Below are 72,089 nucleotides of genomic sequence, written 5' to 3'. Positions count from 1 at the left end.
AATCACAGAGTTTATTTCCAGCAAAACTGAAGAGCGTAAGTGAACTGATTAATATGTAATAATTCAGGGAAAACCTGAGATCTTCCTAAAGAATAAACTCAAGATTGATTATGTAACAAATATATATTTCATATATAATGTATTATATATGCAGTTCAGAATAAACAAGAATTACAAAGGAAAGACTGAAGTGTTTAATGTCTATGTGATCTGACAATATGGATATAGACACATAATAAAAGCAGGATTGGGGATAGCATATGCAAAAAAAGTTTAACAATTTTCAGTAATTACAACTGATATCTTTATCTCCCTACCTACCTACCTACCAACCTACCTATCTGTCTATTGATAATGAAAAATACAGTAGCAGTAAGCATTCTGCACCCAGATTTTAGTCTTTGAATATTATTTCTTATTCAAAGAATTTAACCCTTCTTGGAAAAATCTGGATGAACTCAAATCTAAAGGAAAAAATGCACAATGAATCTGAAATATCTTGACATACCAGATAGCAAAGAAACTATCTTGAAGAGACCATCACTGACTACAGATGGGAAAAATTGAGCTTCAATAAGGGTAAGAATAAGAATTGTAATAGATTAAAATATATCAAATATATGGGGTACCTGGGTGGCTCAGTCAGTTAAGTGTCTGACTTTGGCTCAGGTCATGATCTCATGGTTTGGAAGTTCAAGCTCCACATCGGGCTCTTTGCTGTCAGCACAGAGCCCACTTCAGGTCCTCTATCTCCCTCTCTCTCTGCCCCTCCACTGCTTGTATGTGCACACACACACTCTCTCTCTCAAAAACAAAGAAACATTAAAAAATTAAAAATATCAAATGTACTTAAATCCATGAGTCTATAGTGATTAAAAAATAACATCTCTGCTTAAAGATGACAGGGAACCAATTTCTTATCTTTAAAATTGAATAAGTGATACAAACAAATCAAGCATTTATCTTTTCTTTCTCATATGAACTGTATAACTGATTAAACAAATAGCAGATACATAAAAGGATTTTTAAATAAATTCATGGCTGTTAAAAATAAAAATTAAATTTCATAATTGGAATACCAACATTTTATTATCCCTAGTAAATTAAGGAATCTAAACACTGGATATCACTGACTGCTAACAACACACACACACACACACACACACACACACACACACACACACATTATGATGGAAGAACAAAGCCATCTATAATTTTACCACAGGGATCAAACTTGTGTCTGATGAAGTGTCCAGATAGATCAGCCAATTTGAAGCAAATACAAAGATTAGAGGAATATGTTGAACCACACCATGAATATGCAACCAACAAAATCCAGACTTTGAGTAAAATGCCCTGGGTACCTAAGGGATAAACTGTAAGAAAAGACATGGAATTGGAGGAACATATAGCTTTAAAGAGAAAAGACAGTATCAAGGTAAAAAATAAAGTGCTGCCTAAGGTAAAAGAATGGTCTGGAAGGTCTTGAAGTTACATGACATCCATACTGTTACTAGTTATAGTTTGATTTCTTTCCAAGGAATTCAGTAAACATTATAATATTCTTGAATGAGGAGGTAATTTTCCACCTTCAAGAGTTGTTGATGAAACATAATAATCAACATTTTTAGGAAAAAAAATGACCACATCTACTTCTAACTTTGTTTGGTCCTGTTTCCCACCTCAGTAGTTGGCAAATATCCTATTTTCTTTGATAGCTTGTTATCTCTCAGATCTGGTCCTGACGCAGCAACTCCTGAGACACTATGTTCTGATCATCCTTTTGTACTTAAATATTTACTAGCTGAACAAATTTAAATTCCTTAGGAAAACAATTCCTGCTTTGTTCACACTGGGTCATAATATATAGAATTGCTGATGTGAGAAGTGGTTGAAAATCAGGGCTTATAACTCAATCAGCAGTAATTTGAGGGATCTATTTCAAGCCACCATTTGTTTTATCCCTGGCATCTGAATATCCATGAATGTCTCTCAAGGCTTCTCATGATTCTCTATTTTTAGCAGTTCTGGAAATGCTTTTCTTTGGTGTCCTCCCTCCCCTCCCCCCCCCAAACTGAATCTGAAAAGGCCAGTACTTTGTATGCTGTATAGCTTTTATTTAAAGTCATACTATCTCTATATATCCTCTGATTCTGTGATAATTCTTTACTCATGTTCTTCCTATATGGTAACATATGAGCAAACAAAGGACTTTTCATTACTAGTTTATATGTTCAATGCCTGGTCTCTCTACATGTTAGGCATTATGACTCATGAAGACATTAACTGTATTTTCCTCACCATTAAACCTAGTGCCTAGCATCATACTTGAGACATAGAAAGTATTTGATATCTATTAAGTAAATGCCCAAGGGACTAAACAAATATAGTTCGCTACTATCCCCATCTAAGTGCATCATCCAAAGTAAATACAGGATTCTAAATGTAATCTAATTACTAAAGAGTACAGTCATTGTATACAGTCTCTTGATTTGGATATCCCAAGGTATTAACACAGCCTGTGAATTATGTAACTGGTTTCCCCTCTCCTTTCTAAACAATATGTCACAAAGTGAGTTCATACTTAATATGAACTGTTATGTCACATAAGTTAAGTCTCATGTCATGTAACTTGCACTTATCAATTTCTTCCCCAACGTACTTGTACTATTGACATTTTTTAAATAGTGCAATTTGATTGTAAGAGGGAATTTAACAGGGATAAATACATCTTCCAGTTCAAGATCTCCAGGTGAGATCTTACTGAATCTTCCAAAACATAAACCATCTTTCTCAGATTAATAGCAGCAACAAGTCTGTTTTCATACAAGGTATCAATGAGAATGTTGCAGGAAGAAGCCCCTACAGAGCACTGAAGACCTAAGTGCCCATTTATTCAGATTGATGTGCATCTAAAAATTAATGACATTTTGTATTCTTCCTCATTATTGTCACTAGTCCTATATTCTTCCTGCTTCCAAACATAGCTTGATAAACTTAGTTGATTTCTAGACTGAAGATGATGCCTCTAGAATGAGGCAGGAGTGAAAGAAAAGGAGAAAGTATAGATGAAAGAGAGAGAGAGAGAGAGAGAGAGAGAGAGAACCACTGACTAAATAATCCATTTAGAAAAGAGGTTAGAGTGGGAGAGGGCCAAAGCATAAGAGACTCTTAAAAACTGAGAACAAACTGAGGGTTGATGGGGGGTGGGAGGGCGGGGAGGGTAGGTGATGGGTATTGAAGAGGGCTTCTTTGGGGATGAACACTGGGTGTTGTATGGAAACCAATTTGACAATAAATTCATATATTAAAAAATAATAAAAATTAAAAAAATAAGCCATTTAGATTATCAAAATGATAAGAATAATTTGATATTATTTTTTATAAAGGTATTTTGACTTGTTGTGATTCCTCTTTTATTTATGAGTTTTCACAAACCATCTAGTTAGCATTTTTTCTAGAAATTTGTAGAAATCAATTGTTTTTCTGATGCATAATTTCTGAAATGTATACTCTCTTTTTAGAAATTTAAGAAAATATTTTCATAAAACCAACATTATCAATTTTGTCAAACACTGGCTCATGGATTGCAATACCCTCTACAGTAAAAGGATAGATGTAGTTTATAGCAAACGAGTAATACATACCAATTTTGTCAAAGTACTAGAAGATTAGCCATGCTCTAATGATACCAAATTTAATAGTTGATTTGCTCAAAAATGGTTTTGGAAGTCTACCTATTGCTGGATTTGATAGCACCAACAGTTTCATTTTTACTCTTATTTTACATGCCTCAAGTTTTTTTTCTAAAAAAAAATCTTGTATTAGCAAAATAGTCAATTTGTGGAAGATTGATGGGTGGAACAGACAGTTCCAAAGTGGAAATGCTGATATTGTGTGTACAATACACTTATAGAAAATGTGACTACAAACATCAGAAACTTTTTTCATCAAGTCTTGATGGCTCAGTCTTTGGACTTTTTGAGTTCTAACTGTAAAACTGTCACTTTCTAGGTGTGTGAACCTTGACATATTTCTTAAAATCTTTCTGGGCCTTCCCCTTCATTAGTGTTAATGACATAATATCACTATGCAATCCACTTTTGGAATATTAAAAGAAGGTGGTAGATTTAAAGTGCCTTTCATCCCACTTCACATACAAAGAGAGTTCAATAAATGTTTCTTGTTCATAGTGGCTCTCATGATGAGTAAGTGTTTAAATGTTCTGTATTTTGCATCTGAACAAGTCATCTGTCAATTGTGAATGAGCTATAATAGAATATAAAATCACAATGTGTATTTTTGTGTGTGCATATCTGTAATCCTGCTGAAACAATTTTGGATCACCCAATCTAATTCATCCCAGATTTGACAGAGGCAGAGAGAAATTAGATTAGATGGGGTCTTATAAATTTCATAACAGTAGGGGGGCTGTTTTTAGAGTATGATTTCCTTGGGCCAAAAAAAACCCCGTTCTGAAGGAACAATAGGATATGTGCTAAGACTTGGCCCCAAAGACACCAAGATTCATTAATTCAGTTACTTGACCAAAACTCACTAAAATAGGTTTTTGTTACTTTTCCACAGAACTCAGAACAGTCTGTAACAGTGCTTATGGGAAATGAAAAAAAGACCCATATTCGAAAGAGAAAAATAAAACAAAATATGGGAAGGGAAGGATCTGAACCAATTGTGGTTTATCTACATTTTATAATAAAGAGATTTAAAATCATTGAGATTCTTCTATCAGGACTTCACTGAAGTATCTGAAAGAAACATTGCCATTAAAAATAAAACATATGGTGGCCACATTAAAAGAAAAAAACACACCACAGTTTCATCGTCCCTTAAGAAAATGTGTCATCAGGCTTGATATTGCCTCTTAACTCTGGATTATGAAATAAAAAAGCAAAATCTGAGTATAGTTTCTTTTATGAGTTATTTTGTTTTGAAATCATCTTCCCAATTTTTTTAGGAAAAAAAATTAAGAAAAATGTCATACCATAAAATTTGAAGTCCTTTGAGAATTTTCTGAGAAACCTCTATAATTCTATATAATCATACTCCAAAGAATACTTAACAAATGGTTTTCCCTTAGATGACAGCTTAGCCTGGCTATGATCAGAATAAGTGGCTTTGATTTACAGCTATACGACCTCCTAACTATATGATTGTGGATAAACTACTTAGTGTCTCCAAGGCTTAATGTTATCCACAGAAAGGTGATAACCATTGTACTTATGAAGGATAAGTATGATAATAAATTTAAAGTACTTAGCACAGGTCTGGTGCATGCCCTCTCAATAATAAAAATATTAAACTTATATTTATAATAATACATAAGCATATTATTATATGTTATATGCTATATAAACATTATTGAATATAATATTGTTATTATTTGGAGCAGATTGCCTAGTTCTAAATCATTCTGACTCTGCATCTTATTAGCTGAAGAATCTTAAACAAGTGACAATCATTTTATGACTTAGTTTCTCTGCTAGTAAAAGGGGTACAAATAATAGTCCCTACCTCTTAGAGATGTTATAATGGTTAAATAAGTTAGGGTATGAAAAATGTTCACCCATAAAGCTTTGGCATTTAGTAAACACTAGGTAGGAGTTAGCGAGTATTATTGATATAGTTTTCATTATAGAACATTGCTATTTGAGATTTTCATCCTTTCCTATCAAATCAGAGTGATGGTATGAAGTGGGTGAAAAGTTGTACAGATATTATACCTAAAAATAAATGAGTATTTTTCTATTTTTTCTTCTAGAAAGAGTTGTTTCTTGCAACCAGGTCTCTGCCATGATTTCCCTTCCATCTAGAAGGGTATATTTTCACTTCCTCTTATTCCTTAGCTCTCTGAACTTGTCCTTTAGTCTACATTTCACAGTTTACTCTGGAAAACCTTCCCTCAACCTCCCCCCAGCATGTACCCACTATGCACCTGGAGTGCACTAAACGGTAGTCCTCATATCACAGCACTGCACTGCTGACCATTGCCTGATTAATTGCCATTGTTTCTTATCAAATGATTATATATTTTCAGGAAGGGTCCCTATTTATTTTATTTCTCATTACATATCCTCCATGGCATAAGACATTGCCTGTATGGCATAATATATTCCCTCAGTATTCATTAAATTAACAAATAGAGAAATCTGAACAAGCCAGTGTGTAGCATTTGCATAGCTTGGGACAAAAGTATAAATTGGGGCCCACACTAATGAATGTCTCAATATCACTTTAGCAAGTACTAACAGAAATATCACTTTAACAAGTATTAACAGAAGTATCGCTTTAACATGCATTAACAGAAATATCTACTTGTTTACTTTGATATGCTTAAGGCTATTGTTTTTATATAAATGAAATTTAGGAAAATATTAAAAATGAATACATTATTGAAAATGTGTAGATAATCTAATGATGTTCTGGAGGTATCTGGAAGAATAGCAAAAAGCAGTGGAAATGTACATAAAATCCTAGATTTTTACTTCAGTAAAATCAGTGTGTTGCTATACACAATAACTTCATATAATGCGTGTTCAACTACAGATATTTAACCGATGAAAGTAAAATGGAACTGTATTTAAGATGTCAACAATCTGAATATATATTAACTAAAAATAAAACTTAGCTGTAAAAACTGAAAATTAAATTTTATGTTTTTCAAAAATAATTGTTCTAAAATACTAAAAAAAATTAAAAAGCTAAATACAAAAGTTAATAGCAAATTTTAAATTAAACAAAGCTGAAATTCTAATTTTTAACTTGAAATGAATTTCTACATATTTTATAATAATACTAATATAAATACATAACACTGTATTATGTATTATATATATATATATATAACACATATGGATCCATGAAACATGTATTGGACCACTGGGATATACAAAAGATGGACATTTTGATATGAAAGAATTTATTATATCCATGCTATCTCAGATAAAGAATTTGACCAGTTAGCAAATTTGTCTTTGCTCTTATTTAAGCACTGCATTGTAAGTCTTCCCTGAATTCAAAAGCAGCATTCATCTCAGACATCAGAGCCATGACAACTACAGCCCTTTACAGAATTCAGATGCGGTTGTCTTTCATTTTAAGGACATAGGGGCAGAGGAGTGAAGAACTATTTCTCTAGGGCCTAAACAGGGTCAGTCATGACAGCAGATGTTTAGGGTTTCTAGTTTGTGTTTCAATGTGCTAAGTACTGCACCCCAAGCCACAGAAGCATCCATGAGTTCTTTAATAAATATATTTACCCTTTTCTGTTAGTGATATGTTAGGGGTTCTAAAGAAAGGGACACAGGGAAAAGACCCTTCTTGCCTGGATCAAAAGATGTACTGAGTGGGAATCATCCTCTATATTGTAAAAAAGTCTTCATCAACAGACTGCCTCATCCCAAATGAAACAAAAACATGGGCTCCTTGAAGATGAACACTGAGATTTTTCATCTTTTTAAATCAAGCAAATAGCACAGTGCCTGATACCAGATCTCACTTAATGCAGATTTAACAAAGAAATGAACAAATAATTGCATAGATAAGTTAACGCCATGGTGCTAGTCTCCTTCTAACGTCTGTAGAAACCTGAGCAAAGACAGACTGCCTAGCATCCTAAAACTTATCCTCAGAGTAAGATGATGATAAGTTTTAAGTGAAAAATAGCCTAGCATCCTTCTGGGACTTTATTACTCTAATATATCCTTCCTCACTTCCTCCTTACTTACCACCCCAATCGTTATAATGCCCTTCACAGACACTCAAGAGTAAGAATTTGATTTTTCTAACTATCCTCACTTATTATAGACAAGAAAATAATTCTTCCTTGATTTGGACTGGCCTATCATTCTTATTCTATTTCTATTCCTTGAACATTAAAACATTCACCTCGATCTGTATGTATCATATCATATGAAAATCTGGGTATTAGAGAATTTCTTTTCCCTCCATGTTTATTGCTGAAACATATACAAGATTACTAGATGGCTTGCTTTGCAAATGAATCCTGGAACTACTGCATTATCTGATGAACCCATATTTCAGGAATTTTTCTGAAATACCCGTGACTTTGTGTACATATACAATGACATCCATGATCATGCACATATGAAGAAGCGTCAGTGATGTTCGTTATGAAAAGCTTTTGTATATATGTTTGTCTATGACCTATATTATCAATCAAACTTCTCCAAGAGAATTAAGTGAAACCAGACAATTGTGGTTTTTATCTCTTTTTATAACAATTTTCCTCTTACAAGATATTCAAAGAGAATGGCTGTCAAATGTCCTTTTGCAAGTTCACCTAATGTATTGTTTCCACATGTGTTAAACTTACAGCTCACTCATTGCTGACTTGGACACAAGAGGGTATCCTGTTGCCAAAACTTTCATTGAAAGGCAGTTTTATTCTGTTTCACTATGGAGATATTTGGGGAACATTCTGATCCAAGAAATTCTGAAAGGTTTCTTCATACAAACTATGGTTTAACTTTAGAGAGACTTTCAATTAATTACACCTAGATGTTTCATGTATGTGCTTGTGATGGGTTTTTGAGCACATTCCCTATCTTCTTTGTAGGAAAATGAAGATTTCTGCATCTTTTAGTGTGGTTCCGTGCAGCAAAACTAAGCCAACAAGCAGCAGCAAAGTCTATTAATGTGCTGCCTTCTCGGCAGGAATATTTTACTATTTTATTTTATTTTATTTTATTTTATTTTATTTTATTTTATTTTATTTTATTTTATTTTTTATTTAGAGAGTGTGAGTGGGGGACAGGCAGAGAGAGAGAGAGAGAGAGAGAGAGAGAGAGAGAATCCTAAGCAGGCTTCATGCTCAGTGGGTGCCTGACATGGGGCTCCATCTCAGGAGCTGTGAGATCATGACCTGAGCTGAAACCAACAGTCACATGCTTAACCAACTGATCCACCCAGGTGCCCCAATATTTTACCTTTTTAGCTCACCACCTCTGCTATTTTGTATATGTTGACCCAGAGACGATGATAGGTTTTAAGTGAAAAACAGTCTGGGTACACACACACACACACACACACATGATTATGATATCCTACTTGTTATTAAGAAAAATGCACACACACACATTGATCGTATTTACTATGGCCAGAAGCTGTTGTGTATACTCAAATAGTATTCTCCCACTCTCCCTCACTCTCTCTCTCCCTCCCTATCTCTTCTTTAATTCAGCAAATAATTGAGTGTTAAATACCTGCTAGGTGCTATTTCAGATTTTAGGTGGCAGAGAGAGAATACTACATAAGATAAATAGGGCCACTGACATAAGGGAGTTTGCATTTGAAAAGCAGAAAAGCTGGCCTAGTCACATGCAAGCAAATTAATAGGTAGGATAAATTTAGAGAATGTCTGGTATCAGGAAGATGATAAAAGCAAATGGAGGGATAGAAACCTACTCAGAGGATCCAGGGATTCGGGTGGGACAGATAGGGAGGACTTGTCTCTGAAGTGACAAGACAGGGATGTGCCACTTCCTGTCTGAAGCTGATTGAGGTCTTCCTCTATTGAATCAGTATTTCCCTAACCTGTATCTTTGACTTTTGTGTTGGATGTCTCCTGCCAAACTTCCCCATTTTCGTCCTCCTGGGGACATCAGCTATTGTACTGAGAGCAATTCTTTCAGCATCTCTAATTGTTCCCATGGAGTTCCAAGTCATAGACCCAGCCTCCTAGAGTGGTCCATGTTGCAGGCTTAGACAATTATATTTCACAATCTCCTAGTCATAGCTAGTGGCCCAGAGATGGACAGGTGAGTGCAGTCTGGCCAAAGTCCTTCTCTAGGATTGTACGTGCTGATGCAGACTGAGAGAATTTCTCTTATTTTTTGTGGAATGTGAAATGACATCATTTGGATCCCTAGATTCACTGAGTTAGCCCCATCCCTGGATGTCACAGTTTGTGATGGTGTTTAAATTTTCTTCCTAAAGTTGTTTACTATGGGTCATTGTCACTTGCAACCAGAAAAGCCCTTAATTATATATGCCCACGCTTCTGACTCCTTTCTATTATGTCAATATACCCAAGCCTCTCTTGTTAAAAACAAGTTACATTTTCTAATTCTATGTCCTCATCTAGATACCATTGCTCATTCATGTTCTGTCATTGTCCTTCTTTCTTCCTTTTTGTCCAACTCCTTACTAAAGTTGTATGCCCTAAATCTATTTCTTTATTTTCTATTGACTAGTCATATTTCAGTCTGCCTTCTGTTTCCACCACACAACTCTGAATTTATTTTTAGCAAAATCACTATAAATGACCTTGTTGCAAAATCCAATAAGTACAGGGAACAAACTGAGGGTTGATGGGGGGTGGTGGAGAGGGGCAAGTGGGTGATGGGCATTGAGGAGGGCACTTGTTGGGATGAGCACTGTGTGTTGTATAGAAACCAATTTGACAATAAATTATATTAAAAAAATCCAATAGATATTGCTCAGATATTGCTCTATTTCACCTAAATATACAGAAATTTTCTGCCATGCTGGTTAAACCATCATTCTTTTTTTAAAAAATATTTTTTAATGTTTATGTATAAATATTATTTTATATAATATATATTATAAATATATAAATATATAAATAAGTAGAGGATATAAAGTGGGCTTTGCACTGAGAGCAGTGAGCCCAATGCAGGGCTTGAACTCACAAACCACGAGATCATGACCTGAGCTGAAGTTGGACGCTCAACCAACTGAGGTACGTAGGTGCCCCTAAACCATCATTCTGACTTTTTCCACCACCACCCCCCCACCTCTTTGATGACTCTTCTCTTGATTACTATTAACCTTTAATATCTGTTTCTCTTAAATATTGTTATTCCCCACTGGTGTTCTCTTTGGATCTCTTCTCTTGATGTTCCTTCTCTCTAGACCATCTCAGGCATTCTCTGGGCTTTAATTGCCATGTATTCCCAATGATTCCCAAGTCAGTATTTCCTGCCCAAACTTGACTTCAAAGATCCAGACGCACACATAAAGTAGACTTTTAGACACTGCCCATAGTTTAGCAGAATCCTCATGTTCGATATTTGCCAAACTTAGACCATATTCTGCAAGAGGCTCACTCTACTCCTTGTGTTCCCCAGCTCAGTAAAGAGCACCAAAAGCCACCCCGTGTTCCAAGTCAGATGCAGATCTATGAGACAATTAAATTTGTAGGGCTATCCTGAGTCTGAAACAAATTGCCTAACACACTGACCTTGAAATGCTCAACAAAGAGTAGCCACGAGAGACATATTCTTGAGGAATGAAGAGAATCAAACCCATTTTAAGGAATTGTAATATATACAACACATATGTGACTTGCAAACTAGGTAAATAGGCACAGGACCACACTAACTCATATATTTAATCTTTCATTAAAAAAAAAATCATCTCCACCTCCTCAGCACGAAAACCTACATACAGTACAGGAGTGCCTGAAAAATCCCTGCTCATCCTTCAGCTGGCATGTTAAGCTTTACCTTCTCATGGAAGCCTCTGGGCATTGATTACTGCCTCTGGATGCCCCCCCCCCCCAGCTTCCTGTGCATTCCTCTGTATGAACATCTATCACATTGTGTAGTTCTTGTTTATGAGCCTCTCTCCACTATAGGCTTTGAACTTCTTAAGTTTGAGGGCCCTGTCTTAACCATGACATCTCCAAGTTTGATTTGATGTGAACTCTCTGTGAAACATGCACATTTTAAATGGCCTATAAAATCCTCCCTCCCCTAATTACAAACTTGTGAACTGGGAGGCATTCCCAGAAAAGCAAAATGACTACAGCATTCAATGAGTTGTCTCCTTTGTATTTCACAGCCATGTAGCAAAGAAACATCTTCCTTCATAAGAATAAATATGTGTAAATTTGGTGAATTTAGCAATTAGGTTTTCATATTGAATACCTGCAAACTTGTTCTGGCGATTGGCCCCCCCCATCAACCCAGATTGAGAAAATTTGTTGTGAGGAACATTTGCCCATCTCAGCTGTGTTTGATTTACTCTGTAGCTTGACTCCCAAGTGGAATCTTTTGATTTGAGTTCATTTCATGACTAATGCTGTAAGATGCTGATTGCTTGAATTAAAAAGCCTCTTTGCTTCTCAAGCCATTCACATGCAATCACTAACAAAAGAACAAAACAATGTCAGCTTTCCAAGATCTAAGGCACTCTGTGTAGTGTTCCCAGGTTGGCTAAATGTGAAAGAACGGAGAGTGGTAGTAGGAAGGTGTCTGGCCTCTTGAGCTTCCCTGAGGGGCGTTCTCCAGGTCTTGGTTCAAATTTCTGAAACTCTTTTGTAAAATTATCACAATATGAAAATAAAGGGGTCCAGCCTACCCTATTGCTCAGTGACCATCAATGTCTTCATGAAAGCATGGGTATTACTTTCCTGTAGCTGCTATTAAAAATAGCATACTGCATGCTTAGTGTCTGAGAAACAACACAAACTGATTACCTTAGAGTTCTGGAGATCAGAAATCCAACAAGTCCTCACTGGGCTAAAATCAAAATGTCAGAAGGGCTGAATTTCTTACTTGAAGCTGTAGGGGAGGAGAATACACTTTCTTGCTTTTTCCAGCTTTTAGAGGCTGCCCACTTTCCTTGTCTCATGGCCCTTTCGTTCATCTTCAGTGCCAGCAATGTTGAGCGGAACGGCTTATACTTCCATCTCTCTGGTTATCTCTTTTGTCTCCATCTTTCACTTACAAGAACACTTGTGATTACCTTGGGCCACCTAGACAGTCTCCCCATATTGACATCAGCTGGTTGGCAGCCTGAATTCCTTCTGCAACATTAGTCTCCTTTGCCATGTAATCTCACGGGTTCTGGGGATTAGGACATAGATATCTGTGAGGGGCCATTATCTGGCCTACCACAATATGGAAGAAACACCTTGATTGAAAGTTGCCAGGGAACATACAGGATGTCCCAATAAATTTGAATTTCAGACAAAAAATAATTTTTTTCGTCTAAGTATGACCTATGCATGTTCAGTAAATGTTAAATATTACGTGGGGCACAGGGACATTTTAAAAAATCATTACTGGGGCACCTGGGTGGCTCAGTCAGTTAAGCGTCTGACTTTGGCTCAGGTCATGATCTCAGTCTGTGAGTTCCAGCCCTGTGTTGGGCTCTGTGCCGACAGCCTGGAGCCTGGTTCAGATTTTGTATCTTCCTCTATCTCTGCCCCTCCCCTGCTCACACTGTGTCTCTCTTTCTCTCAAAAATAAATTCGAAAAATCATTCTCTCAAAAATAAATTGAAAAATGTCAGCACACGCTCTGTGCTGACAGAGCAGAGCCTACCTGGGATTCTCTCTCTCTCCCTCTCTGCCCCTCCCCCACTCGCTCTCTCTCGCTCAAAATAAATAAAGTTGAAAAAAATCATTATTTATATGAAATTCAAATTTAATTGGGGGGTCTTGTATTTTTATTTGTTAAATCTGGCAATGTTACCAGGAATAGAGGTAAGTAATCCTAGTTCCTGATCCAGAAACAAAAGCACCTAAAATAGTTACTTCACTGACATTTATTACAGTGTTGTATTTAAAAGTGAAATTTATGACTCTAACCCTAGGGGAATTGTTAAGTAAATGTAAAATATCCTTTTGGTGGAATAAATGTACCAATTAAGATGTTATTTTATCAATTTTCTAACAGAGAACAGTCATGTGGCAATGTTATGAAAGAAAGCAGGACATAAAATTGCATACAGATCATAATTATAGCAACATAAACAAAATAGTTTAGGCCCATGAAGATATTGAAAGCAAATACTCCAAAATGTCAAGAGGGGTTTCACTTTATTGGTAGTTATTAGGGTGATTGTTTTAAATTCTCTTTGTACTTTTTTTTCCTTCTTTAGTGTGTGTCAGGTATTGCTTTCATTATTTACAGATATAATATTATGTGATATGAGCAGATAATGGTAGAATGCATCCTGCTTCTCCAAGAAGTATTATTTTTATGATAGAGCTAGTTAGGCTACATTGAAACTATACAGGGATACTCAGCATATATAAAATTTGTTTCCTATTTATGAATGGAAAATATTACATATTATGTATCATGGCCATTCTGCAAATTTTTTAACTCCATTCTGTCCAAAAGTAAACATCAAAATCTAGAGTCTGTTTCTTTTAATTAAATTCATTCAAATGCCTGTCGGCTTAATAACACTTGAGAAAACATATCACATTGGGGGTATTTAAAGCTGTGATACAATCATGCAGATAACAGCGTCAGGAATCATTGTCACACAACTTCAATGCCTTTGTTAATTAGCATCATTTGTGAGAACCTGGTCATTTCCAGCAACTTGCTCTTTTGATTAATGTCTTGAAAGTAAACCCAGCTGTTAATTATGTTAACAACCAATTCCTTGGGAATCATCATAATCCATTTTAATGGACTGACAATTATTATTAATCAAACCCAGAGACCTGAAGAAGTGTTACAAATTTGAAAATTCAGCTTTACTGAGCATCAGGGGACAAGACATGTATGCAAGCAAAGAATGACAGAAAATTTATTCCCTCTTTTTTTTTTTTTTTTTTTTTAAATTAAGAAAGCAGAGCTTTTTTCTAATTATGTGAGTAGTCCTTTGATTGTACTATCCGGCTAAGCCTCCTTTCATGATGCAAAACAGCGAGCTACAGAGTGGAAAAAGTAATTCAGAATTAGTTGTTTGGCATATTGCAGAAAGAAAAAGGATGTTAGACAGAATTCGGCAAGAAACAGAAAAACAAACAAAACCTGATACTGTGGGCATAAGTTCAGAAGAGAGGTCATTGGAAGTAGTAACAAGCTGGAAAAGAAGACCGAGGAGAACTCTGGGTTTTCCTTCCTGCTCTCATCCTCTATCATTTGCTTTTTCTACTCATGTGTTTTGGTTAGTAGATCAAGAGGTCTATGACCTCCAAACCACTGATATCACAGACAGTGTCACATGCATTAATTCCTACTCCTGGAGCCACAAGCTTTAATGATGATAAATATTTGGTACATTTGGAAAAGACTCAAGTGAAAGAGTATTAATACATTCTATTTTGCATTTCTGGTTAACAGATGTATACGAACAATGTTCATTTGTTCATTTATCTAGTGCCAGTGATCTAGCCTCTACTTTGTGAAAAGCTCTACTCTAAGTCCTGCAGATACTCAGATGGACAAGAAAGATAGATAAGGTCTTGCCCTCAAGGAGCTTACCACGCGTTGAGTGGGAAAACAAACTTGTAAATAAGTGAATAAACACGTAATTCAAATAACTTTAATTGGGTAATAAGAATTGTAGACAAAATTAAAAAGGATGATGTGATAGAAATTCAATAGTAAGCAGGGAGGGAATGTTAAATTAATGGGATAAACAAGGGAAGATTCCCTGAGAATGTAAAATTTGTACATGGACCTGGATGATTGGAAGGAATCAGCTAGGCAAAAATCTGGGGGAACAGCGTTCGGGGCAAAGGGTGCTAGCACAAAGTTTCTAAGGTGGTAAAAGGCTTACTGTGTTTAAGGGACCAAAAGACCTGTGAGCTGGGAGCATAATGAACACTGAAGTGAATGAACAGTGATAAAGTTTGAGCTATAGACAGGCAAAGCCCAGATCCCAGAGTGACTCCATGACCATAGGAAGAATTTATTCTGATTGCACTGGAAATCAATTGGCAGGGTATTTAGCAGGTCAGAGACATGATCTGAAGTTAATATATTCTTAAGGGCAACAGGTTTTCAGGTGAATAATGGCAGAGATGATGATATAAACACAAAAGTAGGTTCTAAAATCAAATTGAATGCTTTTTGCATCTTTCCATTTCAACAAAACACAATTAACATTTAACAGGAGTTTGTCTTTGAATGGATAGACATTAGTTTATTGAATACTCTTTTCTCTGTGAAACTGATTTCCTAAAATTGCTGCTTAATTACAAATATCCAGTCCTATATCATAGTAATAACCGATTCTAACTAGTTTGTCTCTGAAGCCAGAAGGAAGTTTTCTGGTTATGTATTCAGGGTTCTCAGCACAGGCAGGGCATTGGAATATGGCAAATACAGGGGCCCCAGATTTTAGGCAGGAACTGTGCCCACTACAGGCTGGTTCTCCATCGACCACTGCCTCCTCGATGTGTTTGGCTTCCAACCTCACTTTCTATCTTTGCACCACTTGCTTAAGATTCAAAGGTTTTTGATAAACATCTGGACAGCCTATTAGAAAGAGCCCCAGTGGAAAGGTTTGGGGATTACCAGGGGTTAAAAAATGATAAATTCCCATGAATTCTTTTATCAAACAAATGAAGATTGATATCCAGAATCATAAAAGAACTTGTTCAGGATACTTAAGCTAATCTGGGGAAGAAATATAACTATCTTTTTATTTTTTTATTATTATTTTTTTAATGTTTATTTACTTTTGAGACAGAGAGAGACAGAGCATGAACGGGGGAGGGTCAGAGAGAGAGGGAGACACAGAATCTGAAGCAGGCTCCAGGCTCTGAGCTGTCAGCACAGAGCCCGACATGGGGCTTTAACTCACTGACTGTGAGATCATGAGCTGAGCCGAAGGCGAATGCTTAACCGACTGAGCCACCCAGGCGCCCCTCAGGTCCTCTATTTTTTACATCATTTACTTTCCACTATACTATAGGGCACATCCTGCTGTGTTTTTGCAGAAATGCAGGCTTAGCCACATGGGCCACAGCTTCTTCCAGGCACGTCATCCTTTCTTGGTAATGTAAAGAATAAGTCAAATGGCCACATTAGCCTATCTATCAAGATTTAAAATAAGCAAAAAATGCTTTACATTTTGCAGCTTTCAAGATTTTAAGAAAATATATATGTAAGACACACACACACACACACACACTGACACATATCTAGTCAAGGCTCTATGTGAATTGGGAGTTTTAATCTTTTTATTGGCTTTGTCATAGATCACTGTTCCATAGGAAAAGGAATACAATGGATAAGAACCTCAGAGAGATTCTGTAAACAAGATTGAACATAATTAAGAAATGATGTACTCTTATGCTTGATCGATAGTTATTTTTCTTCCCTGGTAGAACAAAGTTAGACCTCAGTTGATATTTCAATAATATGCAAGTGTTGGGTCAGGTTTTACTCCAATACTGCTGGTAATAACTGTGGCGTAGGTGAGAGCTGGACTAACTTCTTGCTTTTCTGGAAAAATGTAATGACTGGGATATAGGAGTCCTGGCTGGTCATTCCAGCCCAGTTCTAGAAAGCTCTGTGATCTAGAGGAACATACTGGGTTACTTCAATCCTCAGTTATCCCTTTGTAAGATGAGATCATTGTAGGGGAAGCTTTCTAAAATCCCTCTTTATTTCTATCATTCAATGATGTTGGGTAAGTGGTGAGAGTCACGGGTTGTGAAGTTAGTTTTAACTGCAGCACTAACTAGCTAAGTGACTGAGCACATCTTCTCTCTCTGAGTTCCAGCCTTTTTATCTATATACATAAAGGACTACGACTTGCAATTTCCCTGATGGATCAAAAATTCAATTTAAAGACTATGAAGAAGATAAGGCTTTTTTGAATTATGTTGTTTTCCTGTTGGGAAGATGATTTTGGGCTGTATCTGTCTTCCCAGGCCTCTTGCCCATTAAATGTGTATGTTTATAGGGTGAGCAGTGGGGGTTTGTATCACACACTGTGATATAAGAAAAAATATCATAGACAGGGTCACGTACAGTTTATTTTATGTTTTTAATTTACAGTTTTAAGTAGATATACATATATTTTTTCCAAGTTTGGAAAAAAATAGTGTAAAAAGAATTTGAACCTTTAATGATTCACATATTTTAACCAATTGAAAATTCCTGAATATAGTGCTTAAATAGGTCCTAATGCATTTCTCATCATATAGCATTATCAAAGGATAAAAAGGTATATTAGTCTTTTCTACATATAATAATAATAAATATTTTTTTACGTATTTTAGAACTACAGAAAAATATAAAATATAACTCACTTCTAATTCTTTCACCATAGACATACGGGGTTACTATCATATTGGGGTACTACTCTCTTGTACTTTTTTTTCTTTTTTTTTTTTTTAATGTTTATTCACTTTTTGAGAGAGACAGAGTGTGAGCAGGGCAGGGGGCAGAGAGACAGGGAGACACAGAATTGGAATCAGGCTCCAGGCTCTGAGCTGTCAGCACAGAGCCCGACGCAGGGCTTGCTTGAACTCACAAACTGTGAGATCATGGCCTGAGCTGAAGTCGGATGCTTAACCGACTGTGCCCCAACTCTCTTGTACTTTTATATTTGTTTATAATCTGGAGTACAATATAAATGTTTGGTATCATATTTAATTTTAAAAATGCAATTATTTTCAGTGTGTCACCAAGATTTTTATTATCTTAGAGTTCTTGGCACCAAATAAAAATGAACCCTTATCATTGACACTTTTTCTATTTTATTTTATGTGATTCTTAATTATTGGTTTTCTATTTTTAATTTTTCTATTATTTTATACTTTAGCTTTGCCATGTTGTATTATATAGAATTCATTCATGTGCTAAACACTTACTGTTTTTTTTTTTTAATTTTTAAAAAGTTTTTATTTATTTATTTTTGAGAAAAAGAAAGAGAGCAGGGAAGGGACAGAGAGAGAGGGACAGAAAGAGAATCCCAAGCAGGCTCCATGTTACCAGCATAGAGCCAGACATGGGGCTCGAACTCACAAAGTGAGATCATGACCGAGCCGAAACATGATTAACTGACTGAACCACACAGGCTCCCCTTATTAAAGTGTTTTCTATGTGTCTGGAAGAGTGTTAGGTTCTGCGAGACCCAATAATAAGTAACACATAGTCCCTGTCTTTGAAGAATTCACATTTTACTGGGGAAAAATCATGCAAAGAATGTAAGAGGTATCACTGTAAAAAAAAAAAAAAAAAAAAAAAAAGAATAAAGACCTAGAATAACAGAAAATGGAGAGAACTTAAATCTACCTACTTATGACTAAGGAAAGAAATGAAGAAGAAAAGTTGGAACAGCATCAGAAATAAGGAATGAAAATTTATGAGACCAAATGTGTGGAAAGAGCATGTATATGGAAGTACGTAAGGAAAAAGTCACCACGATCGAGAAATGTTTCGAGTTTCCCAGACCAGCTCAAACACTGATGGGTGACTGGTAATGAGTTAATAAAATAAGCTAGGGCCAACCAGAAAGCTATACATGTTATGGGAATGGATTTTGAAAAATGTCTCATAACAACACTACGACAAAGATAACATTTACTTAATATTTGTTCTGGGTTAAGTACTGTACTAAGCACTGATTACAATGTGGCATTCCCAGCTATTACTATATTCCTCTTAGAAATGAGTCAACTAAGTCACAAGTAGAATAAGTGACTGAGTTGCACACAAATGATAGTGAAGCTGGAGCTTTAACTCAGTGGTCCTTAACCGTATAGCGGTGTTCTCACGAACCTCTTAGCCAGAGCTCCACCACGCCTCCCTGCGGGCCATGACGTGACTCTCTGTGGGCATCAAAGAATTGTGAAGATGGAAGTGAAAAACCCATGCTTTTCAAAGATCTCTTTATTGGGGAGGAAATATTTGTTTCTTCCTCTGGCAATCTCCCTTGCTTCCTATAATGTGGCATCCTTGAATTACAATAAAGAGAACTCCTTTGATTTATATTTAGCTGAATTTGCTTCTCAGCACACATCTCGAGAAAGTTCCCTGCGATTGTTTAAAGCTTTGTTTTTTTGACCACAGGCCAAGAAAAATGCTTTTCTCACCAACTTCCCTCATTTATCATTTTTGTACTACGTCCTCAAGAAAATACCCTTATTTCTTCTGTGATAGTAAGTTATTTATAGCAATGACAATATTTATGTAGTAGCTTCACCATACCATAGAACGTTCACCTAATATTAATCAAGTGCTGAATGTCATAATTTCAGGGCCAAGGTTGTGCCTTACATGTGGAACTTGACTGGTAAGTAAAGGAGCCACTGGAAAGTCCATTAGCATTTAGTAGCATGGCTTCAATGGTAGATTTGCAGGAGAAAGGGGCTCTGAGTGAGTGTTTTGGAACCTTTGACTGATCTATTTATGAGACCAAGATATGTGAGTAAAGCTTTGTAAATCTCCCTGAAGTTAACCTCAATTCAGTCTCTTCTTGCTCTTTCCCTAGCTTCTTTGACCAACTGGATTTTTTCAAAAGCACTTGGAGTATTTGTTCCACTCTATGAATGTGCAGTTTATTGCAGATATAGAGATGTGAATAACTTGGAAAATGTCTCTGAGAAGGTAATGGAAGTGATTAAAAGTTTGGGAAGTAGGTCATAAAGGAAAACCAGGGAAGCCAGGGAGAGCTAAAGAAGAAATCGTACTTAATAAATCTTTATGTCCTAGAAGAGATGTTGTACAGATGGAGGCAGTGAATGTTTCCTCTTTTCTCATTGAGACCAAGAGAAAAGTTGTGATAAAGCTGATGTATGAGGAACTAAGGTGTGGCTTATATATATTTTGTATATATTTCCTAAAATGTATATAAAGAATTATATGATAGAATCTTCTCTCTGCTTTGCTGTTTGAACACGGTAGTTTATTCATTTAACACAACATAAATGTATGACTTGAGCATAAGTACTACACAGAGATAAAGAAGCTGTCCTGCAGTTTGGGTGGGGGACCATAAAGAATAAGCGAATAAGTGCTAAAATAGAGATAACTAGAAGGAATAATGGAAGCATTGTTATATATACTATATAAATTAGAAATTGTAGATTAGAATCAGGGGCTAGATATAAATGTGTAGAAGTCATCAGGTAATAGGTAATATTTTGAGAAAATAAAAGTGAGTGAAATTTTGAAAGAATATAAATACTGAGTCTTTGTTTTGATGAAGTTAATCATATGGTCAGATCCTACATTTTTCCATTTTGTGATTGTAGAAAGTAGTTTTCTCTTAGCAAACCCATATACTCAACCATTGTAGATGTATATTTTAATAAAAAAATTTTTTTAGTGTTTATTTATTTTTGACAGAGGGAGAGACAGAGCATGAGCAGGGGAGGGGCAGAGAGAGAGGGAAACACAGAATCCAAAGCAGGCTCCAGGATCTGAGCTGTCAGCACTGAGCCCGACTTGGGGCTGGAACTCACAGACCGCAAGATCATGACCTGAGCCAAAGTCAGATGCTCAACCGACTGAGCCACCCAGGCGCCCCATATTTAAATGTATGCTTTCTAAGGTTTTGTGTGCAATAATAGGTATTAAGAGATAAAGAAAAAATAATTCTGATAATTCTAAGTAGGATTTATATAAACGTTTACATTGGAGAACCAGACAGCATATGTTGAGATTGTTCTAAAATTGAGCCCATGTAACAGATGAAATGGTGGTAAAGCATTTGACTGAATTCCTTCTCTTCCAGAGCTGATAATCTTCTTGGGAGAGAAACATACACTTATAATGTACAGAGTAGTGAAAATAGATTATTTTAACACATGGCACCAGAATTCATATAGTGGGAGGGGTCTCTTATTTATATGCTCTAAAATAGGAGGTATCTACCTTTCAGATATGAAGGAGAGACTGTAATAATAGAGCGTTTGAGATCTTCTGTAGCAGACTGAGCAGGGCTTTGCTTTTGTTTCTGATGGGAAAAGGGGGTGGTGACTGAAAATAGATGTCCAAGAAAAATCAGTAGAAAGTAGAAATCTTAATTATCCATTATCTATTTTCTTAATAAAGAGAAAAAGCAATAAATGTGATGGTATTTGTTAATAGTGGGATGTTTAAATTAATTTAAAATATTTTCTCCTGAGGGGCACCTGGGTGGCTCAGTTGGTTGAGCATCCGACTTCGGCTCAGTTCATGATCTCGCGGTTTATGAGTTCGAGCCCTGAGTTGGGCTCTGTGCTGACAGCATAGAGCCTGGAGCCTGCTTTGAATTCTGTGTCTCCCTTTTTCTCTGCTCCTCCCCCACTCATGCTCTGTCTCTCTCTCTCTCCTTCAAAAATAAATTAAAAAAAAACATTAAAAAAATGTTTTTAAATAGTTTCTCTTGAACTATGTCTTCTCAGTCTTCTCTGTCACTCTGTCTTCTCAGTGGACAAAATAAGTTTACTCAGTGTGACTTTCAACCTCTGGTAGCAACAAGGCTAGGTGTGATGGTTCATTTTATGTGTTGACTTGACTGGGCTAAACGATACCCAGATACCTAGTAAAACATTATTTTCAGGTGTGTCTGTAAGAAGGTTTCCAGAAGGGATTAGCATTTGAATCATGGACTGAGTAAAGAAGTTCTGTCCTCCCCAGTATGTGTGGGCATCATCCAAACCATTGAGGGACAAACAGAACAAAAAACTTTGAGGATAGGTACATTTTTATTCTTTCTTCTTGAGCTGGGATGACTGTCTTTTCCTGCCCTCAGACATCAGAGCTCCTGGTTCTCAAGCCTTCGGATTTGGGGACTTACACCATCAACTCTCCAGGTTCTCAGGTCTTTTGTCTCAAACTGAATTATACCAACCGGTTTTCCTTGTTCTCCAGTTTGCATAACCACATGGGCCGATTCCTAAAATAAGTCTCTTTCCGCTCTCTCTTCCTCTCTCTCTCAATCTTTCTATTCTATTTGTTCTATTTCTCTGGAGAAAACTCTGACTAATTCACTAGGCAATTCATACTAAACACCTGTTCATGAAAACAAAAAAATGATTGGGAAGAAGTTTTTTGTTTTTTGGGTTTTTTGTTTTTTGTTTGTTTTGCTTAAAGGTATCAAAAAATTAACAAGAAAGAAAGGATGACAGGGCCAGGATTTAGGAGGAGACAGTCCCATGCTTGCTCCAAGATCACTTGCCAGTTGCAGGAAAGACTGCTGACAGCCCAACAAATCTTGAGATCCTCATGAACCAAGGGATATAAGATGTGAGTTCAAGGTCTATCATAGATAGGGTCATGATAAAATCCACACACATTGTGACAGGACCCTGGGAAGCTACATTTTTAAAGAAGGGATGAACTGTAAACAAAACCTCTGGCATGGACGAAAACAGCTCAACACATATTAATCCCTAAAACTAGACTATGTCATATGGAATCATCAGCACCTCTAGACACCTGGAAGAAACAAGTTTGCATCCTTCATGGAAAAATATAACATTACTCTAAGTCTCAAATTATCTTTACAATTTGTTCACATGCATTGTCTAGTAGTCAATAAAAAATCACCAGACACAAGAAACTAGACAATATATATGTTAGAAAAACACTCAAAAGGACTCCAGATAATAGAGTTTAAGGTGATAAAAGATAAGACTGAGAATTTTGGCATAGAACTGGAAATTAGTTTTTTAAAATAAAAGAACCAAGCAGAACTCCTGGAACTGAAAATACAATATCAGAAATTAAGAACTCAATGGACTTGCTTAACATAGAACTTGATATATAAGAAGCGAGAATAAAGTAGATAATAGGCCAGAAGAAAAATCAAAAAAGGAGGGGAAAATGCAAAGAAGAGAATAAAAGATATAGTGAATATGGTTAAGAAGAAATAACATGTGTAATTGGAGTCCCAAAGTAGAGCAGAGAAAAAAACAAAACAAAACAAAAAACACGGGACAGAGAATATGTTAAGGAATACTAAGAGAAAAATTAACCAACTTTTAAAGATGTCAAATCAGTGCATCAAAAGATCTCATTGGGCTTCTGATTCCAGATATAATAAAAATACATCCCTCCATACTCATTTAAGAAACTAAGACAACAAAATAGAAAAGAACCATAGAACCAAATTTTCTAAAACAACTGACAAAACACTTTGAAAGTTGAAGAAAAGGAAGACTGTCCAAGAGTCTCAGGATTTAAAGAACAATACAATAGTATTTCCTCTCTGTATCTGTAGAGACTGTGGCCAGCACCCAGTCTTTCTTTACAACTGTGCAGTGAGGACATAATGCACATTCCCTCTTCCCCAACAACAGAGCTAGGGGAGGAGTTCAGAGGGGAAGGAGTTGCAGAGAGAAATTTGTAAACTCTGTATGAATTCTTGAGCAGACCTCTAAGTATGCATGAAACACAGCAAAAGTTGAGAAATGAGTAGGGATCTGAAATACCATCCTAGATTCAGGTTAGCCTTTGGGAAACACACAGGTAAATAGAGCAAAATAACACTGCAAAGGCTTTGAAAACTAAATTGGCATTTTAATCACAGCTCACAAAAATGTACGTTCTGGACCTAAACAGGCTGACTGCATTCTAAATAGATCTCAGGAAGACCTGGCATATGATAACATAATACACATAGGGTACAGGATAAAATCCCAAATTACTCATCATAGCAAGAACCATTATGTCCTCAGGATCAATGAGAAAAGGCAATAGAAAGTTGCCAACATCCAGATGGCACAAATTTTGGAATTGTCTGACTAGGATTTTAAAGCAATATATGGATTGAGTGTTTGTGGTCCCCCCAACCCTGCCCCCAGATTCATACCTTGTTCTTTACATCTCAATACAATATTTGGAGATAAGGGCCTTTGGAAGGTGACTGGAATTAGATGAGGTCATGAGGGCAGGGCTCCATTCTGATGGGATTAGTGCCCTGATAAGAGAAGATACCAGAAATCTTGCTTAAGCTCTCTCTCTCTGTCTCTCTCTGTCTCTGTCTCTCTCACCCCCCACCCCCCCTTCCACCACATTTCCTGTCATGTGAGGACACAGCAGGAAAGTGGCCATCTGCTAGAACAGTAGAGAACTCTCACCAGAACCTGCCCACTGTGGCAGCCTGATATTGGTCTTCCAGCCTTTAAAACTGTAAGAAAATATAAATTTCTCCTGTGTAAGTCATTCAGTCCGGGGTACTATTTTATGGAAGCCCTAACAGACTAAGAAAAACAACTTTCATAAAAGTGCTCCAGCAAGCAATTGTAAATCCTCTTGGAAACAAATGAAGAAAATAGAAATCCTTGGTAAAGAGACAGAAATAATGTAGAACCAAATGAAAGTTTTGAACTGGAAAATACAGTAACAACAACCACCACAAAAAACATCACTGGATGGGCTCAATAACAGAATGAAGATGACTGGAGAAAATATCAATGACCTAGAAGACCTATCCATATGAATTGTTGAATCTGAAAATAGAGAGAAAGTAAACGGAGAAAAATTGGATGGAACCTGAGACCACAGGTATCTGAGGAAAAATATCAAATATGACACTCATGTGATCAGAATCCCAGATAAAAAGGAGAAAATTTAAGTCTGGAAAAAATATTTGTGTTATATCTGCATAAGTATAGGAATGTAGGATAATAGAACAGTATAGAATCCTGAAATATCACATAAAAATTAATTGATATTTGTCAAAAGTATCAAAGTAATTGAATGAAGAAAGGAAAATCTTTTCCGTGAATGGTGTTGGCATCAATATTCAGATATCTATATTTAGAAAAAATAATAATAATCTAAACCTTTATCACATATTATATATAAAAATTAATTTGAAATGGAACATGGATATAAACAAAAAATCTATAACCATAAAAGTTCTAAAAGAAATCATCAAAGGAAATCTTTGTGACCATGTGGTAAACAACTTTTTTTTAGACAGAGCTCCAAGAGACATAAATACAAAGAAAAAATTAATAAATGACATTTTATATACATATATATTATTTGCTTATTGAAAGACACTGTGAAGAAAATACAAAGACAAGTCCACAGCAACATACTGAGAGAAAATATTTGCAAAATATATTTGTAACAAGAGACTTTATCCCGATTATACGTGCAATTCATAGTAAGAAAACAACCCAATTTTTTTAAATGGGCAAAAGTTTGACCAGTCCACGAAAGAAGATACACAAACATCTAATAAGTCCATGAAAAAGATCTCGACAACATTAGTTATTGGGGAAATGGCAATTAAAACCACAGAAACTATCAACATACTCACTAGACAGCTAAAACTAAAAAGACAGGCAATAGCAAGTTTTGGCAAAGATGTACAAAACCTGAAATTATTACACATTTCAAGGGGTATAAAATGTGAAAACCACTTTGGAGTACCAAAGAACTACTTTGGGCATTTCTTATAAATGTAAATACACAATTTATGAAATATAGAAATTCCATTCCTAGGCATCTATCAATAAAAACGAAGACATATGTACATACACATACTTATATGGGAGTGCTCATAAAAGCTTTATACATAATGGCTCCAAATTAGAAACAAGCAAGTTGTTTATCAGTAGGTAAACTGATAAAAAAACTGTGCTAAAAAACTGTGTTCAACAAGAGCAAATAACATGCAAAAACCTCAAAAGTTCTACGATGAGTGAATGCAGAAATATGCAATAAAGATGTATACAGTATCTTTCCATACATACGAAATTCTAGAACAGGAAAAGTTAATCTCCAGTGGGAAGAACAGATCTTAACTTGCTTCATCTGGAATGAGATTGTGGAAATGGATATAAAGGAGAACAAAGGAACTTTTTGGGGGAGATAAAATTTTGTATATATTAACTATGGTAATGAATACAATACTCTATACATTTTTTTCAAAATTTACCAAGTTGAATGCTTAAATGAATGTATTTTATTAATATATATTATACCTCAATAAATCTTATGTATATATACACATAATTTGATACATATATGTGCATATATATATGTACATACATAGGTGTTTGTGTGTGCATGTATGTGTGTGTATTCTCATTATATATATGTGTGTATATATATGTGTGTGTGTGCATATATATATACATATTCTCATTGAAACAGAGAGAGTGCAGATTTTATCAGTGTTCTCTAATGAAAGATTTTAATAGGAACACAATTTGTCTAGAAATTTCAGCACTACAATATACCATGCAAAGTAAGAAAATTAAAAATAAATTCAAAATGGATTAAAGACCTAAATGTGAGACCTGAAACTATAAAAATCCTAGAAGAGAACGCAGACAGTAACCTCTTTGTCATTGGCAGTAGCAATTTTTTCTAGACACGTCTCCTGAGGCAAGGGAAATAAAAGCAAAAATAAACTATTAGGACTACGCCAAAAAACTTTTACGCAGAGAAGGAAGCAAGCAACGACAACAAAAGAAAGGCAACCTACGGAATGCTAGAAGATATTTGCAAATGACATACCTGATCAAGGGTTTGCATCCAAAATATACAAAGAACTTATACAACTCAATACCCCCCCTCAAAATAACCCAATTAAAATGGGCAGAAGACATGAACAGACATTTCTTTAAAGAAGACATCCAGATGGCCAACAAACTCATGAAAAGAAAGATATTCATCATCACTTACCATCAGGGAAATGCAAATCAAAACTACAATGAGGTATCACCTCACACCTGTCAGAATGGCTAAAATCAACAACACAAGAAACAACAGGTGTTGATGAAGATGTGGAGAAAAAGGAACCCTCATGCACTCTTGTTGGGAATGTAAACTGGTGCAGTCACAGTGGAAAACAGTATGGAGATTCCTCAGAAAGTTAAAAATAGAACTACCCTACTCTCCAGCATTCTCACTACTGGGTATTTACCCGAAGAATACAAAAACATGAATTCAAAGGTATACATACACTCCTATGTTTATAGTAGCATTATTTACAATAACCAAGGAATGGAAGCAGCCCAAGTGTCCATTGATAGATGCATGGATAAAAAAGAAGTAGTGTGTATGTATATGTATATACATGTATATATAGACACACACACACACACACACACACACACACACAAACACACACCATGGCATATTATTCAGCCATAAACAGAATGAAATCTTGCCACTTGAAACAACATGGATGGAGCTAGAGAGTATAATGCTAAGCAAAATAAGTCAGAGAAAGACAAATACCATATTATTTCACTTACGTGTGGAATTTAAGACACAAAACAAACAAGCAAAGAGAAAAGAGAGAGAAACCAAGAAACTGACCCTCAATTATAGAGAAGAAACTGATAGCTACTGTAAGTGAGGCGGGAGGAGGGATGGGTGAGATAAGAGATGGGGATTAAGGAGTGCACATGTGAGGAGCACTGGATGATGTATAGAATTGCTGAATCACTATACTGTACACCTGAAACTAATATAACACTGTATGTTAACTAACTGGAGTTAAAAGAAAAAACTAAAAAAAAGAAAAAACTGAAAAGAAAAAAGAAAATTAATGCCCACAGAATTAGATACTTTGAAGATCATAAAAATAATGACTGCAACAGAGAACAAACTGAGGTTGCCACAAGGAAGAGGTTGAGGGGATGGACAAAATGGGTGAAGGAGATTGGGAGATATATGCTTCCAGTTATGGAATTATTAAGTCATGGGAATAAGAGGTATGACTTAAGGAATATAGTCAATGATATTATAATAGTATTATATGGTGACAGATGTAGCTATAGTTATGGTGAGCATAGAATGTAGAAATGCTGAATCAGTATATTGTGCACCTGAAACTAATGTAGTATGTGTGTCAACTATAATCAAATTAAATGTTTTTTTTAGGGGTGCCTGGGTGGCTCAGTCCTTCATGCATCCAACTTTGGCTCAAGTCATGATCTCACAGTTCCTGAGTTTGAGCCCCACATTAGGCTCTGCACTGACAGTGTGGAGCCTGGTTGAGATTTTCTCTCTCTTCCTCTCTCTTCCCCTCCCCTATTTGTACTTTCTCTCTCTCTCTCAAAATAAATAAATAATTTTTAAAAAAAAAGTTTTTTAATTAAAAAAAATGTTTTAATGTTTATTTAAACAAAGAGCCAAAACCAAGAGATGAACATGTAACCAAATGAGCCACCCAGGCACCCAAAAAAAGGTTTTTTTAAAAGATTCATTATAGGGGCACCTGGGTGGCTTAGTTGGTTAAGCGTCCAACTTCAGCTCAGGTCATGATCTCACGGTCCATGAGTTTGAGCCCCGCGTCGGGCTCTGTGCTGACGGCTCAGAGCCTGGAGCCTGTTTCAGATTCTGTGTCTCCCTCTCTCTCTGACCCTCTCCTGTTCATGCTCTGTCTCTCTCTGTCTCAAAAATAAATAAACATTAAAAAAAATAAATAAAAGATTCATTATATTACTATCAGTTATACATTCAATGGCCTTGATAATTTTCATCCTAAAATTAAATTAACTAATTAAATGCATTAAAGAATGCATTGTTTAGAGATATAGTAATACTTGATAAAATAAATATTGATTTTCTAAGGCAAACGAGTTTCTTGATGTGACAATTTTGCAAAGGTGAATTATTATTTAGCAAGCCCTTAAAATTCAAATATATTTGTGTGTGTTATAGACACATATGGAAATGATATATTTCATTTTATTCTGCAGCCAGAAAGATGGTTATCAGTGCTAATTTCCTCTGTAGAAAATTCAGAATGATCTCCTGGATTAGGTTTCATAAAATTGTTGCTTCACTATTAACATGGCTATGATATTCTTTAACAGGCACATTTAGACATCTTAATTGGCTATTAAATATAGAAAAAAGGGAACCGTAAATTGATGCAAATGATATTTGATAAGTGTGTCTTTAGTGACAATTAATTATTTCAGTCCTTGATAATATTCCCAGGTCTCTAGAGAAAAGTGAGGAAAGCCAATTTCCGTAAAAAAAAAAAAAAAAAAAAAAAAAAAAAAAAAATGTTTCGGTTAATGTTTCTTTCTGAATGAAATTGTGTTGTTTATTTCACAATCCCAAAAGTTTGCATTTTTAAAAAATGTTTATTTGTTTTTGAGAGAGAAAGAGAGAGATAATGTGCAGGGGAGGGGCAGAGACAGGGGGACAGAGGATCAGAAGTGAGCTCTGCACTGACAGCAGTGAGCCCACTGCAAGGCAAGAAGTCAAAAATTGTGAGATCATGACCTGACCCAAAGTCAGATGCTCAACCAACTGAGCCACCCAGGCGTGTCTGTATAAGTGTAGTAAACACCTTGAGAAGAATAAGGAAAAAAAACTCAAAATACATAAACAAAATGAGGCACTTATTTTGTTTTTAGCTAGCTGGCATATACTCCTCAACTGTACTTCAAACAGATTTATTAACAAAATTTGAAGGGCTTAATAATTTTCAAGGAAAAATACTGCCTCTGGGAGTCAAGGGCCTTTGTGTTGTGAGCCAAACCTGTCTTCTGTGTTCCAGATACCTCTCAACTTTCTGGTGAGAATTCTGCAACATGCCGTTTTTATTAAGGTTAAGAATTATTGGATCAAATGTGGGTGTAAACTCCAATTTTAAAAAATAATTAACAACACATACTTGAAAATATTTATTTTATTGCCCTAGTACCATTTGTTTCTCATTCAAATAGGTCTAGATTTCCTGAAGCTCCACAGAAAGCAGTTTCTATGCTGGACAGCAATCATGGTAGTGGACCCATTGAGTCTATCCAGGGTCCTGTGTTTAGCGAATACAAATCAGAGCTCTTATTTTTCCTTTCTCCTACTGACTCAGGAAATAACATACAAAAGGTAAAAAAAAAAAAAAAAAAAAAAAAGAGTAATTTTACCCTGCTTGAATCCACACTTTCCCCTCACCTCACCCAAACCCTATCACAAATATCACAAATCTTAGTACATGTTGAATATCTTGGCCTTTTTCTAATTAAAGGCAGCTGCCCAATTCCCCAGGCAGTGCAAAAACCCTTCAGGTAATAAAAAGAAATGACTTCCAAATCAAAACGCTAGTAAATAAGTCCGTTTGAAGCCCAAAAGAAATTATCATTACAGGGAAGTATTTTGTTAAAAGTCTATCTTGAGTTGGCTGGTTTGGGTTTTCTAGTAATTGGAAGGCAGACAGACAGCAATTTTGATCCCAAATATTCATATAAAGGCAATGTGTCAACACTATAATGATATTTAGGTAAAGACATTTATGCTAGAGTTGCCTGAACAGCAACAGTGTTTGTCACTCTCAAAATCTCGAGGGGAAAGAGATAATTTTAGCTTAAAGTGCATTTATATAATTCTAATTATACCTATATTACCAGGAATTTTAACTGGTTATATAATACAATTCAATTCAGGATCTGAGCCTTTATTTGATGCAAAGCACTGCACTTAACTTCAGAAGGGAGATGATTATCAAGGTGGTTAAAGTACAAGGAATTTAAAATTTGCAAGGGAAGGAGACAAAATCCCATCACACAAAGCATAGGAGAAATTTTGTAAATAAAAGACAAAAGGCCATGGAAATACAAGCAAGGAGAAACTGTAGCATCTGGACCTGGGAAAAGAGTGAGGTAATGAAGAACGATTTCATGGGGAAAGTGACAGGTGAGATGGTCTTTGCGAGACAACTTTATTTCCACAGGCAAAGTTTGAGCAGGAGGGCTTTTTAGACAAAGGAATGGTTAAAAGGCTGGAGATGGAAAAGCGTGGGGGTATGTTATGGAAGCATAAACCATACGGTTTCAATAAGGGGAGAAAATGAATAAGGTAAAAATAAGCAGTGCGTCTTCACTACAATCTGCAACAAATATGTGAGATTTCCCATTTTTAAGACCTGGGCAGCCAATAAATTATTTTTAGCAGGGAGTAATATGATAAGAGCCATTTGGGGAGAAATAAATATATCTACATGGAGAATAGAATGTTGGAACTGGAGACACCAAATGTACGAGAAGTTGTGAATCACCAGAGATGGTTGGAGAAAGAGAGTGAGAGGAAATGAGGATTGGATTAACTCAGATGCCTTTGGCACGGAAGAAAGGGAGTCAATGCGAAAGGCATAGAATGAACAATGTACAAAATGTTTAAAAAGGGTGAAAGGAAGGGAGAGGTGTCATTATGAGTCAAGGTTTAAGACCTAAAAATTTGGCAGATGATTGGATAGAAACAAACTTAGGGAATTCAGTTGGAGACATATTTAAAGGAAGTGACAACGAGGATAAATGAACAAGAATTTCTCTCACTCCCATAGCATCAGCCATCAGCAGTATAAAGACAAGACACTAAAATCACATTTGTTCCTTCAAAAGGTACTAATTCTCATTATGTGTCAACTATATTTCAATAAAAAAGCACCCATTCTAAAAGAGAAAATAATTGAAAATTCTGCATGCATTTTGATATGCACTTGTTACAATAAAAATAATAGCTAATATTTATTTAGGGTCTTTCTATGCCAGGACCATTCTCAATTATATAGTCATTTAATCCTCACACAGCCACCTGATAGAAGATCAGGCTTAGTGGGGTTGGGACACTCACCCAAGAACACACAGCTAGTATATATCACAAGCTTGACAAATTAGGATCTACTTGCTTCCAGAACAGATGCTTTTAGTCTGTGTTATGCTATCTAAATTGCTATTGGAACTCTAGGAATTGCAGTGGGTAAAAAGATAACGAGAAGGCATCTTAGAAGACACTGAATATGGGGTCTCCTGGGTGGCTCAGTCAGTTAAGCGTCTGACTTCAGCTCAGGTCATGATCTCATGGTCTGTGGATTTGAGCCCTGTGTCAGGCTCTGTGCTGACAGCTTAGAGCCTGGAGCCTACTTTGGATTCTGTGTCTCCCTCTCTCTCTCTCTGCCCCTCCCTGCTCGCACTATCTCTCTCTCTCTCTCTTTCTCTCTCTCTCTCTCTGAAAAATAAATAAACACTAGAAAGAACTAGAAAAAAAAAAAAAGAAGACACTGAATATGTAACCGAGTCTTGAAGAATATGAGAGAATTGAATGTAAGGCAGATCAGAAGAGAGCGCCAGGGGAGGAAGGACTTTGTAGACTGCGAAAGCAGCCTGTGTAGAGGCCTGGAAGGGAGAAGCAAGGCACATTTAGGGACTTGCCATGCAACACGAGGCTTATTATTCTGTCCTAAGATTTGTCTCTGGGGAAATGGGAACTATTAGGTCACCCTGTTATTACTCTTTGAAAATGATATCAGAAAGTTATTAAACTAGATCTCAATTAAACTGAGGCTTCAATTAGATTGTGTCCCACAAATACTATTTTTAATAAGAAAAAAAGAATGACAGACATCCAAACCTCTTTCAGGCACTCTCTCGGGCCAGGGCACAACTGAGTCTGCATCTCTCACCTGTTAGGTAAGGTTTGACAAGAACATCTCTGAGGTCTGATAACAAGAAGAAAATCAACTCCATTACTCTGATTTACTGTTTTTTATTTTGTTTTGTTTTGTTTTGGTTTTTTAAAGAGGATCCATGACAGGAACTATATGAAGTGAGATATGGAGGCCTTGACCTCCTGTTTTATCCGAGTTATTTTTGGATGGGGATGATAATAAAAGGCTTGTGGTCTGTGACACTGTGTCATTAGGACAGGCAACAGGCGGTACAGTTAAAATTATTGATCCTGGACAATATTTGGACTGGGATCCTAATTTTTGTGAACTGTGTGACCTTTGGCAAGTGTAATTGTTATATCTTGCTGCATAAGAAGCTATTCCAAACTTAGAACAACAAACATTTATCACACACCATTGATAAAAGTCAGAAATTCAAGAGAGGCTTAGCTAGCTACTTTTGGTTTAGGATATCTTATGAATTAGAGTCATTTGAACAAGCCCAAGAATCCAAGATGATTTCTGTGGCTATAAACAGGAGGTTTTAATTCCTCAGTATATGGGTTACTTCATAGAGTTGCTCACAGGTATGTTAAATGGCTTTACCTAGAACAAGTAATCAGAGAGACAGAGAATGACAGAGAGAGAGAGCTCAAGACAGAAGACACAGTGGTTTTATAAGTTAATCTTGAGAGGGATATCCCATCACATCTATCCTATACTGTTCATTAGAAATCAATCACTAGTGCAGAAAGAGAAATTAAGAAAATAATTCCTTTGAAATTGTACCAAAAATAATAAAATATATAGTAATAAACTTAACCAAAGAGACAAAGGAACTGTATTCTGAATTCTATAAAACTTTGATGAAAGAAATGGAAGATGACCTAAGAAATGGAAAGACATCCCATGCCCATTGAGTGAAAGAACAAATATTGCTAAAATGTCGATACTATCCAAAGCAATATAAATGATTAATGCAATCCTATCAAAATATTGACAGCATTTTTCACAGAACTAGAACAAGCAATCCCAAAATTTGTATGGAACCACAAAAGACCTCAAATAACCAGATCAATCTTGAAAAAACTCAAAGCAAAACAAAACAGGACGTATCACAACTTAGACTTCAAATTGTATTACAAAACTGTAGGAATCAAAATAATATGGTACTGGCATAATAATAGACACAAAGATCAATAGAACGGAATAGAAAACCCAGAAACATGCTCACAATTAGATGGTCAATTAATCTTCAATAAAGAGGAAAGAATATCCAAGGGGGAGAAAACAATTTCTTCAACAAATGGTGTTGAGACACTGGACAGCTAGCTGCATGCAAAAGAATGAAACCAGACTACTTTCTTATACTCTAGACAAAAATAAATTCAAAATGGATTAAAGACCTAAATGTGAGACCTGAAACCATGAAAATCCTGGAAGATAGCACAGGCAATCATTTCACTGACATTGTCCATTGCACCATTTTTCTAAATATGTCTCTTGAGGCAAGGGAAAGAAAAGCAAAAATAAACTATTGGGACTACTTCATAATTAAAAGCTTCTGCATAATGAAGGAAACAATCAACAAAACAAAGGCAATCTGTTGAATGGTAGAAGATATTTGCAAGTGACATACCTGATCAAGGGTTAGTATCCAAAATATATAAAGAACTTATACAACTCAACACCCAAAACCAAAAATCTGATTAAAAATGGAGGGAAGTGGGGCGCCTGGGTGGCTCAGTCGGTTAAGCGGCCGACTTCGGCTCAGGTCATGATCTCGCGGTCCGTGAGTTCGAGCCCCGTGTTGGGCTCTGTGCTGACAGCTCAGAGCCTGGAGCCTGTTTCAGATTCTGTGTCTCCCTCTCTCTGACCCTTCCCCGTTCATGCTCTGTCTCTCTCTGTCTCAAAAATAAATAAACGTTAAAAAAAAAATTAAAAAAAAAAATGAAGGGAAGACAGGAACAGACATTTCTCCAAAGAAGATATCCAGATGGCCAACAGACTCATGAAAAGATGTTCATCCTCACTACCAAGGAAATGCAAGTCAAAAGTACAATGAGATATCACCTCATACCTGTCAGAATGGCTAAACTCAACAACACAAGAAACAGTAGGTGTTGATGAAGATGTGGGGGTAAATGGAAGCCTCATGCACTGTTTGTGGGAAAGCAAACTGGTGCAGGCACTGCGGAATACAGCATGGAGGTTCCTCCTAAAGTTAAATACAAAACTACAATCCAATAATCACGCTACTGGGTATTTACCCAAAGAATTCAAAAACACTAATTCAAAAATATCCATGCATCCATATGTTCATTGCAGCATTATTTACAAGAGCCAAATTAGGGAAGCAGCCCAAGTATCCATTGATTGATGAATAAAGAAGTGGTATGTATTCACAATGGAATGCTATGCAGCCATAATAAAGAATGAAATCTTGCCATTTGCAACAACATGGACAGAGCTAGAGAGTAAAATGCTAAGCTAAATATGTCAGTCAGAGGAAGACAAATACTATATGATTTCATTCATATGTGGGATTTAAGAAACAAAACAAACAGGCTAAGGAAAGGAAAAGAGAGACAGAAGCAAATCAAGAAACATACTCTTAAGTATAGAGAACAAACTGATGGTTACCAGAGGGCAGGTGGGGGTGGGGGTGGGGAAAAATTGGTGATAGGGGTTAAAGAGTACACTTCTCTTAATAAGCACTAATGTATAGAATTGTTGAATCACTATATTGTGCATATGAAACTAATATGACATTGTATGTTAACTATAATGTAATTAAAACAAAAAATAATAATAAAAAAGTAAATGAATCACCAAGTCCAAACCAAACTCAAGGGGGCAGGAATTAACCTTCACCTCTTTGGATCGGAGCACCAAAGAATCTGTGGACATACCTTTAAACATAACAGAAAGTTACTTTATTTCTTGGTGTGAGTTTCCCCACTTTTAAAATGGAGAAATCAATAATATCTACCACACAGGGTTTGTATTAGGCAGAGAACAGAACCAATAGATCTGTGTATGTGTGTTTGTGCATGCGTGTGTGTGTGTGTGTGTGTGTGTGTGTAAGTAGAAAGAGAGAGAAAGAGTTTTATTTATTATAAGGAATTGACTCACACAATTATGGAGGCTAATAAGTCCCTCAACTAATTGAATGAGAACCCCATTCCCACCCCCAGCAGCAGCAGCATTTGGGAGGGCTAACTGCCTTACTCTGGTGTGCCAATTCAGATGTTAATTTCATCCAGACACACCCTGACAGACCCACCTAGAATAATGTCTGAACAAATGTCTGGGCACTATGTGGCCCAGTCCAGTTCACACAAATTTACCAGTGCGGAGTTGTGACATAAATTTAGTTCATTGATTGTTGAAAAGTGCTTAGAACAGTTTTGCATAGTGAACATTTGTTACTCTTATTTTCAGATGAGACTGATTTCTAGAGAAGTAAAGTGACTTGCTGTTTAGCAAAACATAAACTATTAAATCTTCAGTTTTCTTTCTATTACCCTTCCTTTTTCTGTGACTCTAAGGGCAACCCGAGAACTCTAGTTCCCTTGCCCCGTAAGCGAAGTAGCATCTGCATTTATTGATAGTGATATAAGAGGTTGACTGTATTTATACTTTCCTGTGTTAATAATTACCTCCTCTAGGTGATTTCCTTGGAAATGGAAGGGAGTTCATTAAAGTCTATTAATAAATTGCCAATATATGAGCCTAGCATCCAAGGAGGGAAATATATTAGGTCAGGCCCACCACAGTGCATGTCAGCTTCATTGCGTTGTGCTCTCCTTTATAAAAGCACTGAAAGTTTCAGAGAGAAAGCAGTTAGTGATATAAGGATATAAAGAAAGAGGAAGGTGGATATAGCAAGCTGTCCACTTACGTTCCCCAAATTAACTTTCGATCAGGGTGTGTGGAGAAATGAGAAAACACTGTCAACCAAAGGAACACTTTGAAGCTCAGTTCTTGGGTTCTAACCACTGGTCTGAAGGCTTCCTGTCAGGAAGGTTTGTGTGGGGCCTATTAGCTGAGTATGAAAAATCTACCCCAGCAGCTTCCCAGTGCACAGCTGTTTCTGAATGCCTTGGTTCTGGTCTCGGAAGAAGACATAAACGAGGGAATATTCCTTCAAAGACATAAAATCTCCACAAATCCCAAAGTGCAGGTCCCTCTTGCTTTTGGCAGGCAGTAAGATGTTTCAGCTTTCAAGCTAGAATTGCCTCTTCAAGGTCACCAGGTTATTATGGAATTGCAGTAAAACAAAGACAGGCTTCCCGTGGAGAGTTTTCGACAAAGTCTTCTTGTACACGAGGAAAATGCATCAGTGTATTAGCCTCCATTGTCTTCTCTGGCTCTTAGTTGAGGGGAAAAGGACAATAAAAAATAGAGGAGGTAAAAAAGGAAACAGATTTTTGAGTAGAAAATAGATAAAGTTATCTTCCCAGTCTTGAGGGCAGTGTCAGGATATGCTTTTTAATTTTTTGAAAATATATCATGTCATTTGAAAAAGCCAAGTCCCATGGGAAACAGAAAGCTATGAAAAAGAATTGAGTGAAAAGCCTGGTACATAACCTGTGTTCAGTAAATGTGTGTGAACAGATTTGTTGATCAATGTGAAGTTATCATTTGCATAAATTAGACCACTTAAATCTCCATCTCTTCTCAGATCCAAATTCTTCTACACCTGAAGAGATTTTTGCCAATCTGTTGGCCTGGATGGTACTAACCTTGGAAAGGCATGACAGTTTATATTGGGAAAGACAAGACCATCCACACTCCTGGTTCTCTACCATGATGGGTTTTATCAAAATCACGTGGTGGGCTTGTTAAACTAGACTGCTGAACCCCAGCCTCAGAGTTTCGAATTCATTAGGTCTAACTGGGGCCCATCAATTTGCATATCTACTAAGTTCCCAGGTGATGCTGATGGTGCTGGTTTAGGGACCACACTTTCACAACCATTTGCATACGGGAAGAAACAATAGTCTGAAAGTTCAGAAATGTGGTTTTTTTATTTTGTTTTCTAATACCAGGATATACTAATTTGAATCCTTCTTACCTTGAAAATTACTTACATATAATAAACTATGTAAACCTACCGTGTATACATGTACGATATTTTACAGTTAACATTTTTCATGTATACTATCGTATTTGCTTTTCCAAATAGCTTAATGAGATTGAAAAGGCAATAATTATTATAATGATATTTTCAATAATTGAGAAAAAGGTGAAACTCGGATGGCATAAAAGTAAACATCTTGAAGTCAGTGATCATATCTTATTTATATTAGTATCCTTAAAACTTAGCAATGTGAACAAAGCATATACAGTTCAAGAAGTATTTCATTAGTTATTTACTTTTGCATGTAACTCCCAAGTAATGGAACCAGAGACCAGAGTCTTACGACTCCAAGTGTGTGTCCTTCCTAATTTTCCATAATACTGTCATATCAGAGTTTCTCTGGTCTTAATTTCCATTCTACTTGTACAATGTGTAATAGATCAACAGCAGCAGTGAATATGCCACAAAACCGTAAGCTACTTAAGGGTGGGGACAATGGCATCTTCATGTCCTCCTTCATAGGAAGATGTCTGACACATAGTAAGTACACCACCCATGCCTTTGGCATTGAATTCCATGTTTTTCTTCCCCACCAGCTACAAAACCATGACTGCATGTATCTGCCATCACAGACTCTCTCTGGCAGGCCTCAAGCTTGGGGAATAAGTTTCAGGGAAACCACAAGCCATGGAGGAGGGCCACCTGGGGTTTGGGCCATATGGTTCCGGCTTCTTCCTTGTGGGAGGGAAGCAGCCTCTTTAAACCAAAAAGCTTAGGAGGGGTGCCTGCCAATTCTGGTAACTGGCAGCTCCAGACCGTAACCCTTGAGCTTGCTCTGCTATGCTTCCAAGTCCTCAAATGTGTTCAAATCAAGGGAATGCTGCTGAATTGAAATGGATTTCCCCATTGCTGCAAGGAAACAAGGCAGACCTTAATTTTGACTTCTAAGCAGAGTCCCAGAGGGAGTATGCCTAATTAGACCAAGGATCAGACTCCTTCATGCCCTGCCAGAGAGGCCCACTGAGTTTCTATGGGCCGATGGCCATAGAATCTGTTTTCTGCTTACAGTGGTCTGGCTTCCCAGAAAAAAAACAAAACAAAACAAAACAAAACATAATTATCCAAATAATTTATAATGTTGGAAGATGTTTCCTAAATCAGTAATAGCTAAATTCTTTGTATTTCTGGTATTTTCACAAAAAGAAACAGCTCTCATAAAGGTCCTATTAATCATAGCTATACATTTTACTTGGTTCTTTGAATAATTATATGCTAAGTAAAAAGTTAGGCCTTCTTTGCAAATTATGAGCAACTTTAAAATAACCTCCATAAAATCCAAGCCATTTGTCTTTGTTTACAAAACTAACTGTAATGTTAATATAAGCAACAATCTCCATATACAACTGAAAGCTTGCTGAAAGCATTTTAAAACTAAGAATCAGATTTTGTTTTTTTTAAGAACTCATACCTTAAATAGACAAAATTATTTTTGCTAAAAACTAGACATAATTGCATAAATATTTTCCTCTCAGGGGCCTAAGTGACAAAGCCACGTATTTATAAATCAAATGAACACTTTTGAGCACTCTATTTGTATCATTAAACCCCACAAAATAGAGCTGTCTGGACATCTTTATGTTCCAACCAACTTTAAAAATCCCAGTTGCCCCAGGAGAAGAGCCTAAGATCCTGAGGATTAGAAAGACAAGCCTCCAAGGGCCAGATGCATGGAGCCACGAGTGGGAAAAGCAAGAGAGAAGACAAAAAGTCAAAGTTAGAGGTGATTTGTAAGGGCAGCCGTACTGATGCAACATAAAATTATGAGAAAAAAGTAAAGAAAAGAAAAAAATTACCATGGGAACAGGGACAGAGAGAAGCCACATGAGAGAAGGCTGTGTGTTAGGAAAGAGGATTGGAGCAGTCAGAGACTCAAGCAGTGCCGACTGGACAGAGAGACAAGTTAAAGCTGCTATATCTTGCCTCTTTGGTGGCTTCAACTGTTCTGATATGAAAAGACAGTAACTATAGGCTCTTGTCTATAGAAGACATTTACATGGCTTCTAGGAAACTGTCTTATAAAAGGAGACTAATTTATTCAACAAGTGTTTATTAAGCATAATATACACCAGACACTATACTGCGTGCCATTTATACATTGTGTTTGCACCTGCTAAAACTCATAACCCAGTGGAGGAGATAAACATTTAATATTCTTTGAATCCAAGTAAATTTTTTCTGAATTATTGATCAAATGTGTGTATATATTGTGTATATTTGCATACAAAAACAATCAAAGAAACTTATTACTGGAATAATTTGAGCAACACATCCTGAAAGAATATCAGATTAAGTATTCAGCACAAGTGAACCACTGAAATACTTCCAAATTGATCCAAAGCCACAGGTTGGTGTCTAAGAATTACTAAGCCTTTGGAGTCTGGAAGTTTGCAGTTTCTCTCTTGTTACTATTCCTGGTTGACTCCCTTGAACTACTTAGCAGCTCTGTTTTATTCCATCTTATTGATTTGTGAAAATTATATCAAATATGTCGCCCCTAGAAAATGTCTATCAAATGCCCACTGTTTGTATAATAAGAAGGTACCGATGTCACCTCATGAGGTAACCAAACACTTTGTCCGTCCTCTGAGTGAAAAAGCCTGATCAGCTGCTTCCATGGAGGAGGGTAGTGTTCAGAGGAAGGGATTCTTCTTGATTCTTCTGCATACTCTTTATACTTACCTACCATAAGTCCTCTCCTGCATGAACTTCTTTGTCTTCATAAATCTACCCCTCAACATACACACACACACACACACACACACACACACACACACACACACAGCAGTAATTTTTCAAAGATCTAAATTTATATACGTCACTACTACTGCATAAACCTATGCAATATCATGTCTGACTACACAACTGTGATTTTCTGTTTATTTTCAATCCTTCAGTATCTCAGGAATAATGTACTTCCTTCATTAACAGTGAATTCTAGAGCTGCCATTCCAGTACAAGGAGAGGACCAGAATCTCCTTGGTGTGTTGGATAAAGGATATGGAGGCCAGTGCTACAGGCATTTGAAAAAGCACCCCAAATGATCTCCTCTGTACAGGCAAGCATAGTGTTCCCCTTCCCCAGCCTCACTGAAGTTCACTGCATTCCTTGGCATAATCTACAGCCTTGACACTGAGGCTAGTTAAGAGTGTTTCCTTGAGCATAATGTTCTCTTCAGTAAAATCAAGCTAACAATACCTGTTTTGCAGGGTTGTTATAAGTACTTAGGAAATAAAGAATGGGTTGTGCCTGGCACAGTACCTACATGGAGTAGGCACTCAATGGAGAGTTAGAGGGCCCTTTATGCTCTAGCTCCAGACTAATAATCAATTTATTTATCTATTTGTTATTCCTCTAGTGCACCATATGCTCTCGTTACACTTTCCAGGATGACTTTTATGTCTTCTCATCTTGCTTATTTGTTCTCTACTGTTTTTAAACCAGTGGGATCCTATTCATCCTTCACTATCCAATACAAATGTTAGTTCTTCTTAGCATTTTTGTTGGATTTACCCATCAAACACAGGGGAATTAATCCTGGTCTATGCTTCCTGTATTCACATTGAATTTTCTGTATTCCTCTATTGTAAAACAAGTCATAATCTTAGATAAAGACACAAATTCATGAATGATAGATAGATAGATAGATAGATAAGTAGATAGGTAGGTAGGTAGGGAGAGAGAGAGAGAGAGAGAGAGAGAGAGAGATGACCCAGCTCACCCAGGGCTCTCTAAGATCAAGACAGTTCCTTATTCATCTTTTTTTCCTTTTAAAATAATAAACTCTGAGTTTCTTTTAGATAAACTGTATGTTCACAGTAAAACTGAGGAAAGCATAGAGTTTATATATACTCCCACCTTCTCCTCCTACACACTGCCTCTCCCACCAATAAACATTCCCTTCTAGTTTGGAACATTTGTTACAATTGATGAACCAACCTTGACACATAATTATCAACCAAAGTCCAATGTTTACATTAGAGTTCACTCTTTGTGTCATACATTCTCTGGATAGTGACAACTATATAATGACATGTGTCTACAATTACACTGTCATATAGAATAGTTTCACTGTCTAAAACTCCCACCCACTATATCCATGCCTCCATCCTTCTTTATCCTTGACTCCTGGCAACTACTGATCTTTCCACCATCTCCATTGTTTTTCCTTTTCCACAATGTCATACAGTTGGAATAATACAGTATGTACCAGTATGTACAGAATGTACTTCTTTCACTGAGCAGTATGCATTTAATTTTCCAATGTATGGTTTTGTCGCTTGATAGCTCATTTATTTTTATTTCCAAATAATATTCCATTGTTGGGTATACCACAGTTTGTTTATGTATTCACCTATTGAACGTTATCTTGGCTGCTTTCAAGTTTGAGCAATTCTGAGTCATATATACGTAGGTCTAATTTTAGGTGATCTTTTAGGTTTCATTGATCTATTTGTCTATTTTTTGTCAATACTACACTGTTTTGATTACTCTATTTTTTTTAAGTTTATTTATTTATTTTGAGACACAGAGAGAGTGTGTGTGCTCTTGAGTTGGGGAGGAGCAGGGAGAGAGGGAGAGAGAGAATCCCAAGCAGGCTCCACACTCAGCACAGAGCCTGATGAGGGACTCATCTCACAGTTCATAAATTCATGACCTGAGATGAAATTGAGAGTTGGACACAACCAACTGAGACACCCAGGCCCCCAAATTAATTACTCTAGTTTTTTAAATGTTTTATTTATTTCTGAGAGAGAGAGAATGAGCCAGGGAGGGACAGAGAGAGAGGGAGACACAGAATCTGAAACAGGCTCCAGACTCTGAGCTGTCAGCATAGAGTCCGACATGGGACTCAAACTCGTGAGCTGTGAGATTCCGACCTGAGCTGAAGTCGGAGGCTTAACTGACTGAGCCACAGAGGCACTTCTAATTACTCTAGTTTTATATTAAGACTTAAAGTTTGGGGTCTTTTGCCTTTCTGTATAAACTTTAGAATCACTTTGTCAATATCTACAAAATAACTGGCTAGGATTCTGACTGGGAATATACTGAATCTATAAATCAAGTTTATACTGCCTGAAACCAGCACAGTCCTTAGCATATTTTGGGGACCCCATTAAATTTTTATTGATGCTAGATGTCCTATGAAGCACATTAAAATGGATAATTCTCTACCTCCCCCAAATCTTAAGAAAGTATGTCCACAGTGGTTGCTGTTGCAAAATAATCACCCCCTCCTCCCTATATGGTAAAAATATGGGAGGAGGAAAGGGGGTACCGGGAAGATGGATGGTGTCAGAGGCTCCACAAGGACAAGGGGCCTTCTCTTTCTACTATGCTGATGGTCATACCCTAGCACCTGGAGCACTTCCTGCTATATCACAGAACAAAAAATGGATATTTTTGAATGTGGAATGAATATGTTTTTTGGCCAGAAACCAACATGCTGAAGCAATTTCAGTTCCCCAGTATACCATGATTTCTCTGCATCTAAGTCCTTGGCCTGAGCTATTTCCTCTACCGGGGACCCTCTTCTTTCCTCACTTTCACCTAACTAACTTCTATTCAATCTTCAAGTGCCTGCATCTACACTGCTTCTTCCTTGTCCGTATCTCCCATGTGCTTTGTTCCCTATTCTATTTCCAAGGATAAGCACACTTTGGCATGCATTAGGTACTCAACACATAATTACTGTTTAAAATAATATATTTCTCCCTGTTCAAGGATTCACTCAGTATCATAAAAACACATATTTATAAATTATAATTCCTGAATGAGTTATTCATACCCAAAAGCCAATCTACACTCTAGATTAGAGTCTGTAATATGTTTTTGGATGTACTATTGCACTCAACCAAGAGTACTTGGCATTTTCATCTCTCAGACCCATGGTGCAAACAGAATGGACAGCACAGATTTAAATTCTCTCTCTTATTGGAAAAACTGTCTCCCATAGAGGAAGGCATCTTGCGTCTCATCACCTTAAAGGCAGCTGTTATCCATTTCCTGACTGTTTCAGTTGCAGCTTCTGGTCTTCTGCTGAAAGCTTTCATTCCATTATTTATTACTCGACCTATTAAATGTCAATGGGAAGATTCCCAGGAAAGGTGTGTTACTGTGGTTACCAAGAGCTTCTCGCATCCCACGAAGAGTCTGCTTTCTAGGGTGCAGAACAAGCTTTAAAATCAGCAGGAACCACACAGGCTGAAGCAGAGATGTGATGAAGGGCGTGAAGAACCTGCTATTATTTTTAAAGCATCCTGGGAAATGCTGGGAAGGATTCTGGGGTTTTCTTTCAAAATGATAACTTATGGATGGTTCGAGGCAAAGCCATGGAAATGAAAAGATTTGATTCTCCTGCCATAGATGGAACAGTGACTTTTTATTCTCCTGCTATCTTCCCCCACCTCAAAAAAAATGCATTTTTTATGAGAAAGTCAAATTGGCCTTGTCTCACAAGCAAACACTCCTCACAGAACAAATGAGCCCTTTTTTTGTTAAATTACAGAAACAGTGAAAGATTTATGATTCTCCTGGACAAAATCCTTTTGTTTTAAATAGTTGCCATTTTTCCATGAAGAAATCAGACACCTTGTTGGTGTTTTCTTATAGTAAACATAAGGTCACCGAAAGAACAGGCTAGATGAAAGATCACCCCGGTATTAAATTACTTCCATCTGCAAACACTGTAAATCCCGTAGACATAAAAAGAGAAGTTATCGTTAGAGCTCTGAAGTGTCATGTTTTTGGACTTGAAAAAAGTCCTTCTGCTGAGGACTTTATTCTATTGCCAAGATTAAGAAACATGAAGTCGTGATGCAGTAACTGGACCATGTCAAAAGCATTTTGCAATAGAAATCTCACTCGCTCACTCTTTTTTCTCAGCTCTTTTCCTCCATTCACTTCTTGCATTATCTAACTTTCAAGTTTATATTGGAAAGGCTTGCTATGAACTGAAGTCCCATAGTATTAGTTCTCAACAGGTTTTAAAGAACTTATTCAAGGCATACAATTACTCTCCTCAGTCTTTCTTGTTACTGATTATAAATTGTTTATGCTTGGGATAGAAACCAAAATGGTACCTTTTTGGAAACAAGGTTATTTACATTTGTAACCAATTAATGTTCTTCACAGTGGCAATTTTATTCAATTTCATGGAAGCCTTTAAGTAGGACTTCAACTTTTCATCCAAGGTTACTAGTAGTTACTGTAGGAGAGAGCAGTGACTGTTATGTTCTTTTGGCTTCTAAGCATCTGAACTTCATTCCTAGTTTTAAGAAATATATTATTGCATGAATCCAACCATCTAAGGCTGGATATTTGCTTTGTAATCCCCTGAAGACAGGACGTGGACATGAAATATCCACACCCAATATTTGAATCTGGAATAAGAGATGCAAAATGGTAGGCAAATGCCTAGTGCCCAGTGGCAGTAAAGATGGCGGAAAGAGAAGCACTTTGTGGTGGTTAGTAGAAGCAAGCATCCTGAGAAGAATGTTCCTATGATGTGGTCTTTACCGCTCAGATCTCTCACTTAATATTTCAATGCTTTTTTTGACAAAAGCTATGACAATTCTGCTTTAGTTTTGTAGAATAGGGATAATAATAGTTACGGCCACACAATACTGATTCAATGGTTGAATGAGCACATTGAACAGTATCTAGCACAAAGGAATGTGTTCGCTAGCCCTACTTGTATTACCTCCTTGTGGGTGTACCCATAGACTGAACCACATACCTCAGCCTTCATTCCTTCCACTGTTATTTTTCTTAAATTAACCCCAAAATTTTTCTGTTGAATACAACCAAGAATCCTGACTGAAGCCCATTGTAAACCGATTTGTATTTTTAACAATAAAAATACAACTTTTACACCAGAGACTCATTTTAAGCTCGCAAGTGGGATATTTGTGAAAAAATCCTTTGACAGTGTTCTATTTATGCAATGCTATCACATAAAAATTCTGTGTTTGGCAGTAACTAGTCTGGCAATATTGCCATGTTTATTTCTTCTTGTGATGTAATTAAAAGGTGATCCAGATTCTTGTACCTGAGAGAACTTTTGAAGTTCTTATGTTAGAGTAGACTGATTTTTTGAGCTCTGCTGAGAATAGAAAAGAGAGGTAGTTTGTCTATTTGTATTTACCTATGAGTTCTCACGTATGCCTCTGAGAAAGAAGAAAAACAAGTAACATTTATATGCTCCCAAGGACGACATGGATTTTCAACTCCTGAAAACACGGGGCATAGGTCAAAGCTCTGTTTGGCGCTTGTCCAACACAGCCTGAAGATATTATAGAGAGATCATCAGGGAGAAAACACCAGTGCAAATCACATCATGACTGTCAGAAATCTGGTTCCATGTTTAAGAATTCCAGAAAGTTGTCTGGGAAAGAGTAACACCAGAAGCTTCCTTTGATTCCCTGTTTGATAAGATCTCTTCTAAGAGGGCTTGAAGGGGAAAAGAGAGATAAAAGATGATATTGACAAAAGTTCTAGCTGCTTCAAAGGAAATCCATGTGGTTTGAATGCCTTATATAACTCTTCCTAAAAAAGGAAGACAGCTGTTTGCTGTACAAAGTTCCAGACTGCTGTGGCCAGTAGCTTCAGGCCACTAATTACAGTTTCAGAGGCATGAGAAAGGCACGGTCTTTTAAATCTATCTCCTATCCTTCAATGTCTTCTAAATATGGGCTGCTTCCCATGACCTTAGATTAACCCAGAAGAATCAGGTATTTCTCTAACTTTACGGAAGCAGTATTATAATTTTTACTGATGAAGGATAGAATGTAGGGGTCTAGATGGGCACTTGCTTGGTTTCCCCCCTGTAGAGAGAACTAAGCAGATGTTGGCTCATACTGGGAAAACCAGTGAGCTGGAAAGGCTCTTCTCCATCAACAAGCATGTGCTGGCACCACAGCGCTTGGTGGGGCTGGAGAGCACCAGGACAGGACTCAGGCCACCTTGACTCTTGCTCTGGCTCAACTGGTAGCTGCCTATGTGACTTTAAATGAGGCCTTGCCTCTCTTGTCATCGGTGTCCGTCCTTAAAAAATGAGAAAGCTGACTGAGATCACCTCCAAGTCAGTTCCCAAGACTAAATCATATAACTTTTCATTTCAGAGAAAACTGTTTTCCTATTTAACAACAACAATGATGAAAATTCACAGCACTCAAGTAGGTCACACGTATCACAAAAAAGGATACCTTATTCATAGTTACAATCATTTATTTTACAACTCGGATACATATATATGTTTGGCCTATGGTATGATAAACATTTTACATACAAAATATCAGCAAATAGTTTATTAATAATATCTGGTTATTAGGGAATATGTTGGACAATTCATAAATATCATTCAATACAATGATAATAATAATATAGTGTTTTACAGAATACTCATGTGCCGAGTCTTGGTATAAATGTTTTACTTATATTCACTCATTCAGTCTTCAAAGCAGCCTGGGCATGAAACAGAATTTATAACTCTTATTTTAGAAATTAGAAAATTGAGACAAGTTCACAAAATAAATATGCAGGGGCTAGGATTTGAACTGTGGGAGTCCTGCCTCAGTTTCTACACTCTTCAGCACTCTATTTTTTAAAATTGAAGGTAAACCTGGAGATGAGGTTAATCCAACAATTTATTTGGTAAGACTATGATAAAAGAGTTCAAATTAAAATTAGTTTACATTCTAGTTGTATAGTTTCTCTGCAACCGGAGAAAACTATTTGATCCTTCTAATATTTAGTGCCTTCGTCTGTAAAATGGGGATAATATTATATAGAATTGTTGAATGTGTTTGATGAGATTAAAAATGTAAAATTACCCTGCTCAGTTAACAAAGTAAGTATTTATTTTGCAAATATTTATGAACACCCACTATGTGCCAAGCACTGGTATAAAGGTTATAGCAGTAAACAAAATTCATGTCATCATGGAACTGACATTCTTGGGGAGAGACCAAGAACTTTAAAAACATTAAAATAACAACGTAATTGCAGCCTGTGGTAAGTGAGTAAGTGTTTTAGCTATTGCTGTGTAACAAACAAAGGGATTTATTAAGTCAGGAATTCTGAAAACACATAATGTAGGTGGCTCTTTGGTCCATGGAATAACATGAGTGCCTGAGACATAGAACAGCTGGGACTGGCGGAGGACTTCCAGGATGGCTTCTTTACCTACACATACCTGGTGTCAGGACAGACACGGCTGATGCTCAGACACGCTCAGCTGGGATGCAAACATGTGGCATCTCCAACATGTTGAGATTTATGCAGAGAATTAAAATAGGATGGTATGATACTGAGTGATTAGGAGATTCATTGGGAAACTGTTCAAGGAAAGTGTCTCTAAGGAATTAATAAAGTTGGGACCTGAAGGTGGAGAAGCATCGAGGTAAGTGAAGATGACTGAGGAGGAACCCAGGCAGAGCTTGGCCAAAAGCCTTGCAGAAAGAACATGGAGCACAGTAGGATATGGGATGAGCTAAGGCCAGTGATGTGGACGGGGGCCAGGTTGTGTTGTGGCTCTGTATGCTAGGTGAAGGGTTAGGATGTTGTTTATAAGTCCACAGAAGCCATTGGAAAATTTTGAGTTGGAGAATGATAGAATATTAAAAGAAAAAGAAAAAAGGAAAGGAAAGGAAAGGAAAGGAAAGGAAAGGAAAGGAAAGGAAAGGAAAAGAAAAGAAAAGAAAAGAAAAGAAAAGAAAAGAAAAAAGAAAAGAACAATAGAATAGAATCCTATTTCAATTTCCTCTGGTCATGTCCACAAACAATCCACCTCTAGTATCTTCAGAGTGGCTCCTAATTATTGACTTTCTTTGTCTCATATTGCTAATAATTTATGAAACAGAACATTCAAATCTCTTTTCTTCTCCAACAATATGCATAAATCATGTTTATAAAAATTAATATGCATGTAAAATAGGGACAGAGTATTTGGGGGCTGCTGAGTTTTATAACAGTTACTGACTTCACTCCAAATCTGGACCAAAGCATGTCATTCACATATTATTCACCCAGACATCTATTTACTCAACCATCTTTCCATTGATTACCAGGTATCAATAAGTGCCAATAACATAAAAGTAACCATGACACAGTTTCTGTTTTCATAGCATTTCTATGGCACAGAGTAATTTGAGGGGAGGGGGCACGGGGGGAGAAAGTTATATTGGAACACAAAGGAAGAGAAACAGTATCTGATACCCCAAAGTAGAAAACACTGAAGACTGTTTAGCAAGTTATGTGTCCTGGGAAAATACACTCAAACTAATTAAAGTGCAGTTTATGTCAACTGCTTATGTCTTGACCCGAGAAGCTCTTGTCATACTCATAGAAAACACTATATTTGGGTCCTTCTATCAAGATTACTTAAGCAAACTGAAAATGGAAGTCTTCCTTATGGTATTTCTGTGCAGTGTTTGTCCATCATCAACAGTCCTCAGGAGCTGGATTCATTCCACATGAAAGGAATTCCAAAACTCAACACATTCCTTAGCTTCCAAAGCAGAACCAAAAACTTAGACAATTGTTCCAGATGAATGGCACAAATGCATGTGCATACACATGCGCATGTACACACACACACACATACACACACACACACACACACACACACACACGAAGAGGGCAGACTGGTGAGAAATGCCTTAGCAATTATTTCTTTCAGTTTGTTATAATCTCTTATCTCACACCTAACTGGTAAATTACAGGTTTTTTTCTAGGTGAATGTATTTTTTTCAGACTTCAAAGTCAAAGATTTTAAGGCTAGAATTGACCAAAATAAACATTTCAGACTTGAAAATATCAGTAATGAATTCATTCACCATAATCTATTACTGGCTTTCCAAATGGAATGGCCCATCTCATTAACACATTCACCCCAAAGTCAGAGGTGGTGTCAGAGTTTCAAAATCAAGGTCACTGGAAGTCTGTCATTCATTTCTGTTTTTTCTGAATCAGGTATTAAATATTTGGAAAACAGTTCTCATGAACTGTGAGATCATGACCTGAGCCGAACCAGCTGAGCCACCCAGGTGCACCTATGCTATCTTTATCAAAAACATAGAATCAGAATTTATACCAGTACCCTTTCTTTCATAATGTAACTTCCTATAATCCATGCAGGCAACCATACTCACAGCAATCTTTCTATACACAGCCATAATAATCATGTTATCTCATTTTGTCTTTCTGTGATCATAATGCCTAATCATTTAGAACATGATGTTTAGAGTCAAATACTTGGTTCTTAATCTTGTCTCCACACTTGGAAAGAGTTACTTAACCTCTATGTCTCAATGTTTCAATGGGGATATGGCACCTACATTATAAGGTTATTAAGATAATTAATTTGGTTAGAACATATGAAGTATCTAGAAGTGCCTGGAATACCACTTATATTTAGTCAATCAATATTCCTAGGAATTCAGTTTTTGTTTTGTTTTGTTTTTTTTGTTTTGTTTGGGACTCTCATTTTCCTTCCCAGTGCCCCTGTCTACTTTTGTACTTTCAAAACTAGAATTATAAACTCTCATTTTCAAGAATATACCTTTTATCAGACTTCAGTGTAAAAGGCCACTGATAGCTTTGCACAGGAGTTTGAGCATTTCCTGCAAATGAAAAGAACTGAGGAGCAAAGTGAGGGGGAGGGGCATGCTAGCATCAGACATGCAGGAGTTGTCAGAACACCAGGAACTCTGATATAATTAATGGTTCTTTGGCATAGAGGTATCTGACCAGATATCATAAAGACTCTCATACAATCTTCTGCTCATAGATTCATCAATTCAACATTAGGGTTCGAGCAATGGGAGACATGACAATATAAAAGATAATTCTCTTGACTTTAACAAGCTTTCAGATGACTGTATGCATGTGAGGGACAGGGAGAAGAATGATAAATCAACTTCTTAAAAATTATGTTATTAGTTACACTCTTCTTAGGAAATACTAGAAGGATGAGAGGCAAGAAAAATAGAGCCTTGTGGGGATAGTGTCAAGGAAAGAAAAATTAAAATATCTGAAGAATGAAGAAATTTCACATACCAGTCTGAGTATTAAGGAACAGCGGAAAGAAGTTGGTTTAAAGGGAGGGTAGTTAGGATGGTCGTGAATCAGGCCTCCAAAATACAAATGGTGACCTGATTAGGAGGGTCAAAAATCCAAAGGCCATGCTGTCTTAGCTATACGTAATTATGGCTAAGACTGACTTTGAGAACACAAAGCCAGAGACTGTTATTTTAGTGACATTTACACTGTTTTGATAGGGAGCCCAAAGAGGTCCACCCATTCCCATTTTCAAACCAGATTTAGCGTTCACAGTTTGGTGGCCAGTGAAATATGAGATGGTACTATACAACTTCCACAGCAATATTGGCCAGTATAACAACAAATTGGCTGGGAAAAAATTCATACTTTTCTGAGACCAGTAACACAGTTAGTCATTAACCACAGATTAATACACGGGACACGTATTTTGAGCTGAAACTCTTCACAAAGTCTTGTACTGGTAAAAAAAAAAAAAAAATGCAATAATTGAATATGTAGTCCCACACATTTGAATGACCTGAAGTCAGATTCCCAATCATTGAATTAGTCTCTATAATATCACAATTTACCTGCCTAAAATATTTACAATTTATCACAAATATCACATATTTAAGATGATTCATCAGTGGATTATTATTATTCTTTAAAATGTGTATGTATTTATTCATTTAGAGAGAGAGAGCATGTGGGAGCAGGGGAGAGGCAGAGAGAGAAGAAAGAGGGTATCTCAAGCAGAGAGAGAATCTTCACAGTCAGAGTGGAGTCGATGTGGGGCTTGATTTCCCGAACTATAAGATCATGACCTGAGCCAAAATCAAGAATTGGATGCTTAACCGATTGAAGGAACCACATGGCCCTCACAGTGATTATTAACAAAACATCCTACTTCTATTTCTATGTTCTTTTCTTATATTAGAGTCTTCTAACTGAAGATTGGGCCAAGATATGGGTTTCTAGAGCACATATACATTTGATTAATCTTACATCTCCAGTACCCAATATAATATGAGCAGAAGTAGGATATTCAATGCAGTTTTGTTGAATGAGTAAATTAATAAATATACAAATTGATTGTTGAGAAAATGAAAAAAAATGAATGATTAAATGAATGATGAATGAAAAAATAGTAGGTTTGTTAAAGATCTATGATAAAGAATAAATGGATCAGTGAGCTAATGAATTATGCATTATCTCCATAATTACTATTCTTGGTAGCTACTATGATATGGAGAATAGACTCTATATTTTGTACAGTTAAGTCAGGTGCAGTCAGCTGACTACTTTTGTTAAGTATGTGTGGGTTTGGCATATTTTTCTGCTTGTTGAAGACAGCTTTGTTGTAGAAGTTAGCTTTAAATTGATCCTTGAAGAAGGCCATCCAAAAATAGCCCAGCATGAGAAGTCCAGCATGCTGTTTCTTTCACTTCCCTAGGCTACTCCCCTATGAAAAATATTTTGATTTAGTTGGTTCATTTCATGTGATGGCAGTATGAATGATCACTTTATAGCGGACATCAGCAAAAGGATAGGAATTTACCATTAAAACAGAGTGAAACTGAAACTATTTTGGCCTCCCTCTGCTTTCTTTGAAGATAAATGATTATGATGTCAGTGCAATTTGAAAGAATATTAAATCAGAAGCTGAATATACCTAGCAGTTCCAATTCCCTCATGTCACAAGACCTGGATTCTCTTGAACTCTAAAACTAAGATGATTCTCTCATCCTCAAAATCCAAATGGCTTTCTGCAACTAGTTTCAGGACACGTTGAGTGAAAAAATTCACTCATGATGGCTTTACACTTACAATTGACTACATAATTTGGTTTTCTTCCAGATGCTTTCCAAGCATAACTCAGATATATAAAACACACCAGACTCTAAACGCTCATCAAAGGAAGAAACAAATACACCACAAGTATAAGACTTCTGCTTTCTTGTGGTTTTTAAGGTTTTGCCATTTTACTCTTAGTGGATTCCTTCAGCCTTTCTTTTGGGACGTCTGAGCAGAATGTTCAAGGTGATGGTAAATTGGGGGAAAGAGTGATTAGGTCCATCTTGCTTCCAATTCTGATAGAAGAGGAAACAAGGGTTGGAATTTGTTGCATGCTTGTTTGTGCTAAATATTTATAATAGGCTATGTCTCAGCCCTACAAACACACTCATATCATAGCCCAGCAAACATGCTCACACCCTAATTCCTGGAACCTGTGACTATGTTACCTTATGGAAAAATGGACTTTGTAGATGTGATTACATTAATGATCCTGGGATGGGTAGATTATCCTAGTGGGTGTGATGTAATCACAAAGTTCCTTATGAAAGGAAGGTAGGAGGTTAGAGAGGACAAGAGGCAATGTGATGACAGAAGCAAAGACTAGAGAAAGGTGACCACAAGCCAAGGAATGACAGATGAAAGCTTCTAAAAGCTGGAAAAAGCAGGGAACTAGTTCTCTCCTGGAGTCTTCAAAGAAACCATCTCTGTTGATTCCTTAAATTTAACCTCATAGGACTGATTTTTAGACTTCTGATCTCCTGAACTGTCAGACAATGAGTGTTGTTTTACATCACTAGTCTTGTGATCATTAGTTACAGCAGTAATAGGACACTAGTACAGCTTTTTTTTTTTTTTTACATTATTTTATGAAAGATTCAGAGCACCTACAAAGGAAGAGTACTTTCTCCATTTTAAAGTGACATCAGGGGTGCCTGAGTGGCTCAGTTAAGTGTCCAACTCTTTTTTTTTTGGGGGGGGGGTCTGAATGCCTCTTTATTTTTTTTTCCAACTCTTGATTTAGGCTCAGGTCATGATCTCATGGTTTTGCAGGATCAAGCCCCACATGGGGCTCGGCCCTGACAGTATGGAGCCTGCTTGGGATTGTCTTTCTCTCTGCCCTTTCCTCTCTCTCTCTCTCTCTCTCTCTCTCTCTCTCTCTCTCTCAAAATAAATAAAATAAGTATTGAAAAAAGATAAAGTGACATCAAAGGCTTGGAGAATCTCCCTCAAGTTCTCATTTCTGATTAATAATACGATTAAGGCTTCAATCCAGATTTGTGAGCCAATAAAGCGTATGATTTTTCCACAGGACTATAATAATTAGGCCCAAGTTTTCCCCATCTCAGTTATGTCAACCAGATACATTATTCATACATATGAGTTACTCGTGAGTCCATTCTGCCCTATAACCCATTGCTTCCATTGGATGAACACCACTCTTTGTGGATTTTCCTGAAATCTTTTTAACCTATATCTTCCTTTCCCAACTACAAAATTTTGAACTATTTGCTTTGCAAGGAAAGCAGGGAAGAAAGGAGAAAAAAGTAAACGTCAAGGCAGACCTCACTGTATGAATCATGGCCCAAAATCTGTTTCCAGGCATCAGAGTATGGAAGAATGAATGTAGGATTTTCATTTTTCCTCTATAACTTCAGCAGGAAGTTACTTAACACCCACCCCCTCCTGCCAAAAATACTGGCTTTGAGGGATGTTTTTGGGAATTATTGAAATGGATCCCTTTTCCCTGAGCTACCAGGAAGCTGTACCTAACATCTTTAAGGGAAGCTTGGCCTTCTTCCAGAAAAGATGCTATCTGATTTACTGCAATGCCTACTGTGATGCCTGCACAGCTCAACTTCCCACCTGACCAGTGGGAAGCATCTGCAGGAGAGTGCCTCCCTTGGCAGCTCTGTTCCAAAGAAAGGGAGGAGGCCAGCCCAACAGCTGTCTTTCTTATCTGTTACTGATGTGCACAAGAGTGCACATTTCTTGGTTGTTGTTTGTCAAAAAGGCTTTCAAGCATGGAAGTCATTCCTGCTCTACTTCTTGTTAAGATCCTTCTGCAACTCATTTGGGATCCTTACAAAATAAAAACAATTCCTTCTTCATGGAGCTCAACTAGAGGATGTTAAAGTAGATACACATTTTATGGATTAGTCCCTCCCAATGTATTTCCACTGTTTTCATTATAAAAGTGAAGTCATGGGGAGCAGGACAAAAACATGTGGACGTGTAACATTTCAGCCACCATCACACTGGTAATGAGACTTGGCGTCTTGGCAAAAGTGAGATCGGGTGCGAAAAAGTGCAACGGTAACTAGTGTTTCCTTGACACTTCTCTTCCATCAGTTTTCCTACTTCTCTTCCCCTTCTGCCATCAAATATTTTCCGTTGTGAGTGGGTAAAGCAGACTTCAGCAACTTTGTAACTTATACCTAGCCTGTTTGATCAGTTTCAATCTTGGCTCATTTTATGCAATCCTGTTGTTCTGAGGTATTCACGTGGAAAGGGAATGGGTAGTTCATGTGGAATAAGGGAGACTAGGAACAATACAGATCCCTAATACATTTCAGTAAAACCTATTACTTAGTATTAACGTTTTGGGGGGAAAAATAAAACAAAACTCTAGAATGACTATCTTGCATTTATAGATGTTTTCTTGTTGTGATATTCTAGTTCTTTAAACAGAGGAGGGTAAAAAGAAAAATCTGTAGTGCATTTTTTTAAAAGTTGGAGGAAGACTTTAAATAGATAATGTAAATTTCAGGAGGTGGGGAATGCTGGTAAGAAACATACAATGGGTAGATAGGAAAAAAAAATTTAAATCAGCCATTGAGAAAGTACTATATAGTAACATTAATTACTTAGATTTCTAATTTTAAAGCCATCAGAAGAATAATTTTGGAGGAAAGTGAAATTTATCAATTTGTTTCTTAAGACATGAAGAGAAATGCAAATTGAAAATGCACGTTGATTTCCAGAGCAGAGAAATCCAGTGAGGTGAATTTTCTTAGATAGAGATTCTGGAATATGTTCTTACAAAACCATGTCCATTTTTAGTAAAAATTGAGGATAACAGTGCATACCTTTGAGTAAGACTTTGGAGAGTATGCTATGAATAGCTTATCTATGAAGCTTGAAACTTTTGAGTCTCTTCCACTAATTTATTAACAAAACAAAAATAAAAAAGGTTTATCTGCCTTGCTATCTCATGGGCTTTTCCATATCATTCCTTTTGAGTCACATTCAGTTGCCCCAATAGAGTCCATAGCCTCACCTGGACTTTCTAGTGCATTCTTGCCTGGTGAATCCTGATTCATTTTCTCAGCCCTCATTTCATGCACATCATCTTCCTTCCTAGATGCCTATTCTTCCTTAGGACCCCAGCATATGTTGTAATTGTGTATGTCATGGGTGGAAATCTACCTGAGGGGTACCTTTGTGGCTCAGTCAGTTGAGCATCTGACTTCAGCTCAAGTTATGATCTCATAGTTCGTAAGTTCAAGCCCCGCATCAGGCTCTGTGCTGACAGCTCAGGGCCCAGAGCCTGCTTTGAATTCTGTGTCTTCCTCTCTCTTTTTCCACCCCTCTTCCCACCCAAGCTCACACTCTGTCTCTCTCTCTCTCAAAAGTAAACATTAATTTTTTTTTAAATAATAAATCTACCTGAAATTATATTTATCTACATCTTTACATTTTCTGTTGGTTGACAAACTCCTTGAGAGGATAAATGGTGACATTTTTATCTTATATTATCTCAAGTAAATCCTACAATGCCTAAAACAGAGATGACAAAATAATATTTATTACAAAATAGGAAGTTCATAGATTTTGTTTTCAACTTTCCATTACCTAATTGAATACATATTCTGATTTAAAAAACAAGGATCAACTATAAACAACCACCTTTTAATTGATGCTACCATGCTCAAGGCTCTCTGCCAATTTTTTTTAAGTTTATTTATTTATTTTGAGTGAAAGAGAGAGAGAGCACGAGCAGGGGAGGGGCAGAAAGAGAGAGAGAGAAAACCTCAAACAGGATCCACACTGTCAAAACAGAGCCCTATGCAGGGCTTGAACCCACGAACCAGAAGATCATGACCTGAGCCAAAACCAAGAGCTCAACCGACCGAGTCACAGAGGCGCCCCTCTCTGCCAATCATTTTATATTACGTCATCTACTTCTTACAATTATTTGTTGTTTCAAGAAAAAAACTGAGGTCTTACTATGTGCGAATCTAAGTTCACGTTATATGCCTATTTTGCATAGGAAGAAAATAAAGCCTAGAAAAATTAAGGTCACAAAGCTAGTAAATAGATCAAGGTTCAAATGTAGGTATGTTTTAATCCCCATCTTTCAATCTTTTCATTAAAGGACTTATTTAGACATGAACTATTCTTAACTGAAACAAAGACAAGATGACTTCAAAGTTTATTCTTAGCACATCCCTGGCACCTTGATTTGTAATTTTTTTTCTAAAAATATTAAAGGAAAAGCATTCTGAAATATCTCTCAAAAATGTTTATGGTTTTTAATTTCTATTCAATTTCTAGAATCTATTTTATAGACGACAAATTCTAAACCCCTCCTAAACTACTAGTAGATTCCTTCTTCCAACTGAAAAAGAAGAAAACAAGATCACCATCCTCTTTATAACATCCGTCTTTCATTTAGAACTCTTTAATTTATAAATATCGGTAAACCAGCTCCAATTATCTAAGGAAAACAAGAGTTGAAAGAAAGAGGTAGTTTATTGGCTTGTGGAACTAAAAAAAAAACAAAACAAGACAAAAAATTCCAAGGTAAATTTGGTTTAGGTGCTGCTAAAACCCAAGGGTTCATATGCACCAGGTCTCAGTGCCTCCTTCTCATTCACATTTCCTCTCTCCCTCTCACTTCTATTTTCATTTTTTTCTATCTCTTAACTTTGATTTCTTTTCCCTTGGTTCTATTCTCAGACAGGTTTTCTCTGACGTTAGGAAGCTACCAACAACGTAGAGTTCAATACTATCAGCAATATGGTAGAAAAAGCCTCTTCCCAATTAGTGCAAACAGAAGTCCATGGAAATACAGTTTTCTTCATTTGTGTTGGTGATGTGCTGCAAAGTTGCCGCAAGCACTGCTAAACCGTGGCTCCTAGGTGAAATACAGGAACAGTGCTCTGTTCCTGTGAGCCTCTGGTCACCATGTTCTTATAAACCAATCAATAGCTTTATGTGTCTCTGTTTAAACATATCTTATATAATATGCATGTTGATTCATTAAAATTAAACTCATAGCCAGAAGCACTGTACCTCATGTCCAAATGAAAATTATCTAACATACATACTTTTTCTACATAAGGCGCCCACAGTTTTCTTGCTGGTAGGAACACTAGACAGCATTTCAGCTATTGCTTAGGGTCATTTTAAACATCAGCCAAAAGCACAAAAGTGTGAAAAAACTTGGCACTAAATAGACCTCGAAAAGGAAACTTGTTTATAGTAGCAGAGCTGAAACAAAAAGTCAGGGCTTCACCGTGTTCAACCTTAGCTGGGAACATATATGTTGGGTGGTAAATATTTTGCTGTTATGTGCATGTCTGTGAATAACTGGGGCGGCATTGGGGTGCTTATTTGGGGATTACCAGTATATTTTAGCAAGTAGGAGAATTCAAAATATAGAGCCCACGAATAAGGGAGACCCTAAATCTTACCGGCTGTGTGTGATTAAGCCTGAGTTGCCTACCAACCTCTGGACAAAAAAGAGAATGATGTCCATTCTCTCGAAGCCACATGGACAATTCAGCCAGTTCAGCAGGGTCACCTAAGGAAAATAGATGTGATTAGAAAAGAAAAGGGGAGGGAAGAGGAGCCAAGACTGCAGAAGAGCATGGAAGTTTTTTGTGTGTCTCAAGTCCATGAAATACAGCCAGACCAACACTAAACCATTCTGCACGCCCAGAAAACTGACTGGAGGGTTAACACAACAATCTGCACAACCTGAACCACAGAATTCAGCAGGTACGCGGCGCAGAGAGGTGAACTGGGGGAGCGAGAAGCTGTGGGAAGGGAGGTGCTTTTGTGGGCAGAGGACGGAGATGAGGGGGAGGGGATACGGGAAAAGCACCCCTCCCCAAAAGCAGCTGGAAGGAAAGTGGAAAATTGGAAACAGCCGCAGGGACTAAACCAAAAAGGGAGAAAGAAAGGAAAGGGTTTAAATTCCATTAAGACTGTAAACAAGGGGAGCGCAAAGGCTGCAACTCCTCAGCTCGATACCTGGTGGTGCTCTGGTGGGAAGGGAGAATCCCCAGGAGCAGAGTGCGGTCCAGGAGGTTCTCGGGCCACACGGGGGAGAAGCGGTTCCACTGCTGGAGGAGATTTGGTAGAGACTGTTGAAGCCACCTGGTCCCAGCAGACCCCAGAAAACGGCCACATTCTCTGATTCTGAAACAAGGTCATTAAGGGTGAAGGCTGGTGCCAGATGTGTGTTGTGATTCTCCATAATCCCTGAAAAGCCGCTGCTACACTATCTCTCGAACTTTTTCTGGGGCAGGCTGGCACTGGGCTGCAGTATCGGGGCACCAGCAGCAGCAGAGTCCAGCAAGCTTTCCTGGGGGCAGCCGACATTCGTCCATTGCCCGGTGAGACCCTCCCGCAGAGGGGCGGGACGGGTCAAAGCCGCAGTCCTTCGGAAGTAAGGGGCCGGGGAAAACAGCCGCAACTGAGACAAAACATGGGAGAGAGGTACTGCCTGGGGCTTAGTCACAGACAGTGAAAAGGCGGGGAGTGGACGAAAGCTGACGACATAGAACGGTGCACGATTGCTGATCTGGGAGAACAGACTGGGTAGCTGTGCGGCGCCATTTTTACCGTTCCTGTGCACGCGCCGACGCACCTACGAGCAATGCAACAATCCACCCCAGGAGGCTAGCAGCGCCATCTAGTGGAGAGCGGAGCCGTCACAATGAGCCCCGCCCAGCTGGGCCAACCTCGCTCTTCAAGAACACAAGTCTCACCGCCGGCTTAATTTATGCCCTATAGAGCACTACATAGACTAACTTCTAGGGAAAATAAAGTAATTCCAGTCCTATTTCAATCTGTTAGCAGGTCCATCTATTCAATTTTCTTTCTTTTTTTTTTTCACTTGTTTTTCTTGAATACAGAAAGAGAAAAAATTTATTTTTATTTTCAATTTTTATTAAAACTATTTTTCTTTAAATTTTTTTTACTATATTTTTTACTTTTGTGTAAATTTTTTCGAATTCTATTTTACTTCCATCATTTTATTTTAGTCTACTTCAGTGTATTCACTTTTGCAAATTTTCAAACGATTTCCTTTTTTTACTTTTTATTTTTTCTCTTTTTCATTACTTTTCTTTTTCTTGAATGCAGGAAGAGAAAAACTTCATTTTTACTTTCAATTTCTATCAAAAATACTTTTATTTAATGGTTTTTACTATACTTTTTGCTTTTATGAAAATTTTTTCAAATTCTATTTTACTTCCATCATTTTATTTTAGTCTACTACAGCGTATTCACTTTTTCAAATTTGCAAACGATTTACTTCTTTTTTTCCCTCTTTTTTTTCTTTTTCATTTCTTTTCTTTTTCTTGAATACAGAAAGAGAAATAAATCATTTTTATTTTAATTTTTATTAAAAACATTTTTCTTTAATTTTTTTCTACTATATTCCTTACTTTTGTGTAATTTTTTTCAAACTCTATTTTACTCCCATCATCTCATTTTAGTCTACTTCAGTGTATTCATTTTTTCAAATTCTCAAACAATTTCCTTCACCCCCCCTTTTTTTTCTCTAATCTGTCAAACCACTTTCAATACCCAAACCAAAACACACCTACGATGTAGCATCATTTATTCAATTCTTTTGTGTGTATATTTTTAATTTTAATAATTTTTAATTTTAATTTTTTTAATTTTAATTTTTCTACCTCATTAATTCCTATTCTCCCTTCAAAATGACAAAAATGAAGGAATTCACCCCAAAAGAAACAGCACGAAGAAACGACAGCCAGGGATTTAACCAACACAGATACAAGCAAGATGTCTGAACCAGAATTTAGAATCATGATAATACTAGCTAGAGTCAAAAATAGATTAAAATCCCTTTCTGCAGAGATAAAAGAAGTAGAAAATAGTCAGAATGAAATAAAAAATGCTATAACTGAACTGCAATTACAGATGGATGCCGCGGCGGCAAGAATGGATGAGGCAGAACAGAGAATCAGCGATATAAGGACAAACTTATAGAGAATAATGAAGCAGAAAAAAAGAGGGAGATTAAGGCAAAAGAGCACAATTTAAGAATTAGAGAAATCAGTGACTCATTAAAAAGGAACATCAGAATCTTAGGGGTCCCAGAAGAGGAACAGAGAGAAATAGGGGTAGAAGTGTTATGTGAGCAAATCATAGCGGAAAAATTCCTAACCTGGGGAAAGATACAGACATCAAAATCCAGGAAGCACAGAGGACCCCCATTAGGTTCAACAAAAACTGACCATCAACAAGGCATATCATAGTCAAATTCACAAAATACTCAGGCAAGGAGAGAATCATGAAAGCAGCAAGGGAAAAAATGTCCCTAAACTACAAGGGAAGACAGATCATGTTTGCAACAGACCTATCCACAGAAACTTGGCAGGCCAGAAAGGAGTGGCAGGATATATTCAATGTGCTGAATCAGAAAAATATACATATATATATATATATATATATATATATATATATATACACATAGATATATATGTATATAATATATACAAATTATTATACTTACCAAAAAATATACATATATATATATATATATATATATATATGTGTGTGTGTGTGTGTGTGTGTGTATCAAAAGCAACAAAGATTAGAAAGGACCAGAGAACACCACCGGAAATTCCAACTCTACAAGCATCATAATGGCAATAAATTCATGTCTTTCAGTGCTCACTGTAAACGTCAATGGACTCAATGCTCTGAGCAAAAGACATAGGGTAACAGAATGGATAAGAAAACAAAATCCATCTACATGCTGTTTACAAGAGACCCACTTTAGACCTAAAGACACCTTCAGATTGAAAATAAAGAGATGGAGAACCATCTATCATGCTAATGGTCAACAAAAGAAAGCCGGAGTAGCCATAGTTATATCAGACAATCTAGACCTTAAAATAAAGACTGTACCAAGAGATGCAGAAGGGCATTATATCATAATCAAGGGATCTATCCACCAAGAAGACCTAACAACTGTAAACATTTATGTGCCAAATGTAGAAGCACCCAAATATATAAATCAGTTAATGACAAACATAAAGAAACTTATAGATAGTAATACCATAATAGTAGGAGACTTCAACACACCACTCACAGCAATGGACAGGTCATCTAATCAAAAAACCAACAAGGAAACAATGGTTTTGAATGACACACTGGACCAGATGGACTTAACATATATTCAGAACATTTCATCCTAAATCAGCAGAATATATATTCTTCTCCAGTGCACATGGAACATTCTCCAGAATAGACCATATACTGGGACACAAATCAGCCCTAAGTAAGTACAAAAAGATCAAGATCATACCGTGCATATTTTCAGACCACAACACTATGAAACTCAAAATCAACCACAAAAAACATTAGAAAGGTAACAAATACTTGGAGACTGAAGAACATCATACTAAAGAATGAATGGGCTAACAAAGCAGCTAAAGAGGAAATTAAAAAGTATATGGAAGTCAATGAAAGTGATAACACCACAACCCAAAACCTCTGGGACGCAGCAAAGGCAGTCATAAGAGGAAAGTACATAGCAATCCAGGCCTTCCAAAAGAAGGAAGAAAGATCTCAGACACACAACCTAACCTTATGCCTTAAGGAGCTGGAAAAAGAACAGTAAATAAAACCCAAAACCAGAAGAAGACAGGAAATAATAAAAATTAGAACAGAAATTAATGCTATCAAAACCAAAAAAACAGTAGAACAGATCAATGAAACCAGTAGCTGGTTCTTTGAAAGAATTAACAAAATTGATAAACCACTAGCCAGTTTGATCAAGAAGAAAAAGGAAAGGACCCAATTAAATAAATGAAGAATGAAAGAGGACATATCACAACCGCAGATATAAAAACAATAATAAGAAAATACTATGAGCAATTATATGCCAATAAAATGGGCAATCTGGAAGAAATGAACAAATTCCTAGAAACATATACACTACCAAAACTGAAACAGGAAGAAATAGAAAATTTGAACAGACACATAATGAGTAAGGAAATAAAATTAGTAATAAAAAATCTCCCAAAAACCAAGAGTCCAGTCCAGGGCCAGATGGCTTTCCAGGGAAATTCTACCAAACATTTAAGGAAGAGTTAATACCTGTTCTCTTGAAGGTAGTCCAAAAAGTAGAAATGGAAGGAAAACTTCCAAACTCTTTCTATGAAGCCAGCATTACCTTGATTCCAAAACCAGACAGAAATCCCACTAAAAAGAAGAACTATAGACCAATTTCCCTGATGAACATGGATGCAAAAATCCTCAACAAGATATTAGCCAACCAGATCCAACAATACATTAAAAAAATATTCACCACAACCAAGTAGAATTTATATCTGGGATGCAGGTCTGGTTCAATATCCACAAAACAATTAACATGATTCCTCACATCAATAAAAGAAAGGACAAGAACCATACGATCCTCTAAATAGATGCAGAGAAAGCATTTGACAAAATACAGCATCTTTTCTTGACAAAAACCTTCAAGAAAGTAGGGATAGAAGGATCATACCTCGAGATCATAAAAGCCATATATGAATGACCCAACGCTAATATCATCCTCAATGGGGAAAAACAGAGTTTTCCCCCTAAGGTCAGGAACAAGACAGGGATGTCTACTCTCACCACTGTTATTCAACATAGTATTGGAAGTCTTAGCCTCTGCAATCAGACAAAACAAAGACATAAAAGGCATACAAATCGGCCAGGAGGAAGTCAAATTTTCACTCTTTGCAGATGACATGATACTCTATATGGAAAACCCAAAAGATTCCACCAAAAAACTGATAGAATTGATTCATGAATTCAGCAAAGTTGCATGATATAAAATCAATGCACATAAATCAGTTGCATTCCTATACACCAACAACGAAGCAACAGAAAGAGAAATCAAGGAATTGGTCCCATTTACAGTTGTGCAAAAAACCATAAAATACCTAGGAATAAATCTAACCAAAGAGGTGAAAAATGTATACACTGAAAACTATAGAAAGCATATGAAAGAAATTGAAGAAGACACAAAAAATGGGAAAAAGATTCCATGCTCTTGGATAGGAAGAAGAAATATTGTTAAAATGTCGATACTGCCCAACCCAAAGCCATGTAAATATTCAATGCAATCCCTATCAAAATAACACCAGCATTCTTCACAGAGCTAGAACAAATAATCCTAAAATTTGTATGGAACCAGAAAAGACCCTGAATAGCCAAAGAGATCTTGAAAAAGAAAACCAAAGCAGGAGTCATCACAATTGCAGACTTCAAGGTATACTACAAAGCTATAATCATCAAGACTGTGTGGTACTGGCACAAGAACAGACACTCAGATCAATGGAACAGAATAGAGAACCCAGAAATGGACCCACAAATGTATGGCCAACTAATCTTTGACAAAGCAAGAAAGACTATCCAATGGAATAAAGACAATCGCTTCAGCAAGTGGTTCTGGAAAAACTGGACTGGTGTATGCAGAAGAATGAACCTGGACCACTTTCTTACACCAGACACAAAAATGAACTCAAAATGGATGAAAGACCTGAATGTAAGACAGGAAGCCCTCAAATCCTTGAGGAGAAAGCAGGCAAAAACCTCTTTGATCTTGGCTGCAGCAACTTCTTACTCAATACGTCTCCAGAGGCAAGGGAAACAAAAGCAAAAATGAACTACTGGGACCTCATCAAAATACAAATGTTCTGCACAGCAAAGGAAACAATCAGCAAAACTAACAGGCAACCGACAGAATGGGAGAAGATATTTGCAAATGATATATCAGATGAAAGGTTAGTATTCAAAATCTATAAAGAACTTCTCAAACTCAACACCCAAAAAACAAGGAATCCAGTGAAGAAATGGGCAAAAGACACGAATAGACATTTCTCCAAAGAAGACACCCAGGTTACCAACTGACACATGAAAAAATGCTCAACATCTCTCATCATCAGCAAAATACAAATCAAAACCACAATGAGATACCATCTTACACCTGTCAGAATGGCTAATATTAACAACTCAGACAACAACAGATGTTGGTGAGGATGTGGAGAAAGAGGATCTCTTTTGCATTGTTGGTGGGAATGCAAGCTGATGCAGCCACTCTGGAAAACAGTATGGAGGTTCCTCAAAAAATTAAAAATAAAACTACCCTATGATCCAGCAATTGCACTACTAGGCATTTATCCACGGGATACAGGTGTGCTGTTTCGAAGGGACACATGCACCCCATGTTTATAGCAGCACTGTCAACAATAGCCAAATTATGGAAAGAACCTAAATGTCCATCAACTGATGAATAAAGAAATTGTGGTTTATATAGACAAGGGAATACTACTTGGCAATGAGAAAGAATGAAATATGGCCTTTTGTAGCAACGTGGATGGAACTAGAGAGTGTTATGCTAAGTGAAATAAGTCATACAGAGAAAGTACCATATGTTTTCACTCTTATGTGGATCCTGAGAAACTTAACAGAAGACCATGGGGGAGGGGAAGGAAAAAAAAGAGTTAGAGAGGGAGGGAGCCAAACCATAAGAGACTCTTAAAAACTGAGAATAAACTGAGGGTTGATGGGGGGTGGGAGGTAGGGGAAAGTGGGTGATGAGCATTGAGGAGGGCACCTGTTGGGATGAGCACTGGGTGTTGTATGGAAACCAATTTGACATTAAATTTCATATTAAAAAAAAACAATAACCAAAGTATGGAAAGAGCCCAAATGTCCATTGATGGATGAATGGATAAAGAAGATGTGATATGTATATATATATATATATATATATATATATATATATATATATATTTATATATATATATATATATTTTCCAATGGAGTATTACTCGGCAATCAAAAAGAATGAAATCTTGCCATTTGCAACTACTTGCATGGAACTGGAGGGTATTACACTAAGTGAAATTAGTCAGTCTGAGAAAGACAAAAATCATATGACTTAACTCATATGAGAACTTTAAGAGACAAAACAGATGAACATAAGGGAAGGGAAATAAAAATAATATAAAAACAGGGGGGGAGACAAAACAGAAGAGACTCATAAATATGGAGAACAAACTGAGGGTGGCTGGAGGGGTTGTGGGAAGGGGGATAGGCTAAATGGGTAAGGGACATTAAGGAATCTACTCCTGAAATCATTGTTGCACTATATGCTAACTAATTTGGATGTAAATTAAAAAAAAAATAAAAGATTAAATTAAAAAAAGAAAAGAAAAGAACAAGGGAGATTAGATGGTGGGCAGGAAAAAGGTCTACTAGATATCCATCACGCCTCCTCTCAACATTCTAAGGTAAGAGAGATCTATTTCTTAAGACTTTAACCTATTTAAAATTTTCCCTTCTTAACTTCTATCTTTCTTCATTTATACTTTATCAGCTATGTAGCTAAGGATTGTTGTAGAAAAGGCATACCCTAAGTAGTATTTATTAATTAGCATAATTAAGTATAAAAAACATCAAACTATTTGGGATAACTCTGTTCTTATGTTCTCTTTTGGAGATTAATAACTAGTGAAACTAGTAAGGAGTAAGTACCTGTGTTACCTGAAATGATTTGATTGTTTTGTACTTCTGTCAGGCCAAATTCACCTCTATTATTTCAAAGGTAAAGAAATATTGTTATTTGCCTTATTATGGATCAAGTCCTGTACATGTTACTTTTATAGATGGCGCCTTTCATCATTAGAAATACTTCTTTGGAGACAAAGAAACTGAGGCTCAGTTTGGTAAAATATTTTCACTCATTTATATAAAGAGTCTTTTCTCAATGTTAGACCTGTGCCTGGTGTTGGAGATGCAGTGATCCCAAAGACAGAGAGGTAAACAGAGTTAATTAATGCATCCACTGAAGAAATAATTAATTCTTAAAGGAGCCTCCATGCTAATATTGGACTAGCTCAAGGGGAAAATAAAAAGGCTCTGCCTTTATGAAGTGTGCGGCCAAGCAAGAAACACTTTAACACAGTATGCAAAGTGCTATTCCAGAGGTGGGCACAGTTTATATCAGCAGCTCACATATGGAAGCAGAGATGAGAATGGGTAAGGAATGACATTTTAGTGACATCTTAAATGATGAGTAAATGTGTCTCAAGTGATCAAAAGATTCGGAAGTCATTACAATAGCTTACTAATATTTGGTTGACTCTAGTCCATCGGGTTTATATGGGATGGTATTTCCCTTCTCAGTTGACCTCAGGCCCTGTGGAATGTGAGAGGAAGGGACACTTCTAGGTGAAAGTTGTCAGAGTCAACATGCTGGGACAATATCAAATGCTCCCATGCAATAGGATTGTGGCTTCTCATGGGAATGCAGGACTTCTCAACTACTGTTCATCAGAATAATAATTGCCTGGCATGTTAGTAATTAGTATTTTTGGCAAATGGTTCTGGGACCAAATAAATACCAAAATCATTGTGTTAAAGAGGTTAAATGTGTAACTTTACCACAGTGTTTCCTGGTACTCACAGTATGCTGGTAAGTCTTGTGAAGTTACAAAAGGAAGCACAAATACGTAGCATTCCTGATATTTGTTTTACCCATGTCACTAAATCCAATATTTTCCAGTCCTCACATTATTTGACTGTCCAAGGACATTTGATACTATTGCCCTCATTTACTAAGGTGTCTTGGTTTATTCATTCATCCAAATGTGTATTAACGATTCCAATAACTATTAGTTGACCATGTAGAATGTGCTCGGCTTTGTGCTCATGGCTGAAGATAAAGCATGAGCAAAAATAAGCTCATTCTTTCATGGAGCTTGCATCTACTGGTGAAGGTGGAGTTTACATCAACAAAAGGATGCTTAATGAAGTTCAGGATAAGTAATCTTAATAGGAATGATCTTATAACCAAGGAGACTGATCTATCTAGAAGGGTGATGAGAAGGAGTTACTGAGGCTAAGAACATGGTGGGTGACAGGACAGAGGAAGAAGCATTTCAAAGGATCTGAAATGAAAGGGAAAAGATTAGAGCAAGATTGAGAAAATGATAGTATGTGTGGTGGAGCTCAAGCACAGAAGAAATAATTACTTGGCTGTAACCACAGGTCACAAAGACCTGATGTAGGTGTGTTAAGATTTGGGACTAAGCAGACTGGTAACCCATTGAAGGAGTTTGGGGTTGTGGAGAAGAGGTGCTCTTTCTGGCCTTTATCACTGTTGCTCACCATACAGGTATATGCGAATAGGGGCTCTACCAATAAAGGCTCACCATTTTGCTCCTGGAATCCACTCTAATGACTTAATATTCTACAGATTTTTACTGACAGAATTACATTAATACTTTCTACCTTAAGTCCTCTCCCATAGATTGTCCACAATTTGAAAAGCAATGTCCTGATTCACAGTGTTTCGAATTCCACAATTTAAAAACCAACATCCTTAGTGTTTTTCAAGCTTTAATGTGAATATGAATCATCTGAGAATCTTCTTAAACTGCAGTAAGTCCAGGGTGGGGCATAAGGTTCTTTGATCTAACGACTCTTGGGTGAGGCTGATGTTGTAGTCCCTGGAATACACTTGAGTAGCAACGTCCTGTGCATTGATTCCACACCTGGATGTACAGAGCAGAGTGAATTCAGTGTATTTCCTTCTCTTTCAGTGGTTCTCTTTATTGACTGCCCATAAAAATCATCTGGGAACTTTAAAAAAATGCACTGTTTAGACCCCATCGCTGGAAATTGGGAGTCAATTGATCTAGAATAGGGTGTGAGCATTGAAAGACTGCAACAGTTCCCCTTGTAAGACTAATAATAAAGAGCCATGGTTGAGACTTAGTGTTTTATATGAAAGTCCACCTCTGGATTGCTTGGAGTTAAATCCAGCCACCTTGCCCTCTCCCCTCGCTGCCAGTCTCTCGCCAGCCCCTACTTACTTTGCTCATTAGCCTAGCTCCTGCACAGATGGTGCTTGTGGGCATGCTGATGAGTTCCATCACCATCAGGCTGCTCATTGCCTGAGGGTGCAGCAAATAAATCGTGTGTGCAGGTGTAACAGGGAAAGGAGGAATGTCTTCTCTTGTGATATATTCTATCAAAATCAAAATCACCTCGGCTGACTTGCAAGGAAGTATACTTTATCATATTAATATGAAAGACAGCAAATGACATCTACATATATTTACTTTTCTTTCTTCTTCTTCCTTTTTTTTTTTTAAAAAAGCTTTCCAGATGTTCAGAAGCTCAGCATTTAATATCCCACCTTTGACCTTTGAGTCTTCTGCCATCTGCCACAGAGGGTGTTTCAGCAAACTAATGGGAAGAGGCATCTGATAACAGATTAACTCAGTTGCGGCCCATTTTCATGACCCCATGTCAAGGTAAAAATTTCGGTACTACTAATTAATGAAATAAATGTTCTCATATATCCCCCCCCCAAATTCCCAGATAGCGGAATAAGCCTCTTGCCACTGTGTGATATAGGATTACATCTCATCTCAGCATAGTCACTTAGGTTTTTGTGAAATGACACTTTTTCCCTCTTTCGCTGGTGCCAAGGATGGCTTACTCCTCATTTGGAAGCATGACTACATTCGGCCTTTAAAGAACTAAGAAATTTCCAGAAAATGCAACGTCGGTAAGACTAATAAAATATTAATAATGAATATTGAATATTAATATATTAACATTCATGTGTAAGTGAGCTTAATCAATCAATAGAAAAGTAATGAAAAAAATTCCCATTTTAGGGAAAAGAAAACAAAACCCTAGAAACTAGAAGAGTGTTGTGTCTTCCTATGATCCTTGCACTTGAACCTGTTTGCTTGGAGCAGCTAATGTATTTTAAAAAGTCTCATTGACAGCTCATCATTAAAATTGTCTCATGTTATAACTTCTATTTATTTTTTTAAATGTTGATTCATTTTGAAATATGGGGAGAGAGAGAGAGAGAGAAAGAAGAGGGAGAGAGAGAGAGACAGAGACAGAGACAGAGACAGAGAGAGACAGAGAGAGGATCCCAAGTAGGTTCTGGCTGTCAGGGTCAGAGCACAAGGCATGGCTCAGTCTCATGAACCATGAAATCATGACCTGAGCCAAAATCAAGAGCTGGACACTTAACAGACTGAGCCACATACCCCATCACTTCTATTTTTTAATCTTTTGGATGAAGTGCCCCTCCTTTTAGGCTGGGAAGTTTTTAAATTCTTCCTTCTTCCTTTCTTTTCCCTTCTGATTATTCATTCTGAGCAAACAGATCTCACCAGGCTTATTATTTGCTCTTCAATCAGCACATGGATTCTTTTCACTTTCACTTGGATGCTAATACAATTCACATCTCCCACATTCAACCTGAGGACAAGTACAATTGCAAATTTTGTTTCTGGATGTAAGAGGAATTTAACCAGTGCAAGGACAGTCAGTGATGGTGTGTACTAATGAATCTCTTGCCAATTGGATGCAAAAAGAATAATTTATGAAATCATAAGTGATTCTTTTGTGATTTGGAAAGTAGTTTCCTGGCAATTGAGTGGGGGTGAAAGTAAAATTTTCAGGTGGGCCTAGGAATAGGATCTCTCAGTTCAGGACTATCACAGAGATGTAAATGCCTTTTTCGTGAGTCTCAAGCCTTATTCTGTTTCAAAGCTTTGACTCTGAGCTACAGACTGGTGGTTCCCCAGTAGGAATGCCTCCTAGACATGAGTGTTGGCTAATATTCTTAGTTTCCAGCTCAATAGCTATTTTGAGTATTTTTAGTGTGACTTGTGCAACTAACTAGTAAATTAGGTGTTGAATGAAGCATTGTTGAGAGCTTATCAATTAATGGTTATCAACATAGTGCATGCCACTAATCATTCATCTAATACTCATAACGACAGGAGGACACTAATGAAATTCTTCTATAGATTTTCAAAATAACTATTTACCTCTCTGCAAAAAGTCTGAAGGAATGTCCTTAGGAAGGACAATTCTCCCTTCTTGTAAACTCTCCCTAAAGACATTATCCTCCTGAAATGGTTTCTAATCCTCTGAATCTCTTTGTAGTGTCCTTTCGTCAGCTTGGAGTTTGCTTATTTGTACTAACATATCTTTATACATATAGTTTGAATTAGAGTAAGACTTTGAATCTGGATTTGAAGCTTATTGAATGTGTGTAACTTTGGGCAAGTTTTTTCTTTAATTGTACTTCAGTAAAATGGAAATAAGAAAATATTTTAACTCATAATGCCATAATATTGTTTTAATTATTAAATGGTATGAAGTATAGTAGATACATTGCCTTGTACACTTAATAATCATCAGCTGTGATTATCATTATCATTACCATACTGTGTGTGGCTGTTTTAATGTTTTAACAAGCCAGTATTATTTTGAGACATAGAAATGTAGCAACTTAGGGGCACCTGGGTGGCTCAGTCAGTTAAGTGTCTGACTCTTGATTTCAGCTCAGTTTGATCTCATGGTTCATGAGATCAAGCCCCGTGTCGGTATCCATGCTGAAAGCCTGGAGCCAGCTTGGGATTCTCTCTCTCCCTCTCTCTCTGTCTGTCTCCCCCCCTCCCAAAATAGATAAAGAAACTTAAAAAAAAAAAAAAGACTGTAGCAATTTAAAATATTAAGCAAGTAGATTTATTTATATGAAGGGAGATTTCTTCACATGTACAGGTACTAAATGTTTAAACTGTGTTTATCAAAAATGAAAGAAACTGATATATCAATTGATCAATGAATGAATACATAAACGTAACGAGAAAAATGTTAACGTGCTTATCATTACATGCCAAACTTATATCGATTTTCTTGTTCTGAATATCAGGAACTTCCAATCTTTTCTCAG

Source organism: Panthera tigris, chromosome B1, assembly GCF_018350195.1.
Source record: "Panthera tigris isolate Pti1 chromosome B1, P.tigris_Pti1_mat1.1, whole genome shotgun sequence".
Lineage (NCBI taxonomy): Eukaryota > Metazoa > Chordata > Mammalia > Carnivora > Felidae > Panthera > Panthera tigris.
This window is presented reverse-complemented; position numbering follows the sequence as displayed.